This window comes from Heptranchias perlo, unplaced genomic scaffold (assembly GCF_035084215.1).
Source record: "Heptranchias perlo isolate sHepPer1 unplaced genomic scaffold, sHepPer1.hap1 HAP1_SCAFFOLD_60, whole genome shotgun sequence".
In the NCBI taxonomy this organism is placed as follows: Eukaryota; Metazoa; Chordata; class Chondrichthyes; order Hexanchiformes; family Hexanchidae; genus Heptranchias; species Heptranchias perlo.
The window spans coordinates 89,104-161,192 of NW_027139623.1; the positions used below are offsets into that span (position 1 = coordinate 89,104).

Consider the following 72,089-nt stretch of genomic DNA (forward strand, 5'->3'; position numbering starts at 1 on the left):
CCGTATCTGTCAGTCTCTGGTGCTGTGTGTGAGTGTGGGATTCGTTCTGTATCTGTCAGTCTCTGGTACTCTGTGTGAGTATGGGATTCATTTTGTGTCTGTCAGTCTCTGGTACTCTGTGTGAGTGTGGGATTCATTCTGTATCTGTCTTTCTCTGTTACTGTGTGTGAGTGTGGGATTCATTCTGTATTTGTCAGTCTCTGGTACTGTGTGTGAGTGTGGGATTCATTCTGTATTTGTCAGTCTCTGGAACTGTATCTGGGTGTGAGATTTAATGTATTCCTGTCAGTCTCTGGCTCTGTTTGTGAATTTGGGATTCATTCTGTATCTGTCAGTCTCTGGCTCTGTTTGTGAGTGAGACATTCATTCTCTATCAATCAATTTCTGATGCTGTGTTTGAGTGATATAAATTATGTATCTGTCAGTCTGTGCTGCAGTGTGTGAGTGTGGGATTCATTCTGAATCTGTCAGTCGCTGGTACATTGTATGAGTTTGAGATTCATTCCATATGCCAGTCTCTGGCAGTCTATCGGAGTGTGAGATTCATTTTTTATCTGTATCTAATTTGTATCTCCATTTAGAGTATGGCATTCAAAACTGTATCTTTAATACCTTAATGTATGAATAATTTGTCCCAGTCTTTAATTGGTAGATAATGATCTATTTTAAAATGTAATGCTCTCGGTTATAATCTGATAATGTGGGCACTTTCTGGACTACTATTAAATCTGTATCGATGGGAACACAATTGTGAATTTGTGCATCTTCCACACTGATAGGGTGACATTTTTGAACTTTTATATAATGTGTAGCTCAGTCTGCATGAATAGAATACTATATATTTCAGTTTGAATCTGCATCAGTTTTTTTGTAGTGGTTTCTAATGTGTAGCTCAGTCTGCACTAATGGAATTGATACTCTATCTTTCAATTTGACACAATGAGATTTTTGGACTGGTACGTAATGTGTAACTAAGCCAGCATTGATGGAATTGATACTGTATCTTTCAATCTGCGATTGTGAGATTTTTGCTCTGGTACGTAATGTGAAATTCAGCCTGCAGCAATGTAGGTGACTGTCAGATTCAGTTTGTATCTCTCAGTCTCTGGTACTGCCTGTGAGTGTGGGATTCATGCTGTATCTGTCACTCTCTGGTACTCTATTTGACTGTGGGATTCATTCTGTATATACAGTCTCCAGTACTGTGTTTGGGTGTTCAATTTTTTCCATATATGCAGTTTCTCATATTGTACGTTAGTATGGGATTCATTCTGTATCTGTCAGTCTCAGCTACTGTGTGGAAGTGTGGGATTCATTCTGTATCTGTCAGTCTCAGGAACTGTATGTTAGTGTGGGATTCATTCTGTATCTGTCAGTCTCTGGTGCTGTGTGAGTATGGGATTCATTCTGCATCTCAGTCTATGGTGCTGTGTGTGAGTGTGTGATTCATTCTGTATCTGCCAGTCTTTGGTGCTGTGTGTGAGTGTGGGAATCATTCTGTATCTGCCAGTCTTTGGTGCTGTGTGTGAGTGTGGGATTCATTCTGTATCTGTCAGTCTCAGGTACTGTGTGTGAGTGTGGGATTCATTCTGTATCTGTCAGTCTCTGGTACTCTGTGTGAGTGTGGGATTCATTCTGTATCTGTCAGTCTCTGGTGCTGTGTGTGAGTGTGGGATTCATTCTGTATCTGTCAGTCTCTGGTACTCTGTGTGAGTGTGGGTTTCATTCTGTATCTGTCAGTCTCTGGTGCTGTGTGTGAGTATGCGATTCATACTTTACCTCTCAGTCTCTAGTGCTTTATGAGAGTGTGGGATGAACTCGGTATCTGTCAGTCCTTGGTACTGTATGCCTGTGTGGGATTCATTCTGTATCTGTCAACTCTGGTACCATAATTGAGTGTGGGATTCACTTTGTGTCTGGCAACCTCTAGTACTGTATGTGAGTTTGGGATTCCTTCTGCATCTTTCAGTCTCTGGTACAGTATGGTGAGTGTGGGATTCATTCTGGGTCTGTGTGTCTCTGTACGGTATCTGAGTGTGAGATTCATTCTGTGTCTGAATATAATTATTCTCTCAGATTACGTTATGGCGTTCAATACTGTAGCTTTAATATCTTAATGTTTGAATAGTTTTTCTCATTATTTAATTGATAAATATGGATACACTTTTGATTTGAGGCTGGAGGATTTAATCAGATAATTTACGTGCTTTTTGGACTAGAATTAAATCTGTATTTCTGTGAATACTATTGTGAAAGATAACCTATCTTTCAAACTGATATTGTGACATTTTTGAATTGGCATGTAATGTGCATATCAGTCTGCACTAAAGGAATTAATACATCATATTTAAATGTTATTTTACAAGATTTTTGTCTCGTGTGTAATGTCTATCTCAGTCTGGACTAATATAATTGATACTGTATCTTTAAATCTCATACTAAGAGTGTATTATAAACTGGTATCTAATTTGTTTCTCAGGTTACACTGTCACAGCATTTCTCAATCTGATACTGTATATGAGTTTTGGACTTGCAATTTTATTCGAATGGTACACTATTCGAAAGTATACAGCATGTATTAAACTCATGTATGTGTGAGAGTTCTGGGCTGGTATTCAATTGGAAACTCAGGGTACATTGTTGGGATTCATTTTGCACCTTTCAATCGGGTACCATGTGTGATTTCTATCTGGTATTTAATTCACGGCTAATGTTGCCCTTTTGTGACATTGACAACCTGACAGTGTGACTTTGGACTGGGATTTTTGAATCTCCCTGTCAGCGGGACTGAGTTCAGGAGGAATGGAACAGCGTCTGCCTCACCTGCTCTGTTTGACTGTTGGATTGAAAATGTGCCTCTGGAACTTGGGATCAGTGTGGGACTGACTACTCCTGCTGTCTGAGACTGTGGACCTGATGACCTGTCTGTGTCTCCGTGCTCTGTGTGTGATAATGTACTTACTGTGTGTGAGGAGCTGGCTGCGCTGTTCCTTGTGCCTCAGGTGGAGGAAACATCACACTGATTCTGGCATCTTCAAGGGTTTGCCTGCAAAAAGAAAATTATCTCTTGTTACTCAAGAACAGGTGAGGTAGAAAATACAAAAGTGATCAGTTTAATATCTATTAATAATTATTTTGAATATCCACAAATGCAAACCAGCAATACAAACAGTGTCAGTGTCTGACTCCACTGCAGTACTGAGCTTCTGCATACCAGATGTGTTGGACTGTTTCACAACAATTTAATGACATTCAGACACAACACAACCCCTGCACTGATCCATGAATGGGACTACCCGATGGGGCAGGGACCTTTGTTCAGGTCAGGTTTATAATCCCCTCTCCCAGGGGACTAATCGTTGATCCAAAAGAAAACAGAAGCTATTTAAAATGTGTCCTTCACAATTGTCGCCTGGTGCCTGCAATAGATGCTCTTTGTAGAACTCCCCACATCCTTACTGTCCGCCTCTGTTTCCACTCTTCACTGTCCAAAAACAACAAACAGGGTGAGACTGGAAATAAACCAGGAACATTCACTCCTGGTTTGGGGAGAGAAAGCAGCAATGATTTTAAATAGCAGGTTCTTCCCATTCTGTCCCCCTTACCCTGGACACACCCTGTTCACACACAGCCCGAGAATGACCTCTCCCTTCCCCCGCTCACTCCATGTTCCGGGACCAGTTCCTGATCCACTCCGCCTCTTACAAACAGCCCCCGGACTCCCCCTGACCTTCCCCCGGACTCAATGCCGATCTCTGAGCCCATCTGCGGACACGGTCCCGAAGCGATGAGCTGCTGTAACGAGGCTGCTCTTTGCTCCCTTCCCCCGGGGGCCGTGATCTCTCCATTCCCGGCTGTTTTAAACCATCTTCTTCCGCTCACTGAGGGAATGGCGCCCACAGGCCGAGCTGGGGGAGGGGAGCGCGCATGCGCTCTTCTGCTCACCAACAATCAGCGCTGGGGGCGGGGCTGAGTCACGCATGCGCAGATATCTGGTTTAATTCCCAATACAAAAATCGATGGAAACTTTCCCCAATTGGAATTTTTCCGAGTCTGAGCAAAGGAAGTGGGTCTGGGGGAAAGGTCAGAGGGAATGGGGTCCACAGGCAGTGCAGGAACAGGCACCAGAATGGAAAACAGATGGGATTCCACCAGTGCCTAACGCTGGAATCCAGACTGACTTTACAATCTCTAACTATTAAACTAGATGTTTCCATCCCTGCTGTTTCTCTCGGTATCTTTTGATGGTAAAGAGCCTTTCAGTGATAAAGTGGGCGGCTCTCAAATGAGCCAATGGACTCTGTTCATTCTTGGACTCTTTACTGATAAAACTGACGCGTGAGGAAGAAACTGGAGGAAGGATTTCTCAAACCAATCCTGGAAAACATGGAGGAAAGAGTGAGTCGGTGTGTTTGTCGGGACCATGTAGGATTAATATCCGATAGCAGAAGTCCCAGATTAATTTAATCAGAGTGATACTCTCGATGACTGAGAGTAATACCGAACGTCCCTCTGCTGCAAAACAGAATATAGTACAACAGGCAAGAGAGAGTCAAATGTGGCCCATTGTTTTTTCACTCTCTGAACTGAGGGTGGGATTAATAGTGTGTCTGCCTCTGGTCCAATATCAGTGAGAGATGAGATTGCATCTTTTGTCTCTCCAATGGGATCTTTCTGGATAACACTTAGCTTTGCAGCTCAGTCTGCAACTGATACTCTGGCACTGTGTCTCTCCGCGCTATCTCTCACCGTATCTGTCTCGCTTTATCTCGCTTTCTGGTGCTGGAGATGAACACACTGATAGGAAGTGTAAGACTGACAGTGTATGTTTGTCTTTCTCTAATGCTGGACATGAAGGTGTGATATTGTCTGATATAAAACAGAGGGAATGGGATGTCCGGGCCGGGCCTCACTGTAACTGGGGATGTGTTCGGCTCCAGTCCCAGTTCAAGGTCATCATCTTTTCACAGATTGAGGGCAAGTGTCTCTGTGAGAAGGTAACACTGGTGGAGAAACTCCGCGTCATAACTCAAACCCCAACAGATGAGATTCTCAACATCAGCTGGAATAAAGTGTTTGTGAACTGCTGAACCCGTCTGGGAGGGAATGTGTGGGGAGATAGAATCGGGTCTGGGACTGAAATGGAAGGAGGCGGGTTGACTTGTTAACGAAGGGACTGTATTTCGGCAGGAATATTACTGACTGTTAATTGCAACGGGGCTTATTTAAAAGCTCCGGATTTCTGGAAATCTTTGAATATGAAGCCCGAGTCTGTAAGGGTTTGTGCGGAGCGCTGTGTTTCGGTTCTATTATCGATAAACGGTTTGAAATTGGCGGATGGAGAAAGCTGGAGGTGGAGCTGGAAGATCAGAGGCCGCTCTCTGCTCTGTTTTTCACTGTCTCCTCCGCTCCCTCCCTCTCTTTTCAATCCCCCATATGGAACCAAAGCGGATAGCTGGACTCTAAACTCGGTTCATTAGTCAACAAGACGAAAGGCGAGTAATTTTTCTGATCTCCTGAGCACCAGGCAATTCACTGTTATTTGTTTCTGTGCAGAGTTACATTTCAATGATTCCCCAGTGTGTTTAATGCGTTATGTAAATAATCTAACAAAATAGAACAGAAAGGGAGCGAAGCGCTGAATCCCACAGATGTAGAAAGGTTAGTCGAGCAGTTCTGGTGATGCTTTACGAGCCCAGCATGGCAAGTATTTCAAATAAACACAAGAAATATGGTGATGTGTGGTCGGTGCCCTGACTCCAGTCCCATTAATACCTCATCTCGGCTACAACGAGAATAAAGCAGCTCAAAGCCACGCTGGTAGCATGATATCAGCGTCTCCCTTCAGACAGTAACCAGCCCTTTCACAGATACAGTGGGTGGCTCTGAAAAGAGCCTTTACATCGAGTTACATCGAAACTACGGCACAGAAACAGGCCATTCGGCCCAACTGGTCTGTGTTGCCGTTTATGCTCCACACGAGGCTGCTCCCTCCCTACTTCATCTAACTCTATCAGAATACCCTTCGATTCCTTCCTTCCTCATGTGTTTCTCTAGCTTCCCCTTAAATGCACCTGTGCTATTTGCCTGAGCTGCTCCTTGTGGTAGCATTTTCCACATTCTAACCACTCTTTGGGTAAAGCAGTTTCTCCTGAATTCCCTATTGGATTTATTAGCGACTATTTTATATTTATTACCTTTAGTTTTGGACTCCCCACAAGTGGAAACATTTTCTCTATGTCTACCCTATGAAACCCTATCATAAGACCTCTATCAAGTCACCCCTCAGCCTTCTCTTTTCGAGTGAAAAGACCCCCAGTCTGTTCAGCATTTCCCAATAAGAATATCCTCTCATTTCTCGTATCATGAGAATCTTTTTTGCACCTTCTAAGTCCTTTATATAATATGGAGACCAGAACTGTGCACAGTACTCCAAGTGTGGTCGAACCAAAGTTCCATACTATTTTAACATAACTTCTTTGATTTTCAATTCTATCTCTCTAGATTGAATCTCAGTGTTTGATTTGCCTTTTTGTGACCTTATTAACTTGCGTCGCTACTTTCAGTAATTTTTATATCTGTACCACGAGATCCATTTGCTACTCTAGCCCGTTTCGACTATTATTATCCAAGCAGTGTGTGACCTCCTTATTCTTCATTCTGCAACTTTATTAATGTCCTCTTGCATTTTGATGCATTCTTCCTTTGTATGAACTACATCGCCCAATTTGTTGTCGTCCACAAATTTTGAAATTGTACTTCCGATTCTCGAGTCCCGAATTGTTCATGTAAATTGTGAACGGTGGTCCTAACACCGATCCCTGTGGAACTCCACTTCCCACCTTTTTGACAATCTGAGTAACTACCCTTAACCTCTATTCTCTGTTTTCTGTTTTGATGCCAGCTTGCAAACCATTCTATCACCTGTCCCTGAACCCACGTGCTCTGAACTTAGCCATGAGTGGACAATGCATTACCTTATCGAAGGCCTTCGGAAAATCCAAATATATTGCATCAACTACATGAACCTTGCTCTCCTTGGGTCTCTCTCAGAGTGTTTACACTGCCCGCTCACCCTCACTGATATTCTATCTTTGAACTGCTGTAATATTGTCCTTTAGTAATATTGCTGCTCCTCATCCTTTCCCTATTTCCCTGACCATTCTAAAGATCTTATAGACTTGAATATTAAACTGCCATTCGTGCCCAGCTGGTATTCAGGTCTCTGTAATGATTTAATGTAATTATCTAACTTTACTCAATGGCTGATGTGAGCTGCGGCAAAATGTATTTCCAGCCGGTCAAGTATTGCAGGTATCGACTGTCTCTTCAGTCCGATATCAGGTGAAGAATTACTGGCTGTTGTGTAATTTCCATTGATTGGGGGTTGGCGACATCGACTGGGCGGAAACGGGAACTGCAACAGAGCGAGAAAGGATCCGTCAGAAACCAGTTTCAATGAAGAACAAAATCCAACAGCCTGCAGTGTCTGTTCAGGGTCTGATGTTTGAGAGCAATTTGATCATCCCTGATTGTCAGCGATGGTGGTATAGTGGTGAGCATAGCTGCCTTCCAAGCAGTTGACCCGGGTTCGATTCCCGGCCATCGCATTTCAGTATTCTTATTAAATTATTTCCATCATTAAGTTTGCCATCGAATTTGTTGCAGTTCAGCTGGATATTGTTTCCAAAACATAAACTGGGATAATTGCAGCAAAATGTTTTCAACGTTAATTTATTTTTCCTATAGAAGGAATAGATGACAAATATACTGGAAATAGTGAGAAACCAAGGGTCTAACAAGAGTGAGGAAGTCAAATGATATGTGAGCTTTTATTGCAACGGTGTTGCAATATAAGAGTAATAAGGACTTGTTGCAATTGTGCTATGAGGAGATATTGTGTAAAATTGGCCTATATTCGCTGGAGTTTAGAAGAATGAGAGATGATCGCATTGAAACGTGCCAATTTTTTAGACGGCTCGACAGGGTAGATGCGGAGAGGCTGATTCCCCTGGCTGGAGAGTCAAGAACTTGAGGTCAGAGTATCAAGATCAGGGGTCGGCCATTTAGCATCGACATGAGGAAAAAATTCTTCACTCAAAGGGTTTTGAATCTTTGGAATTCTTCACCCCAGAGGGCTGTGGATGCTCAGTCGTTGAATATATTCAAAGCTGAGATCGATAGATTTTTGGACGCTGATGGCATCAAGGTATATGGGGATGGGGCGAGAAAGTGGAGTTGAGGTCGAAGATCAGCCATGATCTGATTGAATGGCGGAGCAGGCTCGCGTATCGTATCGCCTACTCCTGCTCCTATTTCTTATATTCTTATGTAGAGAGCCTTATATCCAAGTGTGCTGATGACACTAAGTTAGGTAGCACCGTAAACATTATAGATGGGAGCAGAAAGTTGCAAAGGGACATTGATAGATTCAGTGAGTGGGCAAAACTGTGGCAGATGGAGTTCAACGTGGGGAAGTGTGAGGTCATCCACTTTGGACCATAAAAAGATCGATCAGAGTATTTTCTAAAGGGCAAGAAACTAGGAACTGTGGATGAGCAGAGGGTTAATGAGACCAAGTACAGAATTCACTAAAAGGTGCAAAAATAAGTTAAAATGGTAATGGTATTTTGATGTTTATTTCAAGGGACAGGAAATAAAAATGAGTGGAAGTTATGTCACAGTTATTTAGAGCTCTTGTTAGAGCTTATTTAGAGTATTGTGTTCAGTTCTGGGCACCGCACCTCTGGCAGGATAAGAACATAAGGAATATGAGCAGGAGTAGGCCTTACGGCCCCTCGAGCCTGCTCCGCCATTCAATAGATCATCTGCTCTTAACTGCCCGATCCCCATATCCCTTGATTGTCTTGTCCAAAAATCTATCAAACTCAATCTTGAATACACTAAACGACTGAACATCCACAACCCTCTGGGGTGGAGAGAACTGTATCGACGAAGATAAAGGGAATGAAATGAACTGTGTCAGACAGTTACATTTCGCTGCTCTGTCTGACCATTTTAGTCACTACTTCCCTGCAGAGGGATTTGAAAATTCGATGGAAAAGCGTTGGGTGAAAGATCCTTTTGCTTTCGAAAATCCTGAATCTATAATGAAGCTAAATTTGATGCCTGATCAAGAAAACGGGCTGGTGCGACTCACCTGTGACAGCGCACTGAAAACACGCCTCAAGTCATTCAGTTTGTCTTATTTTTGGATCAGTGCTTTCAAAGATTATCCACTGTAAGTAAGATTAGTGTTCCGTTCTTCCTGCCGTTCACAAAAACCTACATCTGCGAACTGGGATTTTCGACTTTGAGAAGGTTAAAAACAAGAGAAAGAAACCGACTCAACCGTGCCTGATATGCGTGGAGCGCTTTCATCTTGTGATCCAGATTGGAACGAGATCATGAACAACAGGCAGACACATCCGTCACATTAAGTAAGTGAAACTCAACCTGAACTTTTATTTACTGTATTGACACAATATTTCAAATGTTTTTCAAGTAACGTCGATGTCTAATTTTAGTTATTACTTGAAATGAAGTGAAGAGCATGGACTGACCTTTATTGGGATTTGATGAAAACTCCAGCCGGAAGATATTATTGTTTTGGATCCCTGGGGGAAGTGTTTTCCTTCCACTGGGTCACGAGGAAAAATGTTTGTGAAACACTGTTCCACATTGTACGGTCAGTGTCTGTTCAGCAAACCGACCCTCAATTCCTCAGTCCGTATTTCGAGAAACGCTTCTGTGCGCGACGCCGGCAAAAAAACACTGACCGACCCCCGGTGACTAATGGCGGCCGGAGGCCCCACAATCCCCCGCGCCCCAGAAACCCGTCCATCTCGCCAAGGCGCTCATTTCGCGATCAGACTGCGCATGCTCCCCAGGCCCGCCCTGCATTCTGGGAGCGCTTCGGTCCTGCAGTTTGTCGCGAGTCGGACTCGGTGGAAACAGGAGAAGAAACCGGGAAGCGGCGGGTGGGACGAGGGAGGCGCTGGATGAGGGATTTAATGGAATGGTGCTCAGGGCACCCGGGCCGCCCGTCCGCCGGGCCCCCCGGCTCTGATTCGGGTTCTGAGCCGCACTCGGTGTTGCTGAGACTCCGCTCGGCCCCGCTCAGTGTCTCGGACCAGCACCGCGCATGCTCTGGCCATGGGCCCTTCCCGCGCCTGCGCGCTGCTCCCCTTCGAATTCAGGTAGAACGTATTCTACCGCGCGGGGCATTTAGGGTAAGATTATCGCCATTGTAAAACCCTCTTGCCGATATTTCTGTGATGGTGTGTCAAAGGGCGAGGTTTACCAATCAAAAGCAAAAGACTGCGGATGCTGGAAATGTGAAACATAAAGAGAAAATGCTGGAAATCCTCAGCAAGTCAGGCAGCATCCGCGGAGAATGAAACAGAGTTAACGTTTCAGATTAGTGTTAAGGTTTTGTCAGAACTTGAAGAAGTGAAAGAATTAACAGTTTTTGAGCAAGTAGAGAGGCAGGGAAAGAGGGGGCGGGGAGGGAAAGAACAAAAAGGAAGGTCTGTGATAGGGTGGAGGGCAGGAGTGATGAAGCAAAAAAAGGGATGAAGGTGCAAGGCAAGGTGGGTGGCAATGGGTCAAGTAAATAAACAAAGGATGACTCCAGAGGAGCTTTAAAGGGCTGCAGTCAGCTGGATGCGTGAATGAGGCCGTGAGCCAAAGGAAGCGAATTTGAAGCGGAGAGAGAGGGACACGCTGTGTAACCGGGCGCAAACACTCATCCGCAGCCCAGACATCACTTCTTTCCCACGAGGCGTGAAAGGACTATATTAATTACAATAATCCATGTTATTTGATTTTGAATAGTTTACTTTCTAAATTGAATCATGTTTCTCCAATTATATTTCCCAACTCAGATTCAAGGCCTCCAACCCAACCCAAATGTTGGAGATGGTGCGATGGGTTTGGGTTTCAGCAGAGGGAGGAGGGTGAGTGTGTGAGACTGGGATTTACAGTCTGGGGGAATGAGCAGGAAGAATGTTCCATAGAAACTAGAATTGCCTGTTCTGAATTTCTATTCTGTATTCACAGTGAGGACTTTTGTAAACTCCAGTGCACTGAATGCGGAAAGAGCTTTAACCAGTTCCACAACCTGAAAAAAACATCGCACCATTCACAGCGGGGAGAAACCGTACACGTGTTCTGTGTGTGAACGAGGCTTCAACTGATCGTCCAACCTGGAGAGACACAAGGACACCCGTACAATGGAGAAACCATGGAAATGTGGGGACTGTGGGAAGGGATTCAATTACCCGTCCCAGCTAGAAACTCATCGACGCAGACACACTGGGGAGAGGCCGTTCACCTGCACTGAGTGTGGGAAGGGATTCACTCAGTCTTCCAACCTGCTGACGCACCAGCGAGTTCACACTGGAGAGAGGCCGTTCACCTGCTCCGTGTGTGGGAAGGGATTCACTCTGTCATGCAGCCTTATTGAACATCAGCTTGTTCACACTGATAAGAGACTTTTCAAATGTTCTGTCTGTGAGAAGAGCTTTAAAAGAAAAAGTGATCTGCTGACACACCAACGCACTTACACTGGGGAGAGGCCGTTCACCTGCTCCGTGTGTGGGAAGAGATTCACTCAGTCATCGAGCCTACTGATACACCAGCGAGTACACACTGGGGAGAGGCCGTTCACCTTCTCCGTGTGTGGGAAGGGATTCACTCGATCATCCCACCGGCTGAGACACCAGCGAATTCACACTGGCGAGAGGCCGTTCGCCTGCTCCGTGTGTGGGAAGGGATTCACTCATTCATCCAGCCTTCTGACACATCAACTCGTTCACACTGATAAGAGACCTTTTAAATGTTCTGACTGTGAGAAGAGCTTTCAAAGAAAAAAGGATCTCCTGACACACCAACACACTTACACTGGGGAGAGGCCGTTCACCTGCACTGAGTGTGGGAAGAGATTCAGTCAGTCATCCAACCTGCAAACACACCAACATATTCACAATGGGGAGAGGCTGTTCACCTGCTCCGTGTGTGGGAAGAGATTCACTCGTTCATCCTACCTCATTGAACATCAACATGTTCACACTGATAAGAGACCTTTTGAATGCTCTGACTGTGAGAAGAGCTTTAAAAGAACAAGGGATCTACTGAGACACCAACGTATTCACACTGGGGAGAGGCCGTTCACCTGCTCCGTGTGTGGGAAGGGATTCACTCTGTCATCCAGTCTCCTTATACACCAGCGGGTTCACATGTGACTGCAGGGGTTGGATTCTGCTGTTATTACTGCTGTTAATCACATCCAGGACTGAACCGTGTTCATTCTGGCAGTTGGGGGCTGTTTCTGATGTTAATAATCCATTTCACTGGACAGCAGTATTAGAATTCTGTACAAGTGTCAAATAAATCAGCTTTCCTTGAAACACAGTGTTTCTAGTCCTTGATATCTCGATGATAAGAGAAGGTGATTGAGGACTTGTGATGAAGTGAGTGGAATCCATCTTAGAACTGAGTTCCTCCACCTTTTTAAAAGATGGATCAACAAGATGTCCAAGTCTGAAAGGACAGAAAATTCTATTATATCACAGGGTCCACTTCAATCAGCCTGCGCAGATTTCCACTACCCTTGTGTGGGAAAGAGATTCCTGATTTCACTCCTGGACGCCCTAACTCTAAATTTAAGTTTATGCCCTCTTGTTATGGATTCCCCCACCAGAGAAAATAGTTTGTATTTCTACCCTATCGAATCCCTTTATAATTTTAAATATCTGGATCAGATCACCTCTCAACCTTCTAAACTCAAGGGAATGCAAACCAAGGGAATACAACCGGTCCTCATTAATTTGACCCTTCATGCCTCAGTGTCATTCTGGTGAATCTGCACTGTCCCCCCTCCAAGGCCAATTTCTCCTTGGTGAGCATCAGTACTCCAGATGGGCTCTGAACAAGGCTCTGTAGAACTGAAACGTCACTTCCTCCCCTTTGTATTCCAGGCCTCGAGATAAAGGCCAACATTCCTTTTGTCTGTGATTATTTTTGTATCTGTGCACTAGCTTTTAGTGATTTGTGTACATGGACACACAAATCCCTTTGCTCCTCCACCGTTCCCAATCTCTCACTTCAAGAAAATACTCCAATGTTTCCTTCTTGCTTCCAAAGTGAATGATCTCACTCTTCCCCACATTGAACTCCATCTGCCACAGTTTGTCCATTCACTTAAACTGTCTCTTTGTAACTTCCTGCTCCCATCTACACCACTTACTGTGCCTCCTAACTTAGTGTCACCTGGAAACTTGGATCTACAACTCTCTATTCCTTCATCCAAGTTATTGATGAATATGGGGAAAAGCTGAGGCCCCAGTACTGATCCCTGGGGACACCACTTCTCACATCCCGCCATTCAACGAACGTTCCCTTTATCCCTACTCTCTTCTCCGACCTCCCAACCAATTCCAACACAAGTCACAAGGTCACTATCAATTCTGTGTATTTTTATTTATTCTATTAATCTCTTGTGCTGAACGTTATCAAATGCCTTCTGTAAGTCCACATAGACAACATCCATGGACACCCCCCTGTCCACCTTGTTAGTTACCTCAAAAAATCCAACTAGATTAGTCAGACATGACCTGCACTTCTTAAATCCATGTTGACTCTCTTGAATCAGCTCAGACTTGTTCAAGTGCTCAATCATTTTGTCTCTGATGATAGATTCCTGTAACTTCCCCACAACTGACCTTAAACTGACAGGTCTGTATTTTCCATGTTTCTTCCTCCCGTCTTTCTTAAATAACGGAGTGAGGTTTTCAAATTTCATCTCCATAGGCACAATTCCTCAGTCTGGAGAGCTTTGGGAAATTATGACTGATTCATCTGCAATTTCCCCACCCGTTTCCTTTAATATCCTGGGGTGGAAACAATCAGGTCCTGGAGATTTCATTCTTTGTTTGCAGTTATTTATTTATCCGATTGTGTGTAACAGGACTGAGTGTCCCAGCACTGACTGTGTACATAACAGGACTGAGTGTCCCAGCACTGACGGTGTATGTAAAAGGACTGAGTGTCCCAGCACTGACTGTGTGTATAACAAGACTGAGTGTCCCAGCACTGACTGTGTGTATAACAGGACTGAGAATCCCAGCACTGACTGTGTACATAACAGGACTGAGTGTCCCAGCACTGACAGTATTTATATATAAAGGGACTGAATGTCCCAGCACCGACTGTGAACATAACAGGACTGAGTCTTCCAGCACTGACGGTGTGTATAACAGGACTGAGTGTCCCAGCACTGACGGTGTATGTAACAGGACTGAGTGTCCCAGCACTGACGGTTTGTATAACAGGACTGAGTGACCCAGCACTGACGGTGTGTATAACAGGACTGAGTGTCCCAGCACTGACGGTGTGTATAACAGGACTGAGTGTCCCAGCACTGACGGTTTGTATAACAGGACTGAGTGTCCCAGCACTGACGTTGTGTATAACAGGACTGAGTGTCCCAGCACTGACGGTTTGTATAACAGGACTGAGTGTCCCAGCACTGACGTTGTGTTTAACAGGACTGAGTGTCCCAGTACTGACTGTGTGTATAACAGGACTGAGTGTCCCAGCACTGACCGTGTGTATAACAGGACTGAGTGTCCCAGCACTGACTCCATGTCTCACAGGACTGACTGTCCCAGCACTGACTGTTCTTCCAGTATACATGGTGGAGATAAATGGGTGGGGTGGAATCCATGATAGGTTGGAGTGACATGCGGTTGTCGGTGAAGATTAAATCGGTTGGAAGAGGTTACAGAGATAGGGAGGGGGAGAGGACAATGGTGGGAATTGAACACGTGGATGAGGATTTTAAAATCGAGACGATGCCGGATCGGGAGCCAATGCAGAAACTTACGGTTCACTGCCCAGCGAGTTCGCAGACTCCGCCAGTCAGGTCACAGGTGCAAATGGGAACGGCTGGAACAAGACACACAGTGAGATCTTACAACAGAGCACGGACGGTCTCAAAGACCACCTCCCTCCTTTGTCTGAATCCACGATCGCCGTCTTCACCATCTCCCAAAATCAATCTGCAGAATTATCCTCCCACTGCTTTCAACTCACCGAATTACAGCTTCCAGATACCCAGCACAACCCACTTAATAAATGATAGTAATTATGTGGAGAGAATAGAGAAGCTGCGATTACTCTCTTTGGAGCAGAGAAGGTTCAGGGGAGATTTACCAGAATGGTCCCGGGGATGAGGGACTTCAGTTACGGGGAGAGACTGGAGAAGCTGGGATTGTTCTCCTCAGAGCAGAGACGGTTAAGGGGAGATTGACTCGAATGGTACGGGGGATGAGGGACTTCAGTTACGGGGAGAGACTGGAGAAGCTGGGATTGTTCTCCTTAGAGCAGAGACGGTTAAGGGGAGATTTAATCGAAGGGTTGAAAATGAGGAGGGGTTTTGATGGAGTCGATGGGGAGAAACTGTTGCCACTGGCGGGAGGGTCGGTAACCAGAGGACACAGATTGAAGGGAATTGGGAAAAGAGCCAGAGGGAGATGAGGAGAATGTTTTTCGGCAGCGAGTTGTTCTGATCTGGAATTCACTGCCTGAAAGGGCGGTGGGAGCAGATTCAATAATAACTTTCAAAAGGGAATCGGGTCAATCCTTGAAGGGGGGAAATTTGCGGGACTGTGGGGAAAGAGCAGGGGGTGTGGGACTAATGGGATCGCTCTTTCACAGAGCCGGCACAGGCGCGATGGGCCGAGCGGCCTCTTTCACAGGGCCGGCACAGGCCCGATGGGCCGAGCGGCCTCTTTCACAGAGCCGGCACAGGCGAGATGGGCCGAGCGGCCTCTTTCACAGGGCCGGCACAGGCGCGATGGGCCGAGCGGCCTCTCTCTGTGCTGTTTGATTCTCGCTCACTTTTGGGCTCCGACCCACGGCCCGTTTGACGGGGAGGCGGGACAGTGACTCCCCCCCGAGCCCAGCTCGACACCGGGCGCTGACAGAGTGGAGATTCACGGGGCCCGCAGGAGGCCCCGAGTAACTCCGCCCGTCTCCCCCGCACCCCCCCCCCCCCTCTACCCCTGCTCTCCCCTCTCAGGCCACTCTCGGGTGCGGGCCCTCCCTCTATCGGCCTTGCCTCCGCCCACAGCACCGCCCGCCCGCCCGACGGCCCGAGGACGCCATCCTCATCCTCCCGACGTCGGCCTGTTGCTGGGGGAACGCGGCACAGCGACAGCGCGGCGCATGCGCGGCGTCCCTGGGGCCGGTGCGGCACGTACGCGTCGTGACATCAGCGCGCAAATGTGAATGACGCCGCCGCCTGTCACGTGATGGGAGGAGTCAGCCCAGGAGCATGGGGGGAGGGGAGAGCTGTCAATCAAAGGACCCGGAGTCAACACTCACTGCGCACAGAATTTGTTTAAAAATGCAAAATCTGCAAGAATGAAATCAAAATAGAATTGAACAAAAAAAGCAAAAAAGTGTCAATGAAAAATTCGGAATTAAAAGCTGAAATGTCCAAACTCACATCAGGCTGATGGTCTGGGTCCTCCTGCCACTATTCGTCTTTTGTACCTGGGGCACAGGATGAGCAGAATGTTTGAATGTCACTTTTTTAATGCAGAGGGTGCTGGATGTATGGGATGGACCAGCGAGGGAGGCAGTGGGGCCTGATTGTATCAGCAAATTCCAGAGAGTTGGCTAAGTATCTGATCGCGGTACCTTGGGATATTACAGGCTAGAAATTGGGATCTTCAAATTATTTTGGTGCATGTGCACTAGTTTTAGTGATTGGTGTACCTAGACACCCAAACCCCTTTGCTCCTCTACAGTCCCTAGATTCCCACTATTGAGACAATACTCCTATTTTTCACCTGGTGCCTGCAATCGGTGCTCTTTGTGGAACTCCCCACATCTTTGCCGTCCAGCTATATTTCCACTCTTCACTAACCAATTGACGCAGTGAGACGGAAACTTTTCTTATATTTCAATATTTAGTTTATTTCATTAAATTGATGGATGCACACAGTTCAATGTAAATACCACGGTTACAATTCAAAACAACACAGCACAGATTCTACACACGATGATTCCATTCTTACAATTCAAAACACAGTATATAGTTTCTAATACATGCTGTACAATACAAAGTGAAATGGCCTTCCAAGGTGGCCTTTCCCCATCGAGCCTTTGCATAGGCCGCTCCTCACTTCAATATGTCCCACAGCACTTACTCCTCGACCTTTGAGTGTGCCATTCGTCAACCCTCCGTCGTCGACAGCTCCTTCAGCTGGAAGGGCTTCCTTCACCGAGTTGATTATCTTCCAGCAGCAGTTGATATCTGTCTCAGTTTGCGTCCTGGAAAACAGCCCGTAGAGCACAGCGCCCTGTGTCACAGAGCTGTTGGGGATGAACCAGGACAGAAACCAACTCATCGCTCTCCACACGTACTGCAGGGAAGGCCAGTCCCCCAGCAGATAGACGATGATCCCGCCACGCTGCAGCATCGAGGGAAGCTCACGGCAGCGCTGAGATACTGTGTGCAGGAAAGACCGCACTGGGAGGGCCCTTCTTATCACCATCCAGGCTACATCCTGGTGGCTGTTGGTCACTTCCGGCGATGAAACGTTCCTCTAAATGGTTCCGACCGTCTGGTCGGGGAACTGACCAACCGGATCTACACTCCCCTTTCCCTGCAGGACACTCAAAAAGTTCTGTGCCGTCCACTGTTTGATGATCTTGTAGTAGAAAGGGTTAACTTCACGACAAGAGGTGGGGTACGGCCAGCGTGGCCAGACCCAAACTTCTCAGTGTTGGGACGATAACTGCCATTGGTATCAATCCCCAAACTTACTCAATTTGATTACACGGCTTGTGGGTGTAACAGGCAGAGCTGCAGCGTTTCAATTTACACTCATCTGAAGTTCCCTTGAACCACCCCTTTATATAACTATCTTGGCTCAAATTTAGAATCTGACTACTTTCTATGAGATTTAAACCTTTGTTGATCCGGGTCAGTAAAAATTCTCTGAACATCTTCTGCTGGTGGGAACTCGAGGGTCTCGGTGGACAAGGCGGCCAATCAGTGATTCGGGCCAATCAGTGATTCGGGCACGAGACACATTTCCCTCTTTAATTCGGTCTTTTGTTTGGAAGAGCCCTGGACTGTGATGGGTGTAAACTTTAACCTTCTGACTTCCAATGATGTGGAGGGACTTAGAGAGGGCACAATACAATGAAAGTAACTGCCTCTCTCATTCTCTGTAGTTCAGCTCAGCTCCCTGGAGACGAGATGATGTAAAAGTAATGGTAAACAATTTTACAACACCAAGTTATAGTCCAACAATTTTATTTGAAATTCACAAGCTTTCAGAGGCTTCCTCCTTCCTCAGGTGAATGTTGTGGAAATGAAATCCTCGAACCCTTCGTATTTATAAATCACAGAACAATACCTGGTGATTACAGACAATCTTTCCAACTGCGCATTGCCAAGGCAATCACAGTGTGCAGACAGAGAGGTGTTACCTACAAGGCCACCGAATATACAAACCACCAAAAAAAAACAGAGAGAGAGAGGCAGAAACATAGAAAAGAAAGCAAATGACCCAATATATTAAAAACAGATAACATTTGTTCGCTGGTGCGGTTACGTGTAGCGTGACATGAACCCAAGATCCTGGTTGAGGCCGTCCTCATAGGTGTGGAACTTGGCTATAAATTTCTGCTCAATGATTTTGCGTTGTCGTGTGTCTCAAAGGCTGCCTTGGAGTATGCTTACCCGAAGGTCGGTGGCTGAATGTCCTTGACTGCTGAAGTGTTCCCCGACTGGTAGTGAACCCTCCTGTCTGGCAATTGTTGCGCGGTGTCCGTTCATCCGTTGTCGCAGCGTCTGCATGGTCTCGCCAATGTACCATGCTCTGCGGCATCCTTTCCTGCAACGTATGAGGTAGACAACATTGGCCGAGTCACAGGAGTATGAACCGTGCACCTGGTGGGTGGTGTCCTCTCGTGTGATGGTGGTATCTGTGTCGATGATCTGGCATGTCTTGCAGAGGTTACCGCGGCAGGGTTGTGTGGTGTCGTGGACGCTGTTCTCTTGAAAGCTGGGTAATTTGCTGCGAACGATGGTCTGTTTGAGGTTGGGTGGCTGTTTAAAGGCGAGTAGTGGAGGTGTGGGGATGGCCATAGCGAGGTGTTTGTCCTCATTGATGACATGTTGAGGGCTGCGGAGAACATGGCGTAGTTTCTCCGCTCCGGGGAAGTACTGGACGACAAAGGGTACTCTGTTGGTTGCGGCCCGTGTTAGTCTTCTGAGGAGGTCTACGCGATTTTTCGTCTGCTCAGAGGACGAACGCGATGGACACCTACAGACGCTGAAAGACGCCCTAGTAAGAACGGGATATGACGCTCGACTCAGCGATCGACAGTTCCGACGGGCCACAGCGAAAAATCGCATAGACCTCCTCAGAAGACGAACACGGGACGCAACCAACAGAGTACCCTTTGTCGTCCAGTACTTCCCCGGAGCGGAGAAACTACGCCATGTTCTCCGCAGCCTTCAACATGTCATCAATGACGACGAACACCTCGCTATGACAATCCCCACACCTCCACTACTCGCCTTTAAACAGCCACCCAAACTCAAACAGACCATTGTTCGCAGCAAATTACCCAGCTTTCAGAAGAACAGCGTCCACGATACCACACAACCCTGCCACGGTAACCTCTGCAAGACATGCCAGATCATCGACACAGATACCACCATCACACGAGAGGACACCACCCACCAGGTGCATGGTTCATACTCCTGTGACTCGGTCAACGTTGTCTACCTCATACGTTGCAGGAAAGGATGCCCCAGAGCATGGTACATTGGCGAGACCATGCAGACACTGCGAAAACGGATGAATGGACACCGTGCAACAATCGCCAGACAGGAGGGTTCCCTCCCAGTCGGGGAACACTTCAGCAGTCAAGGACATTCAGCCACCGATCTTCGGGTAAGCGTTCTCCAAGGCGGCCTTTGAGGCACACGACAACGCAAAATCATCGAGCAGAAATTGATAGCCAAGTTCCGCACCCATGAGGACGGCCTCAACCGGGATCTTGGGTTCATGTCACGCTACACATAACCCCACCAGCGAACAAATGTTATCTGTTTTTAATATAACGGGTCATTCTCTCTCTTTCTGTTCCTTTCGGATGTTTCTCTCTCTCTCTCTGTCATTTGTTCTGGCCGTTTGTATATTCGGTGGTCCTGTATGTAATATCTCTCTGTCTGAACACTTTGATTGCCTTTCCAACGGGCAGATGGAAAGATTATTTGTAATCACCAGATATTGTTCTCTGACTATATATGCGGTAACCTTCAAGGAATCCCACACTTCACCTGACGAAGGAGAAATCCTCCGAAAGCTTGTGATTTTCAAAGAAAACTGTTGGACTATAACCTGGTTTTGTAAGATTCCTTACATATTATTTCCAGATTAATAACAGCAAACCATTTCATGTTAGAATCACATCTTGTATTATTTCACAACATCGCATTTGATGGGGAAAATATAATTCCTGTCTGGTGTTTCCAAATTAATCTAAAATATTGGATTGATATCAGTCACTTTAGTGAATTCATTGATGTAAATTAATCCATTACCGTCCGTCTTACGACATCGACAAACGTGAGAATCTCTTTCAAAGACCTTTTGTTTAATTTCGAATGAATAGTCATCAGGTGCTTCTATGATTTAACTAATCTAACAATTAGATTCAGTGGGTATTTCACCCCGTTCTTCAACTCCTCTCTGAATTTAGTCTGGTTCACAGCATAAATACACGTGTTGGTGCAGGAACTGAGAAGTTGAAGCATGAATCCGGCTGACTCAATGTCATTGACCGTATAGGACTGGGCGTTGGTTACACGTGGACAGATAACATAAAAAACTGCTACGCTCCATAACAATATAAAACTGCCTGATATACTGAAGAGTAAAATGATGGATTTCCTTCGGTTCTCCGTCTCTGGATCCTTGTGATTCGCTCCATTGCTGCGGCCCCGGAGTCCCCTGCGGACTCTACTGGCCGCTAAAACGTGCCTGGCGGTGAGAACATTGAAAAGCAAAATCAGAATGAATGGGAGACAAGGCATTAACACAAGATTAAACAAGTCAAAAGCTGCCCATGCGGGTGAAGTGAAAAAGGTCGGTTTAAAGACACAACCCCGGGGTACATTGTCCATTATATATTCCGGGTCAAATACGAAGTACCAGGGAATGTTTAGTAAACAGCTCAGCGCACTCACCACCCCGATAACAACAGCCGCCGTTTTCTCGGTGCAATATTTTGTTTTCAGCTTCTGACAACAAATGGCCACAAATCGATCAAAGGTGAAAGCGACAGTGAACCAGACAGAGGCCGCCGTGTTAATTAAACTCAGTATTTCAATGAGACGACACACGGGGGTAATGTTCAAGAATGAAACTGGGAAATAAATCTCAACAATGCGCGACATTATGACATCAGTGATAACGACCAGGAGATCGGCCGCCGCCATTCCCACCAGGTAGCGAGTGATACATTTGGAGAGACCGCACTTTCCTCGGGACAGGATCACAATCGCCACCAAGTTAACTGTAAGAGAGAGAAACGGAAGGAGAGAAATTACTGATCAGACCTGGAGACAAGGCGGCAGTGTGACAGGGTCTGGTGTAAAATTTCCAGCTTTGTTGTTGCATCAAACGGTGGAAACTGATTCATTAACCTGGGCAGCGCTTTCGGACAGATAAATGTTTTTAAACACAATAATCAATAATGAATTGGGAAATTGATACAGAGAGTGAATAAAGTGAGCACCAGATCCACTGGAAGGGCCGAGTGAGGGGGCAGTGCCAGTGGGGAAGGGAGGAGGGATTTAAACACCGGGATTCCAACAGGTTAAATCCGGATATGGGCTCCAGATGGACGGGAAAGTGAGCGAGGGACGAGAAGGTGAGGGGACAGGGGGAGGTTTGTTGCTCTGGGTGGAGAGAGCCGACTGGAGCTGGCACAAAACGGGAAAGACCAAGATCCGTGGGGGTGAGTTTGAAGCTTCGGATTGGATTAGAAGAGGCAACTGGAGGCCGAGCGAGCGAGTGCGTTTGGGCGGGAGACCAAGGAAAAGGACATGTATGAGCTGGAGGGGAATCAGTAGCTGATAGTTTGGGAAAGCGAATGAACTGAGGGAACGGATGAGGAAATGGAGGATTCGATGCCGTGGGAGGAGAGGCTGGGATTCACAGGGAGAGACTGCAGGAGGGTGTTGGAGGAAATCTAATCTATAGGTCCAGCTCACACAATCCAATTCATGAATTCAACCATTAATTTCTTTGGTTATTGGTGTCAATGAACTGTTCGTTGGTTACATAATGTGTTCAATAAATTTAATTTGCATATTCAACTAAAATTACATTAAAACACAATCATTGAATTCGCCTCGTTCTTTATTGAATAAAACTGACACATAGCTTCTGGAATACAATATCCCCATAATTCAAAGCGATAAAGAAATCACTGATCCTATTCTTTAAATACATTTCAATTATGTTTATGAATTCAATCAGTAAACAAGTAAAAGGAACATTCACATAAACAGAACTAGGAGCTGATAGTGATAAACACACCCGGAGAGAGTACAATAAAACTCTCACAATCTGACAACATCCTGATAAAAAATTCAAGTCACATTTCCACTTGATAATTGTACTGGAAGTTTCAGCAGTTCATTCCGATGAATTATTCACACCGCTGCTGCTCTCTCTCTCTCCCCTCTTTCTCCTTCTCTGACTGTGTATCTCTCTCCTTGTCTCTCTTTTTCTATTGTTCCTTCTCCCCCTATCTCTCGTTTTCCTGCTCAGTTTCTTTCTCAATCGCTCCTCTCTATTTCTCCGCACTCTCTCTACTCTCTTCCTCAATGCCCCTTTTCACATCCGAGTAAATCCGAACATCCTGCGCCTGCTTTCCCTTCACCAGCCCCGTGTTCAAACGATTTTGTTCTTAGTGTCAGTTTGTTAAATGGTGAAGCCTCTGTGAACAGTTTAATGTTTCTACAGATCATCCAAATCTCCACCTGTTCACCTGCACTGTTCACTTCACCTACAATGCATGGAATAAACAGAATTGAAACCCTCTTCCAGACACAGCTCACAACAATTGAAATTCCTTCTCCTGTAATTATAAAGTACAGCGTTAGATGGCGGCATTGTTCAATGAACAAAACGCCGACATCACCGCTGCCACTTATAATCCACGGATAAATAGAAAGGCTCCTGATTCCAACAGATAAAGTGCAAACTGATACAACATAACCTCAAAACATTGCATTTAACAGTGAATTCATCGACAGTGAAGCAGAGAATGAGATGTGAAAGAATCAGCAACAAACTCAGTTCAGTAGCCAGACATCTGAAGCGGTGTCAGATACACACACAATGAAATTATCTTTCATAACAGTGATAACCAATAATACATTGAAATCCCTGTTAAACCGTACCATGTTATCGGGGAGGGAGGACATTGCGCCGCCTCCTTGTGACACCGTGACCGTGAGCTGTCTCATTATCAATCACTGAAAACACATTGATGACAAAATATTCCAGGACAGGTTAGTTCCACAACATGAAACTGTGAACAACTCCTGATGGTCTGAGACCAGCTCTTAGCCCAGACACCTGATTCCAATACAGTCAGTACAGAGAATAATCCAGTCACAATGCCAGGGTTGGATATACAAGATCATAAGGCATACAATGCAGCTGCTATAAGACAACAATAGCAGAGACTTAGGACAATCGATCAACTGATAGAACAGAACAGTCCACTGTGTAATACACGATGGGAGAAAAATAATGCCAAGTACAGCAGCAGAGTTAATACCGATTTAGACCATGAACAGCTGAGATAATGGCTTACCTGGAACTCCAACGGCTGCAAGGACAGGATAATAAATACATTCTATCTGATACATTATTGAATATCCCATTTCTGTGAGAAGCAGTAATGTCTGTTGGCCTGGAAACCGCAGCTCCGGCAGGCACTCTGTGTGGATTCATTACAGCGATCCCTGATTTATACAGGGGGTAAATCTCCACTGACACGGTTATACCCCTGATCATTGCTATTAGTTACAGTCATTTGAACAAACAAATTTCTTCAGCAGCTTTGCCCAAATGTAAGTGATGACGTGGATATATCACAAACATCTCAAAGTTCAGAACCTTGTCTTAATGAGACCTCTCTCAGGAATAAAGTTAAAAGCTGTGCTCAGAAAGGACTGGTCCAACAATGAGCGGCTCCATTTACAGTTTTCATATAATTGTATTGACCATGTTCACTCCTGCCGATTCAATTATAAATTTTACAGATTTCTCCACAATGTGCATTGAATCCAGGGACACAAGTAAACCCGTTTCACTCTGTTCCTGCAGTTTCCCAGTTAAAGTATGAATTTTGAGTCTCTGACACGAAGACAGTCTCTAAAAGGGACCCCATCCTTTCAGGCAGTGCTTAACAACCCTCTGTGTAAAAAATATGCTCCACATTTCCCCTCTATTCTTTTGGCAATTATTTTAAACCTATTACCTCTGATTACCAATCCAGTTGCCAGAGTATGCAGTTTCCACTACTTGCTCTATAAAAAACCCTCATTATTTTGAACACCACTCATGGTCTCCCCTTAACCTTCTCTGATCTAAGGAGGACAATCCCAGCTTCTCCAATCCCTCCACATAACTGAAGTCACTCATCCCTGGCATCACCCTGGTAAGTCTCCTCTGTACCGTCTCCAAGGCCTTTACATCCTTCTTAAAGTGTGATGCTCAGTGCTGTACACAATACTCCAGCTGAGGCCTAACCAGTCTTTTTGTGAAGGTTTCACATGACTTCCCTATTTGTGTATTCAATGCCCCTATGTTCAAACCCGTGTATCCCATACGCTTGCTTAACCACCTTATCAACTGGCCCTGCCACTTTCAAAGATTTGTGAATATGCACCCCCAGGTCCGACTGCTCTTCCACCGCCCTCAAAACAGTACATTGAGTTAAATCGAAACTACAGCACTGAAACAGACCATTCGGCCCAATTGGTTTATGCCAGCTTTTATGCTCCACACGAGCCTCTTCCCTCCCTACTTCATCTAACCCTTTCAGGACACCCTATTTCTTTCTCCCTCTTGTGCTTATGTGGCTTCCCTTTAAATGCATCTACGTTATTTGTCTCAACTACTCCCTGTGGTAGCGCGTTCCACGTTCTAACCACTCTTTGGGTAAAGACGTTTCACCTGAATTCCTGGATTGATTAGAGACTATCTTATATTTATGACCTCTAATTTTCGTCTCCCTCATCATCTTAATGACCTCTATCAGGTCACCCCTCGTCTTCTCTTTTCTACAGAAAAGAGATCCATCCTGTTCAGCCTTTCTTGATAAGGATAACCTCTCAGTTATGGCATCATCCTTGTGAATCTTTTTTGCACCATCTCCAATGCCTTTATATCCTTCCTATAATATGGTGACCAGACTGTGCACAATACTCCAAGTGTAGCCTAACCAAGGCTTCATACAGGTTTAACGTACCTTATTTGCTTATCAATTCTATTTCTCTAGAATTGAATCCCAGTGCTTGATTTGCCTTTTTTAAACCTGCGTCGCTACTTTTCGTGATTTGTGTATTTGTGCCCGAAGATTTTATTAAAATTTCAAAGTATACTTCATTTCTTAAAATTTAAGGATATACACATTTCAATGTAAATCACAATTACCGTTCAAAACAATACAGATCGTTCACACAATGACCTCATTATTATAATTCAAATCACAGTACATATCTTCGAATACATGCTGTACAATACAATGTGAAATGGCCTTATACAGTGGCCTTTCCCCATAGAGCATTTATGTAGGCCGCACCTCATTTCATTACATCCCTCAGCACGTACTCCTGGAACTTGGAGTGTGCCAGTCGGCAACACTCGATCATGGACAGCTCCTTCAGCTGGAAGACCAGCAGGTTTCGGGCGGACCAAAGGGCCAACTTCACCGACTTGATGGTTTTCCAGAAGCAGTTGATTTCTGTCTTGGTGTGCGTCCTGGGGAACTGCCCGGAGAGCACAATGTCCTGTGTTACTGAGGTGTTGGGGATGAACCCGGACAGATAAAAATACATCTGTCTCCACATCTTCTGCACCAAGGGTCAGCCCACCAGGAGATGGACGATGGTCTCCTCCTTGCTGCAGTCTCGAGGGCAGCTCGCGGTGGTTCTGAGATTGCGTGAGTTTTGGAAGGACCGCAGTGGCAGGGCCCTTCTCACCATCATCCAGGCTACATCCTGGCGCCGGTTGGTCAGTTCTGGCAATGAGTCATTCTGCCAAATGGCATCGACCGTCTGGTCGGGGAACTGCTGGAACAGATCCACCCTCTCCTTTACCTGCAGGACTCCCACTGTCTGGCGGCCTTGTGGTCGTCAGGATCCTCTCCACCTGGGACAGGTGGGGTTGGGGGATTACGGTTCAGTTGGCCGAGACGTCTTGCGTCTGCTCGGCCAGCGTGGCCAGACCCAGCCTTCTCAGTGTGGGGGACAGGTAAAAACGCAGCACGTAGTGACACTTGGTGTTTGCGTACTGGGGCTCTACACATATCCCCAGGCAGCCACACACAAAGGTGGCAATCAGCATCAGAGTAGTTTTGGGGACAGTCTTCCCCCCTTTGTCTGGGGTCTTGGACGTGGTGTCCCTGCGGACAAGTTCTGCCTTGGACCTCGAGACAAAGTGCAAGATAGCTCGGGTGACTGTGACGGCGGATCAGCGGGGTATGGGCCAGACCCTGGCCACGTGGAGCAAAACTGCGAGTACCTCACACCTTATCACCAGGTCCCTGCTGGTTATGGAGAGGGAGAGCCCCACCTACATAACAAGCTTCTGTTTGGACTTGGCGACCCGCTCTCCCCGTTTCATGGTGCAGGCCAGGGACCCCCCGAACCACATGCCCAGCACTTTCATATAGTCGAACCTAACAGTGAAGGGGACAAAGGACTTGGCCTCCACTTGCCAAATAAGATGGCCTCGCTTTTATTTCGGTTCACTCTAGACCCCGAGGGCAGCTCGAAACGGTCGCAGATGCCCATCAGTCTGTGAACCGACCGCTGATCAGAGCAGAAGACGGTGACGTCGTCCATGTAGCGGAAACCTTTAACCTGAGAGCCTCCACTGCCTGGGATCGTCACCAACCCCACCCCCCCCCCTCCCCCATGCCTGCGACCATCCTGATGGATGCAGCAAACGGATCGATACAACACACAAACAAGACCACAGAGAGAAACAGCCCTGCCTGACTCCAGATGTGAATGGAAAGCTCTCGGACTCCCAACCATTGATTAGGACTGCGCTATAGATTTCTGTGTAGAGCGGTCGGATCCAATCGCAGATTGCCTCCTCAAACTACATTTTAAAGAGCACGTCCATCATGTACATGTGGGATATTCAGTCGAAGTCCTTCTGCTGGTCCAGGCTGATGAGCCAGGTGTTCACCCCGCATCCTGCACGTAGGCGATCGTATCACTGAGTAGTGCCAGGCTATCAGGCATCTTCCTGCCAGGTACAGTACAGGTTTGATCCGGGTGGATCAGCAGCTCCAGAGCAGAGCCGGTTGGGAGGACCTCAGACAGAATCTTGTAGTCAACATTTAGCATGGAAACGGGTGCCTAATTTCTGATTTCTTCCCTCTCGCCCTTCCGCTTGTAGATGAGGATGATGATGCCTTTCCTCATGGACTCTGACATGTTGCCTGTCAGAAGCATACCCCCGGACACTTCCACTTCTTTGAAACTGGAAATAATCTACCACCTGGCATACCCACCTTGGATGGTCTCATAAAATGAGAACAATCAGTTCTTCTTTCCCTGTTCAAAAAAGCATTTTATCTGGGGATATCGCTCAGTGGTGGAGCGCAAGGTCCAGTGTTCAATCCCCAGCATCTCCAAAAAAAGTTTCAACAGAATTACGCACGGAAAGGCGAATCGCGCTTTCTGAGCGCAGCGAGTTCCAACTTCTGAGGCTCCACAAGCATTAAATTGCCCCGGAGCAGGACTTCATCTCACGGTCTCCTCAGCAGCTCAGCTCATCGCCGCCGCCGACTGATTGGAATATGTGACGGTGCAATATCGAGCGAGCAGTCCCAGCTCTTGTTTGACGCTGTGTCATTCATCCATCTCACTTTATGATTCAGAGGTTGGATGTCAACCTCGTCACTGACTATTGGCAATTGTATTTTTTTTTCGCTGACTTTTTTTTTGGAAAGTTCAAAGTAAAGAGGAGCAGAAACCCGGTGAACTGAAGCAAATGTTGAACATTTGGAGCACGTGTGAGGACTGGGCCTCTCGTTGTCCGGGAGAGACAGAGCGGAAAGCCCACTTTTTTATTCTAAAGTTGAAGCGTTTTTTCCTGAGGGGATGCAGCTCAGTGGAAGAGCGCATGCTTTGCATGTAAAATCCCGGGTTCAATCCCCGGCATCTCCAAAAGGACCCTCTTGTCCTCACCTCACCTTCACACACAAGGACAGGAAAGGGTTTCTTCACCTCGAGAAAAACCGAACGCTCTGCACACGATAAAATTCGTTGGAAGCACGCACGCGCCTTTGAAATGGCTCCCATCCCGGGGCTGGAGAGCGGGCCCAGTAATAATAACAGAGAAAATAGGATCACGAGTCGGACATTCGGCCGCTTCGAGCCTGCTCCGCCATTATATATGATCATGGCTGATCCTCCATCTCAATACCACATTTCCGCTCTCTCTCCATATTCTTTGTTGCCTTCTGTGTGTACAAATCTGTCTTTCTTAAATATATTCAGTGACTTGGCCTCCACAGCCTTCTGTGGGAGAGAATTCCACAGGTTCACCACCCTCTGAGTGAAGAAATAGATTATTCCCAGTTTCACAGATCGGGGAGGAGCAGCGGACAGGCGTTCAGACCACACAGAGGTGGGAATAGTCTGGATGTTAGGCGGTTCTTATTTTCCCAGAGAGTACTGAGTCTCTGGAATGCATTGCCGGCTGGTGTGGTGGGTGCTGACTCTCTCTTTGCCTTCTGGATGGATCTGGACCGGTTCTTGACTGAGGCAGAGATCGCATCGTATAGAAGTTGAGTGGTTTTACAGTAAACCGACACATGGTCAGTGTGATCCACTGAACTCTACTCGATCGCCCGAAGGAGTCGGGGAGGAATTTCCCAGAAATTCCCCTCCTTATTGGCGCTGGATTTGTTTCTAGTTTGTCGCCGCTCCCAGGAGATTACATGTTTCCGGTGGGAGTGGCGGGTGTTGTCGGTGGGAAGTGTCCAGCCACGATGCTCCAGGCATGTGGGGCAGGATTGATGAACCAACTGGTCTTTTCCTGACCACCATGTCCGTCTGTAACCCCAGATCGTCAAGGTGTTTTCAGTGAAGTGATCTTTAAACACAAAACCACACCTGGGGCAAGTCTTGCATCCGTCTATAGTGAAATTATCCTCAATGCTGTCTGTGTCTCACCTTGCCCTCCTCTGAAGCTCAGGGACTCGAAATATTTTTGCCGGCCTCTGCCACAATGTGCCTGAGGATTTCGAGTCCCGTCCAACCGTAAACAAAGTGACTGATATCGGGAGCGTTCGAAAAATGTGCCATGAAATAGTAAGGGTGGTTACAGCACGGTTCAAGGAGTCTCTCCCCACTTTCCCAGCCTTTCTTCCCAACTCCACCTTTCTCATTAGACTAAGTGCCGAGGTCTGGTTTCTTCCGGTCACCCGCAGTTGTATCAGGTCCGCAAATTTCATCTTTAATTGTCAGGTTGGAGCAGAAAACTAGATGATTTTAAGCCAAGTATACAAAGTGTCAGCACTCACCACACCAGCCGGCAATGCATTCCAGAGACTCACTATTCTCTGGGAAATGAAGAGCCGCCTAACATCCAGACTATTCTTCCCTCTGTGTGGTCCAAACGCCTGTTCCCTGCTCCTCCCCAATCTTTGAAACTGGAAATAATCTATCATCTGGCAGTCCCACCATGGGTGGTCTCATAAAATGAGAACAATAAGTTCTTCATTGCTTTGTTACCTATTTATTTTATCTGGGGATGTAGCTCAGTGGTAGAGCGCATGCTTCGCATGTATGAGGTCCTGTGTTCAATCCCCAGCATCTCCAAAAATATTTTTCATCAAAATTACGCACGGAAAGGCGAATCGCGCTTTCTGAGCGCAGCGAGTTCCAACTTCTGAGGCTCCACAAGCATGAAATTGTCCCGGAGCAGGACTTCATCTCACGGTCCCCTCAGCAGCTCAGCTCACAGCAGCCGCTGGTTGACCGGAATGTGTGACGGTGCAATGCCGAGCGAGCAGTCCCAGCTCTTGTTTGACACTGTGTCATTCATCCATCTCACTTTATGATTCAGAGGTTGGATGTCAGCCTCGTCACTGACTATTGGCAATGGTATTTTTTTTATTTCCGCTGACTTTTTTGTTGGAAAGTTCAAAGTAAAGAGGAGCAGAAACCCCGTGAACTGAAGCAGAGGTTGAACATTGTGAGCACGTGGTATGACTGAGCATCTCCTTGTCCGGGGAGACGGAGCGGAAATCTCAATTGTTTATTCTAAAGTGAAGCGAGTTTGGCTGTGGGGATATAGCTCAGTGGTAGAGCGCATGCTTTGCATGTATGAGGTCCCGGGTTCAATCCCCGGCATCTCCAAACGCTTTATGTTTCGAATTTTGAAAAGACCCTCTTGTCCTCACCTCACCTTCACACACAAGGACAGGAAAGGGTTTCTTCACCTCGAGAAAAACCGAACGCTCTGCACACGGTAAAATTCAATGGAAGCACGCACGCGCCTTTGAAATGCCTCCCATCCCGGGGCTGGAGAGCGGGCCCAGTGATAATAACAGAGAAAATCGGATCACGAGTCGGCCATTGGGCCCTCCGAGCCTGCTCCGCCATTATTTCCGATCATGGCTGATCCTCCATCTCAATACCATATTCCCGCTCTCTCTCCATACGGTTTGATGCCTTCTGTGTGCAGAAATCTCTCTTTCTTAAATATATTCAGTGACTTGGCCTCCACAGCCTTCTGTGGTAGAGAGTTCAACACCCTCTGAGTGAAGAAATAGATTATTCCCAGTTTCACAGATCGGGGAGGAGCAGCGGACAGGTGTTCAGACTACACAGAGGGATGGAATAGTCTGGATGTTAGGCGGTTCTTCTTTTCCCAGAGAGTACTGAGTCTCTGGAATGCATTGCCGGCTGGTGTGGTGGGTGCTGACTCTCTCTTTGCCGTCTGGATGGATCTGGACCAGTTCTTGACTGAGGCAGAGATCGCATCATATAGAAGGTGAGTGGTTTTACAGTAAACCTACACATGGTCAGTGTGATCCACTGAACTCGATTCGATCGCCCGAAGGAGTCGGGGAGGGATTTCCCAGAATTTCCCCTCCTTATTGGCGCTGGATTTGTTTCTGGTTTGTCGCCGCTCCCAGGAGATTACATGTTTCCGGTGGGTGGGGCGGGTGGTGTCGGTAGGAAGTGTCCAGTCACGATGCTCCAGGCATGTGGGGCAGGATTGATGAACCAACTGGTCTTTTCCTGACCATCATGTCCGTCTGTAACCTCAGCTCGTCAAGGTGTTTTCAGTGAAGTGATCTTTAAATACAAAACCACACCTGGGGCAAGTCCTGCATCCGTCTATATTGAAATTATCCTCAATGCTGTCTGTGTCTCACCTTGCCCTCCTCTGAAGCTCAGGGACTCGAAATATTCTTGCCGGCCTCTGCCACAATGTGCCTGAGGATTTCTCGTCCCGTCCAACCGTAAGCAAAGTGACTGATAACGGGAGCGTTGGAAAAATGTGCCCTGAAATAGTAAGGGTGGTTCCAGCACGGTTCAAGGAGTCTCTCCCCACTTTCCCAGCCTTTCTTCTCAACTCCCCCTTTGTCATTAGACTAAGTGCCGAGGCCTAGTTTCTTCCGTTCACCCACAGTTGTATCAGGTCAGCACATTTCATCTTTAATTGTCAGGTTGGAGCAGAAAACTAGATGATTTTAAGCCAAGAATACAAAGTGTCAGCACTCACCACACCAGCCGGCAATGCATTCCAGAGACTCACTATTCTCTGGGAAATGAAAAGCCGCCTAACATCCAGACTATTCTTCCCTCTGTGTGGTCGAAACGCCTGTTCCCTGCTCCTCCCCAATCTTTGAAACTGGAAATAATCTGTCATCTGGCAGTCCCACCATGGGTGGTCTCATAAAATGAGACCAATAAGTTCTTCATTGCTTTGGTACCTATTTATTTTATCTGGGGATGTAGCTCAGTGGTAGAGCGCATGCTTCGCATGTATGAGGTCCTGGGTTCAATCCCCAGCATCTCCACAAATATTTTTCATCGAAATTACGCACGGAAAGGCGAATCGCGCTTTCTGAGCGCAGCGAGTTCCAACTTCTGAGGCTCCACAAGCATGAAATTGTCCCGGAGCAGGACTTCATCTCACGGTCCCCTCAGCAGCTCAGCTCACAGCAGCCGCTGGTTGACCGGAATGTGTGACGGTGCAATGTCGAGGGAGCAGTCCCAGCTCTTGTTTGACGCTGTGTCATTCATCCATCTCACTTTATGATTCACAGGTTGGATGTCAGCCTGGTCACTGACGATTGGCAATTGTATTTTTTTATTTCCGCTGACTTTTTTTTTCGGAAAGTTCAAAGTAAAGAGGAGCAGAAACCCCGTGAACTGAAGCAGAGGTTGAACATTGTGAGCTCGTGGAACGACTGGGCATCGCGTTGTCCGTGAGAGACAGACCGGAAAGCCCACTTTTTTGTTCTAAATTTGAAGTAGTTTTGATGAGGGGATGTACCACAGTGGAGGAGCGCATGCTTTGCCTGCATGAGATCCCGGGTTCAATCCCCAGCATCTCCAAGCGCTTTATGTTTCACATTTTGAAAAGACCCTCTTGTCCTCACCGCACCTTCACACAGAAGGACAGGAAAGGGTTTCTTTTCCTCGAGAAAAACCGAACGCTCTGCACACGAAAAAATTCAACGGAAACACGCACGCGCCTCTGAAATGGCTCCCATCCCGGGGCTGGAGAGCGGCCCCAGTAATAATAACAGAGAAAATAGGATCACGAGTCGGACATTCGGCCCTTCGAGCCTGCTCCGCCATTGGACATGATCATGGCTGATCCTCTATCTCAATACCCCATATTCCCGCTCTCTCTCAATACCCCTTGATGCCTTCTGTGTGTAGAAATCTCTCTTTCTAAAATATATTCAGTGACTTGGCCTCCACAGCCTTCTGGGGTGGAGAATTCCACAGGTTCACCACCCTCTGAGTGAAGAAATAGATTATTCTTAGTTTCACAGGAGCAGCGGACGGGCGTTCAGACTACACAGAGGTGGGAATAGCATGGACGTTAGGCTGTTCTTCATTTCCCAGAGAGCAGTGAGTCTCTGGAATGCATTGCCGGCTGGTGTGGTGGGTGCTGACTCTCTCTTTGCCTTCTGGATGCATCTGGACCAGTTCTTGACTGAGGCAGAGATCGCATCATACAGAAGGTGAGTGGTTTTACAGTTAACCTACACATGGTCAGTGTGATCCACTGAACTCGATTCGATCGCCTGAAGGAGTCGGGAAGGAATTTCCCAGAATTTCACCTCCTTATTGGCGCTGGATTTGTTTCTAGTTTGTCGCCGCTCCCAGGAGATTACATGTTTCCGGTGGGAGGGGCGGGTGGTGTCGGTAGGAAGTGTCTGGTCACGATGCTCCAGGCATGTGGGGCAGGATTGATGAACCAACTGGTCTTTTCCTGACCATCATGTCCGTCTGTAGCCCCAGATCGTCAAGGTGTTTTCAGTGAAGTGATCCTTAAAAACAAACACACACCAGGGGCAAGTCCTGCATCCGTCCATAGTGAAATTATCCTCAATGCTGTCTGTATCTCACCTTACCCTCCTCTGAAGCTCAAGGACTGGAAATATTCTTGCCGGCCTCTGCCACAATGTGCCTGAGCATTTCTAGTCCCGTCCAACCGTAAGCAAAGTGACTGATAACGGGAGCGTTCGAAAAATGTGCCCTGAAATCGGAAGGATGGTGACAGCACAGCCAAAGGAGGCTCTCCCCCTCTCCCAGCCTTTCTTCTCAACGCCCCCTTTCTCATTGCTCTGAGTGCCGAGGCCTGGTTTCTTCCGTTCACCCACAATTATATCAGGTCCGCAAACTTCATGTTTAATTGTCTGGTTGGAACAGAAAATGAGATGAATTGAAGCCCAAAAAAAAACCTTATGTGGCCTCATAAAATGAAGGAGATCAGCTCTTCGTTGGAATGCACTTCTATCTGGGGATGTAGCTCAGTGGTGGAGCGCGTGCTTTACATGTATGAGGGCCTGGGTTCAACCCCCGGCATCTCGAAAGCTATTTTTTCACCAGAATTACCCACAGAAAGACAAATTTTGATTTCGGTGTGCCGCGAATTTCAATCTCTGAGGCTCCACAAGCATCAAATTGCCCCTGAGCAGGATTTCATCTCACGGTCTCCTCAGCAGCTGAGCTCACAGCAGCCGCCGACTGATCGGAATGTGTGACGGTGCAATGTCCAGCGAGCATTTGGACCAACAGCGACCTGAAACAGAAATGCTGGTCGGCACAGCCCGAGGAGACTCACCTCGCCCCCAGACTTTCTTCGCAACACTCCCTTTCTCATTTCTCTGAGTGACGAGACCTGGTTTCTTCTGTTCACCCACCGGTTACGGTAATATCGTGGTTAGGTTACTGGACTAGTAATCCAGAAATCCTCGATTAATAATCTCGCGTCATGAATTCAAATCCCGCCACGGCAGCTGCGGAATTCAATTTCAACTAATTAAAAATTGAATTAATTAAATAAAATCTGGAATTAAAATACTAGTATCAGGTCCGCAGACCTCAAGTATCTAAAAAGAGGAAATGCTTTTCAGCACAGTAAATCCTCGGGTTTCCTTCGGAAAGTGAGGCACTCAGTCCTTTTACACTTGGTTCGAGGTCGTTATTATCTGGTGATGGAGCTCAGTGAATGACCGTATGCTTCGCGTGTATGAGGTCTCAGGTTCTATGCCCAAACACTTTACATTTTGAATTCTGGTCAGTCGGCGGCTGTTATGAGCTGAGCTGCTGAGGGGACCGTGAGATGAAGTCCTGCTCCGGGACAATTGAATGTTTGTCTCAGAAGTTGGAACTCGCTTCGCTCTGAAAGCACGATTCGTCTTTCTGTGGGACATTCTGGTGAAAATAAATGGTGGAGGTGTTAGATATTGAACCCAGAAATATGTACACGCAAAGCAGGCGCTATACCACTGAGCTACAACCCCGAATCCAATAGAACTATAACCAAGGGTAGAAGGACTGAGTGTTCACTGTCTTAAGACCACCCAATGATTTACTGGGCTGAAAATCATCTCCTCTTGTGCGCCAAGCGTACAACAGCCACGTTGTCCCGTTGCGGACGGTTGGACGGGACTAGAAATTCTCAGGCGCATTATAGCAGAGGCCTGCAATAATATTTTGCGCCCTTGAGCTTCAGAGGAGAATAACGTGAGACACAGAGACATTGAGTCTCGTTTCACTAAAGACAGACGCAGGACATGCCCCAGGAGTGGGTTTGTGTGAAGATCGTTTCGTTGAAAATATCTTGACGAGCTGGGGATGTAGACGAACATACGGAAATGACGGGCAGTAAAAGACCAGCTGGTCCATCAAGCCTGCCCCTCACTCGCGATGGCTGGAGCTTCATTACTGACACTTACTCCCCCTCACCCCGCCCGCAGCCGTGGAATCTCCTGGGAGAGGCAAAGATCCTGAGAAAAATCCAGGGCCTTTAAGGGATAGAATACACTGGAAAATTCCTCCCTGACCGCCTCAGGTGATCGAAAGCAGTCCAGGGGATCACATGGAATGTACGTACACTAACTGTGAACCCTCTTACCTTTTATATGTTGTGACCTCTGCCCCAGCCAAAAACCGGTCCAGCTCCCTGGAGAAGGCAGACAGAGAGTCAGCACGCACCGCACCAGCCAGCAACGCATTCCAGAGGCTCGCTACTCACTGCGAAAAGAAGAACCGCCTAACCTCCAGCCTATTCCAACCTCCGTGTAGTCTAAACTCTTGTCCCAGGTCCTCCCCAATCTGTCAAAGTGGAATAATCTCTCACTGGGCCCGTAATCCAGCCCTGGGTTCGGAACCATTGAATGCTATCCTCTGCCGAGCATTAGGTTTTTCTCGAGGTAACGAAAGTCTTGCTTGTCCTTGTGTTTAAAGGTGAGGCTCTTTCCACAATCGTTTCCAAAATTCGGAACATAAATAGTGAGCAGGATAGTAGCACACTTCAGGAGGACATAGACAGACTGTTGAAATGGGCAGACACATGGCAGTTGCAAATTAACGTGGATAAGTCTGAATTGATGCACATTAGGAGGAGCCACATGTCGAGGCAGTAGAATCTAAATGGTACTATTTTGAGGGGGCGCAAGAGCGGAGGAATCTGGAAGTGCATATTGACAAATCTTTGAAAGTGGCAAGGCAAGTTGGGAACTCGGTTATGAAAGTGAATGGGACCCTTGCCTTTCTAAATAGGGGCAATGAATACAAACACCACGAAGACACGCTGAACCTTTACAAATCGCTGGTTAGGCCTCAGCTTGATTATTGTGTACAATATTGGGCACTCCACTTAAGGAAGGATGTCGAGGGCTTGGAGGGGGTACCGAGGAGGTTTACCAGGAGGATACCAGGGATGAGGGACTTCAGTTATGTGGAGAGATTGGAGAATCTATGATTGTTCTCCTTAGAGCAGAGAAGATTAATGGGAGACCTAATAGAGGTGTTCAAAATAATGAGGGGTTTTGGTAGAGCAAATGGGGAGAAACTGTTTCCACTGGCAAGTGGGTCGGAAACCAGGGGTCAGAGATTTAAAATAATTGATAAAGGAAGTAGAGGGGAAATGAGGAGACATATTTTCCCATCCTCGCTGACAAAAACAAGTTGCTGGAACTTTTCGCTCTGTTTCTTTCCCATGGTTCAAACAAATTGATCCAGCAGCATCTGATGTTTACGACAGTATCCCACAGACTTTTTCGGTCTATCTCGGCAGCTGTCTTAACTTTAACCTCGCCGCTTACCTCAGTTCAAGTACACCGTCTCATTGAGGCTTCTAAACAATCTGAAGCAATAATAAAACCTTTCAAACTTGCCTCCCCGGAATGCAGTCTTGAACAGACAAGTCTAATAGTTCTGTGTTCCATACTGAGCTGAACCAAACTCTGCTCCTTTAGCAAGTGAAAGATCCATATTAAAAGGTCCAAAATCCTTCAAGGTGTAATCATACATTTAAACGAGCGTTTAATACTGAGCCTAAGCTCGTATCAGGCCTCCAAGTTGGGGGAGCACCTGGGCAACAGTGACCACAGTGTCATAAGGCTTCGAGTGACAGGTAGAACCAAAGGTAGTGAAAATGTACAACTCATTCCAGATTTCATTATGGCAAACTTCACTAAAATGGCAGAAGATTTGGAACAAATTAATTCGCTAACACAACTGAGTGGTGATGAAACCGATGTAGAATATATGTGGGAAGTTTCTTAAAACAAGATCAAAAATGTGGAAGAAAAATATGTGTCCACATTCTAAAAAAAGGAATGTGGTAAGAGAGGGAAAGTTGGCTGACCGGTCATGTGCAAAGAGAAATGAGATGTAAACAAAAGCGTTTCGACAAACTAAAGGCATCGAATACTCAATTAAACAGAGTTAGGTACCGGGAATAGATCAAGGAAACTGAAGCTGCTTTAGATCAGATAAAGGGATAATGGAAAAGAGGATCAGAGAGAATTGTGGATGTTTTGGGAAAAGCGTTTTCAGTTTTGTGAAGAATCAGAGAACTGTCAAAGACTATATTGGATCACTGAAGGATGATCAAGGACAGGTTAAGAAGGACTCGCTGGGTATGGCGGAAATATTAAATGAGCACTTTGCATCCATCTGCTCACTTGAAGGAGATACTCGTCTGACATAATTTAATGATGATCATAATAAAACTGAACAATTTAACACAGATGAACGTTTTGTTTTGGAAAGAATTACGAAGCTTAAAATAGCTTGTGAATTTGTGCTGCACCCCCTGCAAGGCCAATATATCCTTCCTGAGGGTCAATGAACTGAAAGCAATATCTTCAGATGGGGTCTCACCACAGCTCCGTACAGCTATAACATAACTTCCACCCCTTTGCATTCCAGACCTCTTGAAATAAAGGCCATCATTCCATTAGCCTTTTAAATTATTTTTTGTACCTGTCCACTAGCTTTTATTGATTCCTGTACTTGGAGCCCTAAATCTCTCTGTTCCTCCACAGTTCCTAGCTTCTCACCATTTAGAACCTACTCTGATCAATCTTTCTTAGGTCTAAAGTGGATGATCTCACACTTTCCCACATTGAACTCCAATTGATTATTAAACATCACCCACTATTTTGTCCTTGTACAAGACCTTGGTCATGACTCAGTTTTAATACTTTGCCTAGTTTTGGTCTCCCCACATGGTTGGTGATACTGAGGCGTTGGATAGGGTGCAGGGGAAACCTTTCGATTCATTCCCAGTTTGAAACGTCTTATTTATCAAGATAGGCTAAAACAGCTGGGACTCTACACGTTAGAGAGCCGTAGATTAGGGGGTGATTTGATCAAAGTGTATAAGATGATGAAGGAAAAGATTGTGCTCGAGTAGACAGTTTGTGCCACTAAATAGGTTAAGTAGGAACATGGGTCAAATTTTTAAGCTGTACAAATCCAGATCTAGGTTAGACGTCAGGAAGTGATTCTTTTCACGGACAATAGTGAACATCTGGAACAGGCTGTCGGCTCGTGTAGTGGACGCCGATTCGCTGAATTCCTTCAAGCGAGAGCTGGAACTGTTTCTGGCTGGGGCGGAGATCACCTCGTACAAAAGGTATGTACTGCATTGAATTATCAGGGTCAGAGTGATCTACGGGGAGGACAAGCTTTCACAGATTCTGAAGTTTAGACAACAGGATGACAGGCAGAAGACAGTTTGTTGAGGTCAATCAAAACAATTCATGGCAGGTACGGTATCATAATGGTTATGTTACTGGACTAATAATCCAGAGGTCTTGACTAATAATCCGCGGTTATGAGTTCAAATCCCTCCACAGCAGCTGCGGAATTTAAATTCAATTAATTAGATAAAATCCTGAATAAAAAATGTAGTATCAATAAAAGTCGCCATGAAACTACCGGATTGTTGTAAAAACCCATCTGGGTCACTAATATCCTTCAGGGAAGAAAACCTACCGTCCTTACCCGGTCTGGCCTATATGTGACTTCAGACCCACAGCAATGTGGTTGATTCTTAATTGCCCTCTGAAATGGCCGAGCAAGCTACTCAGCAGTTTAAAAAAAAGTCATAATAAGAATAAAACCGGTCGGACCACGAGGCACCTGACACGACAAAGACAAACCAAGTCCAGTTCCACCGTGCAAATTCCTCCTCACTAACATCTGGGGACTTGTGCACAAATTAGGAGAGCTGTCCCACGGACTAGTCAAGCAACAGCCTGACATAGCCATAACTTTCAGCCAACGTCCCAGATTCTTCCATCACCATCCCTGGGTATGTCCTGTCCCACCGGCAGGACAGACCCACCAGAGGTGGCGGTAGAGTGATATACAATCAGGAGGGAGTGGCCCTGGGAGTCCTCAATATTGACTCTGGATCCATGAAATCTCATGGCATCAGGTCAAACAAGGGCAAGGAAACCGCCTGCTGATTACCACCTACCGTCCTCCCTCAGGTAATGCACCAGTCCTCCTCCATGTTGAGCACCACTTGGAGGAAGCATTGAGGGTAGCAAGAGGCACAGAATGTACACTGGGTGGGGGACTTCATTGTCCGTCACCAATCAGTAGCTCTGGTGCTCGGTCGCACCATTGCTGGCCGAGTCCTGAAGGACGTAGCTGCCAGACTGAGACTGCAGCAGATGTTGAGTGAACCAACACGAGGGAAAAACCTACTTGATCTCGTCCTCACCAATCTACCTGTCGTAGATGCATCTGTCCATGACAGTACTGGTAGGAGTGACCACCATCGCAGTCCCCGTGGAGACGAATTCCCGTCTTCGCACTGAGGACACCATCCAACGGGTATGTGTAGCACTATCACCGTGGTAAATGGGATAGATTCAGAACAGATCTAGCAGCTCAAAACTGGGCATCCACGAGGCGCTGTAGGCCATCAGCAGCAGAATTGTATTCCAGCACAATCTGTAACCTCATGGCCCGGCATATTCCTCACTCTACCATTACCAACAAGCCAGGGGAAACCCGCGACCTCTACTACCTAGCAGGTCAAGGGCAGCAGGCACATGGGAACAACACCACCTGCACGTTCCCCCTCCAACTCACACACCATCCCGACTTGGAAATATATCATTGTTCCTTTATCGTCGCTGGGTCAAAATCCTGGAACTCCCTACCTAACAGCACTGTGGGAGAACCTTCACCACACGGACTGCAGCGGTTCAAGAAGGCGGCTCACCACCACCTTCTCAAGGCCAATTCGGGATGTGCAATAAATACTGGCCTCGCCAGCGACGCCCATATCCCATGAACAAATATTAAAAACGAAGTGCTGCATATACTTTATTTGTTATTAATAAGTACAGTTAAGTCATGCTGATTGAATTTGTGAAGCCAATAATACCGATTGGTTTGTGAGTTTATTGGTGTGAAATGAAACAGTTTATCGATTGGGATCAGTTTAATCTTAACAAGTGTTTCCTGTGTCCGAATATTGAAAGATTGGTGAGGCGTGTGACTCATGTACAGAAACATGAATATCCATTTCCTGTTACACCCCTGGGTTACACGATCGCACTATTAAATATTGGACAACGCAAAAACACGAGTATCCATTTCGGATTATAAGGGGGAATTGTTGTTGCATCCCTTGGTTACACTGTCGCATTTTTAGATATTGTACAATACAGATACACAATTGTCTAGTTCAGATTAAATAACTATGGGCAGAAACCACTGGTGGAGGTAGTTTCTCGCGCCTTAACACTTATAGTATTATACAGAGTATGAATCAGAAAATTGGAGGAGCATGTAACAAGGGTAATGCAATAATCGTGTGGGACTTCAATCCTCATATAGACTGGGAAAACCAAATTGGCAAACGTAATTTGGAGGAAGAGTTCATGGAATGCATTCAAGACAGTTTTCTAGAACAACATTTCGAGGAACAAACTAGGGAACAGGCAATTTTAGATCTAGTATTGGGTAATGAGTCAGGGTTACTTCGTAATCTTATAATAAAGGATCCTCTGGGGAAGAGTGATCATAATATGATAGAATTTCATATTGAGTTTGGCAGTCATATATTTAAATCCGAAACTAACGTCTGAAAATTAAACAAGGACACTTATCAGGTATCAAGGGCTAGTTGGCTAAGGTAGATTCGGAAATTAGATTAAAAGAAAAGAATGTTGATAAGCAATGGTGAATATTTAAAGAAATGATTCTTAATTCTCAACAAATATACATTCCCTTGAGGAATAAAAACTCCAAAGGTAAAGTGATGCATGCGTGGCTAACGAGAGAAGCTAAGGGTAGCTTTCGATTAAAATAAGAGGCTTACAATGTTGCCAAAAAGATTAGTAAGCCCGTAGATTGGGAGGCTTTTAGAAATCAGCAAAGGATGACCAAGAAATTGATTAAGAGGAAGAAAATTGAATATAAGAGTTAACCAGCAAGGTATTTAAAACAGACTGTAAGAGCTGTTACAAGCTTTTAAAAAGGAAGCAATTGTCGAAAGTAAACGTGGGTACTTAGAGGCAGAGGCAGGATAAATACAAGGAAATGGCAAACACGTTAAACAAATATTTTGCATTCGTCTTCACAGTAGCATGCACAAAAAACATACCGGAAATATCTGGGGAGGCGAGGGTCTAATGAGGGTGAAGATCTCAAAGTAATTAAGATTAGTAAAGAAAAAGTACTGGAGAAAATAATGGGACTAAAAACCAACAAATCCCGTAGACCTGATAGCCTATATATTGAGTTTTAGAAGAGGTGGCTGCAGAGTTAGTGGATGCATTGGTTTTGATCTTCCAGAATTTCCTAGATTCTATAAAAGTCCCGGTGGATTGGAAGGTAGCAGATGTAACCCCGCCATACACGAAAGGAGGGACAGAGAAAACAGGGAACTACAGGCTAGTTAACCTGACATCAGTAGTAAGGAGAATGCTAGATTCTATTATAAGGGCGTAGTAACAGGGCACTTAGAAAATCATGATATGATTAGGCAGAGTCAATACGGTTTTATGAAAGGTGTTTTGCAAATCTATTGGAGTTTTGTTAGGGTGTAACTAGCAGGGTACATAAGGGGGAACCAATGGATGTTTATTTGAATTTTCAAAAGGCATTCGATAAGGTGCCACACAAGAGGCGGTTACACAAGATAAGGGCTCATGGGATTGGGGGGTAATATATTAGCATGGATTGAGGATTGGTTAACGGACAGAAAACAGAGAGTAGGAATAAATGGTTCATATTTGGTTTGTCAGGTTGTAACTAGTGGGGTGCGGCAAGGGTCAGTGCTTGGGCTTCAGCTGTTTACAATACATAACAATGACCTAGATGAGGAGGCCGAGTGTAATGTATCCACGTATGCTGATGATACGAAGGGGGGGGGGGGGGGGGGGGGGGGGGGGGTTGGGTGGTTGGGAGTAAACTGTGAGGAGGACGCAAAGTGGCTGCAAATGGATATAGGCAGGTTAAGTGAGTGGGCGAGAAGTTGGCGGCTGGAGTATAATGTGAGGAACTGTGAAATTATCCACTATTATAGTAAGAATTGAAAAACGGAATACTTTTTAGAAGGTGAGAGACTAAGAAATGTTGGTATGTAGAAGGACTTAGGTGTCATTGCACATGAATCACAGAAAAATTGACATGCAGGGACAGCAAGCAATTTGGAAAGCAAACGGTATGTTGGCCTCTATTGCACGGTGGGTGGAGTATGAGAGTAAGGAGGACGTGCTGCAATGATATTGGGCTCTTATGAGACTACAACTGGAGTATTGTGCACAGTTTTGGTCTCCTTATCTAAGGAAGGATATACTTGCCTTAGAGGCGGTGCAACGAAGATTCACTAGTTTGAATCCTTGGATGAGAGGGTTGTCCCATGAGGGGAGATTGAATAGAATGGGCCTATATTACCTGGAGTTTAGAAGAATGATAGGGGATCTCATTGAAACATATTGGATTCTGATGGGGCTTGACAGGATAGATGCTGAGAGGCTGTTCCTCTGTCTGGAGAGTCCAGAACTAGAGGTCATAGTCTCAAGATAAGGGGTCGGCCATTTAGGACCAAGATAAGGAAAGATTTCTTCACTCAGAGGGTAGTGAATGTTTGGAATTCTCTAACCCATCAATAGATTTTTGGGCACTAAGGGAAACAAGGGATAAAGGGATCGGATGGGAAAGTGGAATTGAGAAAGAAGATCAGCCATGATCTGATTGAATGATAGAGCAGGCTTGAGGGGCCGTATGGCCTACTCCTGCTCCTATTCTTATGTTCTTATGTTTGTATGAGAGTTAGAGAGACACTGAAAGAGAAACAGAAATGGACTGGTACAAACTCGGATCGGTAGATTGGTTGGATGGCTTTCAGATTGGAGGATGTGGGATGTAGTTTTGAGAAACATTTATTCAATATTTTAAAATAAGACACCAGTTTTTAAACACAACACGATCTGCATCCCTGTTTTACTTCTGCAACTTCTGACCTGGCAAATGTAATGAATGCAGATCCGTGAGAGATGATGCACTTTGAGAGGAACAACACGGAGAAGCAGTATAATCTAAATGGTACTATTTTCAGTGTGGTGGAAGAGCAGAGGGACCGGCGGTGGAGGGGGAGGGTGCATATTCACAAATCTTTAAAGGTGGCAGGACAAGTTGTTAAGGTGGCTAAGAAAGCGTATGGGATATTGGATTTGTAAATAGTGGCATTGAATACAAAAACAAGGAAGTCATGCTCGACCTTACAAAACACAAGTTCGGCCTCAGCTGGAGTATTGTAGTCAATTCTGGGCAGCACAACTCAGGAAGGATTCCAAGGTTTTGGAGAGGGTACAAATGGGATTTACAAAGATACCCGGAATGAGTTATGTGGAGAGATTGGGAAAGCTGGGATTGTTCTCCATACAACAGAAAAGGTTAAGGGGAGACATTATAGTGGTAGTCAAAATAATGAGGGGATTTGATGAAGAAAATAGGGATAAACTGTTTCCTGTGACAAGTGGGTCGGTAACCAGAGGTCACAGATTTAAAATAATTGAAAAAAGAACAAGAGTGGAAATGAAGAGAAATTTTTTTCACACAGAGTGTTGTTAAGATCTGGAACGCACTACCTGAAAGGGTGGTGGAATCAGATTCCATCGGAACTTTCAAAAGGCATTTGGACAATTGGACTTGAAGAGGACTAATTTGCAGGTTTATGGGGAAAATCTTGTGGTGTCGGACTAAATGGAACAGCTCTTTCAAAGAGCCGGCATAGGCACGGTGAACGGAATGGCCTCCTTCTGTGCTGGATGATTCAAACATTCAATGATTTTGTTTATTTCGTGGTCCTCTGTACAGTGTGTGCCCTTCCCAGTGAGGAGTGGTTCTCTGTAAAAATGTCCCAGTGCTGTGTTAACACAAAATGGTGGTCGACACTTGAATCAAAATCGCTGCATTTACATTAAAATAAAATGTCTCTCTCAGTCCGTATCGCACTCTCTGTACTCTACGGCCCATGTGTGCGTGTCAGTGTCAACTCGTATACATGTACAGTAGACAGTGGGTAAATGGGAACGATTCATTCCTGTCAGGTACTGCAGATCACATCTCTGTCTCAGTGTCAGCTCCTGCACTGGAGCTAAACACAGCGGGTAAAAGGGAACGAATCATTCCTGTCTGGTCATGTACGATCCGTGTATGGTTACTGGAGAGGTTACAAAGGCATGTCTGAGGGTTTCAGTAGTAGATGGGCAGGACAGTGGGACGGTTATTATTATGGACACGGAAGTAGACGGTCTTTGCGATGGAGAGGAGAGAGTTTCAGAAGCTCAGCTCGAGGTTGAATCGGTCGTCGAAGTTACGAACAGTCAGGATTAGCCTCAGATAAAAGCCCGGGATGGGGATGCAATCAGTGCAAGGATGTGAAGATCATGGGAACAAAGATCATGACTTTCGAATGGTAACTGGAGGAAATTGTGTCTCATTTAAATCCGGATGTCGGCCTGACAGCATAAAGACATTGGAAGGGTCAAGAGAGGCGGTGGTTTTGTCAGCGTAAATCTGAAAGCTGGTCCATGTCTGCGGACAATATCACCAAAGGGCATCATGTAGATGAGGAAGAGGAGAGAGCCAAGGATTGAACCTTTAGAGACATCAGAGATAACGGTGATAGGGTGGGAAGAGAAGCTTCTCCTGGCTATGATTGGATAGGTGAGTGGAACCAAGTGAGGGTAGTCCCACCAAAAGAGGCCAGAGTCAGGCGAATGAGGAGGTCACGGGTGGGTTTACTGCAGGTGTATGGGGAAATTTGCAGGGCTATGGGGCAAGAGCAGGGGAGAGCGACCAATTGGACAGCTCTTTCAAAGAGCCAGTTCAGGTGCGATGGGTCGAATGGCCTTCTGTGCAGTATAATTCTATCATTTTATGTGTCGGGGGAGGGTGCGGATGGTAGGCCATGGAACGATTTAAACCCAAGACTGAGAATTTCATCTGTAAGGCGATGTGGAACTGAGAGACAGTGAGGTTCAGTGATGGCAAACAGGACCTGGTGCTGGTCCGAAGGTGGAGAATGGGTGCCCGGCCAGGAGTGAACTGGAGGAATGGAGTCTGCGGGGACAGAGCCATGGATGAGGGTTTCAATGGCAATGGGCTGAGGAAGGAATGAAGGCGGGTGATGGAAGCACGGGGGTCAAATCGGGTCGTGAGCTTGGCTCAGTAACACAGGACCAATTTTACTGGAGCCATGAATCAAATGCAGAATAAACGGGGAAACATCTGCAGTAAAACAACGGAGAGAGGAATGGCAATCAAGCTCGTTCAGTATCCGACCCCTAATATCACCCACAGTCATTTCTCGGCTACAATCCTGAAAATGTCCGTTAACTCTGAAAGAGACACAAAATTCATATTTTAACTGGGAAACTGCAGGAACAGAGAGAAATGGGTCTGCTTGTGTCCTTGGATTCAGTGTACATTCAGCGTGCTTGGTTTCATTGGTCAGAACATTGAATACAGGAGTTGGGATGTCTTGTTGAAGTTGTACAAGACATTAGTACGGCCACACTTGGAATACTGTGTACAGTTCTGGTCACCCTGTTATAGAAAGGATATTATTAAACTAGAAAGAGTGCAGAAAAGATTTACTAGGATGCTACCGGGACTTGATGGTTTGACTTATAGGGAGAGGTTGGATAGACTGAGACTTTTTTCCCTGGAGAGTAGGAGGTTTAGGGGTGATCTTTAGAAGTCTATAAAATAATGAGGGGCATAGATAAGGTAGATAGTCAAAATCTTTTCCAAAAGGTTGGGGAGTCTATAACGAGGGGGCATAGATTTAAGGTGAGAGGGGAGAGATACAAAAGGGTCCAGAGGGGCAATTTTTTCACTCATAGGATGGTGAGTGTCTGGAACGAGCTGCCAGAGGAAGTAGTAGAGGCGGGTACAATTTTGTCTTTTAAATAGCATTTGGACAGTTACATGGGTAAGATGGGTACAGAGGGATATGGGCCAAGTGCAGGCAATTGGGACTAGCTTAGTGGTATAAACTGGGCGACATGGACATGTTGGGTCGAAGGGCCTGTTTCCATGTTGTAAACTTCTATGATTCTATGATTCTGTATACTGCAGTGAAATCGTTAACATTGATAAATGAATCGAAAGAAGTGAATACGGTCAATTCAATTATACGAAAATTCTAAATGAAGCCGCTCATTATTTTTGGATCAGTCCTGTATGAGCACAGCACGTAACTTTATTCCTGAGAGAGGTCTGATTCAATAATGACCTGGACTTTGAGATGTTTCTGTTATATCCAAGTCATTCTTTACATGGGATTCAAAGCTGCTGATGTAATATGTTTGTTCAAGTGACTGTAACTAATAGCAATGATCAGGTGTATATCCGTGTCAGTGAAGATTTAACCACTGTATAAATCAGGGCTTGTTGGAATGAATCATCTCACAGTACCTGACGGAGCTGCGGTTTCCAAGCCAAAAGAAACCACTACTTCTCACTGAAATGGGATATCCAGTAATATATCAGATAGAAGATATTTATTATCCTGTTCTTGCGGCCCTTGGAATTTCGGGTAAGCCGTTATCTCAGCTGTTAATGGTGTAAATCGGTGTTGACTGTGCTGCTGTACTGGGCACTTCATTTCTTCCAATGTGTTTTGCACAGCTGCCTGTTCTGTTCTGTCAATTGATGGAATGTCCTGTCTCAGCTCTTTCGGTCTTGTCGGAGTTACATTATATATGTAATGTACTTTGTGTATCCAACCCTGGGATTGTTGCTAGATTATTCTCTGTATTGAATGTATTGTTGAATAATGGGATGTCCTTAACTTCTAAACGTTCGAGGGTGCAGCAATTGTATTATATCTTTAATGAACTTTGTACATCCAACCCTGGAATTGTCACTGGATTATTGTGCTGATTGTATTGGAATCAGGTGTCTGGGCTGAGAGCTGGTATAAGATCATCAGGAGCTGTTAACAGTTTCCTGTTGTGGAACTAACCTGTCCTGGAATATTTTTCTATCAATGTGTTTTCAGTGATTGATAATGAGACAGCTCACGGTCTCAGTGCAACAAGAAGGCAGCGTAATGTCCTCCCTCCATAATAACATGCTTCAGTTTAACAGGGATTTCAATGTATTTATTGGTTATCACTGTTATGAATGATTATTTCATTGTGTGTGTGTGTATCTGACGCATCTCCAGCGGTCTGGCTATTGAACTGAGTTTATTGCTGATTCTTTCACATCTCATTCTCGGCTTCACTGTGGATGAATTCACTGTAAAATCCAATGTTTTGAGGTTATGTTGTATCAGTTTGCACTGTATCTGTTGGAATCATGAGCCCTTCTATTTATCTGTAAGATGAGAAGATAAGAAAATAAGATGAGAAGCAGCGGTGATGTTGGCGTTTTGTTAATTGAACAATGCCACCATCTAACGCTGTACTTTATAATTACAGGAGAAAGAATTTGAATTATTTTGAGGTGTATCTGGAACAGGCATTCGATTCTGTTTATTTCACGCATTGTAGATGAAACGAACAGTGTAGGTTAACAGGTGGAGACTTGGATGATCTGTAGAAACATTAAACTGTTCACAGAGGCTTCACCATTTAATAAACTGACACTGAGAATAGGATCGTTGGAACACGGGGCAGGTGAAGAGAATGTAGGCAAAGGCTGTTAGGATTGAATCGGATGTGAAAGGGGGCATTGAGAAAGAGAGTAGAGACTGTGCGGAGAGATGGAGAGGAGAGATAGAGGAAGGGACTGAGACGAAAAACGAGAGGGAAGGGAGAGAAGAAACGCGAGAAAGAGAGAGTGCGATAAACACAGAGGGAGGGTGAAAAGGAGAGACAAAGAGAGAGAGGGAGAGAGAGGTGAGAGAAGAGTGAGAGGCACAGAGAGATGGATAGAGAGAGAAACAGCGAGAGACACATGGAGAGGGGAGAGACAGAGAGAGAGGGAGAGACTGAGAGCGAGCGAAAGAAACAGCAGGGTGAACAATTGTTCGGAATGAACTGCTGAAACTTTCAGTACAATTATGAATAGGAAATGTGACTGGAATGTTTTATTAGGATGTTGTCAGAATGTAAGAGTTTTATTGTACTCCCTCCGGGTGTGTTTATCGCTATCAGATCCTCAGTCTGTTTAGGTGAATATTCCTTTTACTTATTTACTGAATAAGTAAACATGAATTGAAATGTATTTAAAGAATAGACTCAGTCATTTTTTAACCGTTATGAATTACTACGATATTGTATTCTAAAAGCTGTCTGTCAGATTAATCTAATAAACAACGAGGTTGATTTAATTAATACATTTTTAAATTTTAATTTAATTGAATGTGCAAAGTAAATTTATTGAACCCATTTTATAACAAACGAGCTGTTCCCTGACACCAATAACGACAGAAATCAATGGTTGAATTTATTGATTGGATTGTGTTCGTGGGACCTATAAAATAGATTTCCTCTAACACTCTGCTGCAGTCTCTCCCTGTGAATCCCAGCCTCTCCTCCCACTGCAATGAATCCTCTGTCTCGTCATCCGTTGCTTCATTTGATCCGCTTTCACAAACCATCTGCTCCTCACTCCCCTCCACCTCCTACATGTCCTTTTCCTTGTCTCCCTCCCAATCTCACTTACTGGCTCGGTCTCCAGCTGCCTTTCCCTGATTAGTGCCAATCCTTGTCGGCTCTCTTCACCCAGAGGAACAAACCAGTTGCACCCCCACTCCCCCGTCCGCTCAACTTCCCGACATTTCGCTCTCATTCCATGTACATCTGGAGCCCAAATCCGGCATTAATCCGCTGGAATCCCGATCGGTAAAACCCCTTCTCTTTCCCCATCGGCACTGCGCCCTCGCTCAGCCCTTCCAGGCGTTACGGCGCTCACCTTATTCACTTTCTATATCGATTTCCCAATTCATTATTGATCATTGTATTTAAAAACATCTCTCTGCCCGAAAGTGCTGCCCAGGTCAGTGAATCACTTTCCACGCTTCGATGCAGCAACAAAGCCTGAAATTTCACCCCAGATCCTCTCAAACTGCTGCTTTGGCTCCAGATCTGATCAGTAATTTCTCTCCTTCCTTTTCTCTCTCTTACAGTTAACTTGGTGGCGATTGTGATCCTGTCCCGAGGAAAGTGCGGACTCTCCAAATGTATCACTCGCTACCTGGTGGGAATGGCGGCGGCCGATCTCCTGGTCGTTATCACTGATCCGATATTGAGGGAAACGAGTATGATTTATTTCCCAGGTTCATTCCTGGACATTACTCCCGTGTGTAGTCTCGTTGACTTCCTGGTTTTTGCAACCACCGGCGTTTCTGTCTGGCTCACAGTCGCTTTCACCTTTGATCGATTTGTGGCCATTTGTTGTGAGAAGCTGAAAACTAAATATTGCACCGAGAAAACGGCGGCTGTGGTTCTGGGAACAGTGAGTGTGCTGAGCTGTTTGGAGAGTCTCCCCTGGTACTTTATATATAAACCTAAATTTATAATTGATAATGTTCCCTGGTTTTGTGTGCTTAAACCGAGCTTCAATACTTCCCCCGCATGGGTCGCATTTGAGTTGTTTCACCGCATTTTAACCCCTTGTGTCCCGTTCTGTCTGATTTTGCTGCTCAATGTTCTGACGGTCAGACGTATTTTAGTGTCTAGCCGAGTCCGCAGGGGACTCCGGGGTCACAGCAATGGAGAGAATCACAAGGATCCAGAGATGGAGAACCGAAAGAAATCCATCATTTTACTCCTCAGTATATCGGGCAGTTTTATATTGTTATGGGTGACACTGGTTGTAATTTCCATCTATCAGCGAATTACAAACAGTTATTCTTACTCCCCCACTGACCCTCTTTATATCACAGTACACATAGCAGGAATGCTGCAGATTCTCAGTTCCTGCACAAACACGTGTATTTATGTCCTGACTCAGACTAAATTCAGAGCGGAGCTGAAGAACGCGGTGAAATACCCACTGATTCTAATTGTTAAATTAGTTAAATTATAGTAAGTGCTGCAGGGTTTCAAGCACTAGAACTAAATCCCATTTCATATTCTTTCCCCTACACTTCCCACTAGACGGAAAATACATTTTATATTAGCAGCACTGAGCCGGGAAATGATCTTAAATCTGATTTTGGTATTATATTTTATTGATAATCTGACCTATTTAGGCAGGGTTTGTTCTGCGGGCGACACTTGAATTTTTGTTCAAAAAGACCACTCCAAAGAGCTCAGCTGGACTTCAACTAAATGGCCGCCCTTCACCGATAACAAAATGGGCAAACCTGGAAATCACAGTCACTGCTGTGCGTCTGATCAGAATGGTTTCACGCTATATAAATGGAGAGACAGAATGACAGCGATAAAAAGACAGACAGAGAGACAGAAGACAGGGTTACGTTATTGAACCAGGAGAGCCTGAGACACATGGGGCACAGGGGGAGCGGGAGACAGGCTATGAGGGGGAGCCTTTGGTTACATTATGGGACCAGTGACACTGAGACACACACACACACACACACACACACACACAGACTGTACAGTCAGGAGAAACGTGTCTCTTGTACGCACATTGATGTTGAATTGAGCTGAACTGTGCCACAATTTAATACGGGATTAAATATTCAATTCAAATCAGTTTTCTCCAGAGCTTCATAACTTTGCTTCAATATGCCTTGTCAGAAGTGGATAGAATGAGAGAGAGTGAAAGACGGTGAGAGTTAGAGGGAAAGAGAGAGACATAATGAGAGAGAGTGTGAGAGGGTGTTAGAGAGACGGAGAGAGAATAAGAGAGAGAGATAATGAGAGACAGTGCGAGAGGGTGATAGAGAGACAGAAAGAGTGAGAGAATGAGGGAGAGTGAGAGAGGTTGAGAGAGCGAAAGACACAATGAGGGTGAGTGAGAGACGTTGATGGAGAGAGAGAGAAAATAGGAGAGATTGGGAGAGGATGATAGAGAGAGAGCGAGAGGGAATGGGAGAGAGTGAGAGAGGGTGGTAGAGAGAGAGAGAGAGACTGAAAGAGAGTGAGAGAGGGTGATAGAGAGAGAGAGAGATAATGAGCGAGAGTGAGAGAGGGTGATGAACAGATTCAGAGTGGGTGATGGGGTGATAGAGAGGGAGAGAATGAGAGTGAGAGAGGGAGATAGAGAGAGAGGCAGAGAGAGAATAAGAGGGAGTGAGAGAGGTGATAGACAGAGAGAGAATGAGAGATTGAGAGAGGTTTATAAAGGGAGAGAGGGAATGAGACAGCGTCAGACAAGGTGATAGAGAGAGAGTGAAAGAGAGTGAGAGAGGGTGAAAGAGAGAGAGGGTGATAGTGAGAGAGAGAAAACATGAGAGTAAAAGAGAGAATAAAACAGAGAGAATCAAGCATGCAGACAGGAAGAGAGATACCGTGGGAGAGAGGGATTGTTAGGGTAGATTACAAAGGAGAATATGAAATGTAGGGGTCGGGTTTGCGTTTCTTTACTGAAGTAATATCAGTTCAATCCGGGTGGAATCGTCAGAATCTGGGCAAAAGATTGGGGGAATTTTCAACGTCAGGGAGTTGCACCCAAAACCACTTCGGTTGGTATTTTCAGCCATCTTTTAAGCTGGATGAAGATTCAATTGTCCAGGATCACGTCTCGCCCACAGAAATGACCAGATCCCCACGTCGACATTGTGAGACTCCACCAATTGCGTTGGTTCGGGAAGCTCTTCAAATTGTTCTCGTTTTCTTAGACACATAGAAATTAGTGGGCACTGTTTAAAATGTTCTTCACGTCAAAAATGTTGTTACTAGGGAATTGACTGATGTACACCAATGAATCAAGTAAATGGTTTAGCTGTTTAAAGTCCTTTTCATTTATTATAAGCCAGGTTACTCACAGGTGAAGGACGCAACTTATTATTAAAAATGCTTATTTTTGGTGATAATCCCCATTATTAATTTTATTAATAAAACTGCACCAGGTTACTACTCCTAAAAACGTCAAGCAATACTTTTTAATGGAAAGAACATTTTTTAAAATTAATGCATTGTATCATGCTGACCGATCACGCTGCTTTATTGAAGATTTCATGTTTATGTTGATGCAAATAAATTTTACCGGAAAATTGGGAGGACCTGATCCCTGGTCTGTGCTGATTCTTTCATGGTTAACTGGGTAAAGGCCCTGATCACTGGTCTGTGCTGATCCATTGAGAGTTTACGTGGTAAAGGCCCTGATCCCTGGTCTGTGCTGATTCTTTCATGGTTAACTGGGAAAAGGCCCTGATCCCTGGTCTGTGCTGATTCTTTCATGGTTAACTGGGTAAAGGCCCTGATCCCCGGTCTGTGCTGATTCTTTCATGGTTAACTGGGTAAAGGCCCTGATCCCTGGTCTGTGCTGATTCTTTCATGGTTAACTGGGTAAAGGCCCTGATCCCTGGTCTGTGCTGATTCTTTCATGGTTAACTGGGTAAAGGCCCTGATCCCTGGTCTGTGCTGATTCTTTGATAGTTTACGTGGTAAAGGCCCTGATCCCCGGTCTGTGCTGATTCACTGATAGTTTACGTGGTAAAGGCCCTGATCCCCGGTCTGTGCTGATTCTCCGATAGTTAACTGGGTAAATGCCCTGATCACTGGACTGTGCTGATTCTCTGAGAGGTTCCTGGGTAAAGACCCTGATCCCTGGTCTGTGCTGATTCACTGACAGTTTACTGGGTTAAGGCCCTGATCCCTGGTTTGTGATGATTCTCCGATAGTTTACTGGGTTAAGGCACTGATCCCTGGTCTGTGCTGATTCTCTGAGGGATTAATCAGTAAAGGCCCTGAACCCTGGTCTGTGCTAATTCTCTGATAGTATTTCTTATTCGTTCATGCGATGTGGGCGTCTCTGGCAAGGCAGGCTTTTATTGCCCATCCCTAATTGCCCTTGAGAAGGTGGTCGTGGTGAGCCGCCTTCTTGAACCGCTGCAGTCCGTGTGGTGAAGGTTCTCCCACAGTGCTGTTAGGAAGGGAGTTCCAGGATTTTGAACCAGCGACGATGAAGGAACGGCGATATATTTCCAAGTGGGGATGGTGTGTGACTTGGAGGGGTACGTGCAGTTGGTGTTGTTCACATGTGCCTGCTGCTCTTGTCCTTCTAGGTGGTAGCGGTCGTGGGTTTGAGATGAGCTGTCGAAGAAGCCTTGGCGAATTGCTGCAGTGCATCCTGTGGATGGTCCACACTGCAGCCACTGTTCGCCGGTGGTGAAGGGAGTGAATATTTAGGGTGGTGGATGGGGTGCCAATCAAGCGGGCTGCTTTGTTCTGGATGGTGTCGAGCTTCTTGAGTGTTGTTGGAGCTGCACTCATCCAGGCAAGTGGAGAGTATTCCATCACACTCCTGACTTGTGCCTTGTAGATGGTGGAAATGCTTTGGGGAGTCAGGAGGTGAGTCACTCGCCGCAGAATACCCAGCCTCTGACCTGCTCTTGTAGCCACAGTATTTATGTGGCTGCTCTAAGTTTCGTGTTGATGGTGGGGGATTCGGCGATGGTAATGCCGTTAAACGTCAAGGGGATGTGGTTAGACTCTCCCTTGTTGGAGATGGTCATTGCCTGGCACTTGTCTGGCACGAATGTTACTTGCCACAACTCAGCATAGGTCTTGCTGCATGCGGGCACCGAATGCTTCATTATCTGAGGGGTTGAGAATGGAACTGAACACTGTGCAGTCATCAGCGAACATCCCCATTTCTGACCTTATGATGGAAGGAAGGTCATTGATGAAGCAGCTGAAGATGTTTAGGCCTAGGACACTGCCCCGAGGAGCTGCTGCAGCAATGTCCTGGGGCTGAGATGATTGGCCTCCAACAACGACTGCCATCTTCCTTTGTGCTAGGTATGACTCCAGCCACTGCAGAGTTTACCCCTGATTCCCATTGTCTTAAATTTTACTAGGGCTCCTTGGTGCCACACTCGGTCAAATGCTGCCTTGATGTCAAGGGCAATCACTCTCACCTCACCTCTGGAATTCAGCTCTTTTGTCCATGTTTGGGCCAAGGCTGTAATGAGGTCTGGAGCCGAGTGGTCCTGGCGGAACCCAAACTGAGCATCGGTGAGCAGGTTATTGGTGAGCAAGTGCCGCTTGATGGCACTGTCGACGACACCTTCCATCACTTTGCTGATGATTGAGAGTAGACTGATGGGGCGGTAATTGACCGGATTGGATTTGTCCTGCGTTTTGTAAACAGGACATACCTGGTCAATTTTTCACATTGCCGGCTAGATGCCAGTGTTGTAGCTGTACTGGAACAGTTTGACAAGAGGCGTGGCTAGTTCTGGAGCACAAGTCTTCAGCACTACAGCCGGGATGTTGTCGGGGCCCATAGCCTTAGTTATATCCAGTACATTCATCCGTTTCATGAAATCACGTGGTTTGAATCGAATTGGCTGAAGACTGGCTTCTGTGATGATGGGGATATTGGGAGGAGGCCGAGATCGTTCACCCACTCGGCACTTTAGTTGAAGATGGTTGCAAACGCTTCAGCCTTGTCTTTTGCACTTACGTGCTGGACTCTGCCATCATTGAGGATGAGCATGTTAACGGAGCCTCCTCCTCCCGTTAGTTATTTAATTGTCCACCACCATTCACAATGATTGTAGCAGGACTGCAGAGCTTTGATCTGATCCGTTGGATATGTAATCGCTAAACTCCAGTCTATAGCATGGTGGATCCGCTGTTTAACATGCATGCAGTGCTGTGTTGTAGCTTCTCCAGGTTGGTACCTCATTTTTAGGTACGCCTGGTGCTGTTCCTGGCATGCTTTTCTACACTCCTCATTGAACCAGGTTTGATCACATGGCTTGCTGGTATTGGTAGAGTGAGGAATATGCCGGGCCATGGGGTTACAGATTGTGCTGGAATACAATTCTGCTGCTGCTGATGGCCCACAGCGCCTCATGGATGCTCAGTTTTTAGCTGCTATGTCAGTTCGAAATCTATTCCATTAAGCACGGAGGTAGTACTACACAACACGTTGGACAGTGTCCTCAGTGTCAAGACAGGACTTCGTCTCCACAAGGACTGTGTGGTGGTCACTCCTACTAATACTGTCATGGACAGGTGCGTCTGCGACAGGTAGAATGTTGAGGACGAAGTCAAGTAAGTTTTTCCCTCGTGTTGGTTTGCTCACGACCTGCCACAGGCCCAGTCTGGCATCTATCTCCTTCAGGACTCGGCCACTTCGGTCAGTCATGGTGCTACCGAGCCACTCTTGGTGATGGACATTGAAGTCCCACACCCAGAGTACATTTTGTGCCCTTACTACCCTCAGTGCTTCCTCCAAGTGGTGCGCAACCTGGAGGAGGAGTGATTGATCAGCTGAGGGAGAGTGGTAGGTGGTAATCAATCGGAGGCTTCCTTATCCATGTTTGACCTGATGGCATGAGACTTCTTGGGGTCCAGAGTCAATGGAAATGGCTCCCAGAGCCATTCCCCTGACAATATACAAGTGTGCTCGAAGCCCAGGTTCGTCTGTCCTGCCGGTGGGACAGAACTTAACTGTAAATCAATGATCACAGTTTCAGGTTCATAAACTCACTATGTGAAGCAATGATCACAGTGCTGGATCACCCACCCACTGTGTGGATCAATGATCACAGCACCTGGTCACCCACTCACTGTGTGAAGCAATGATCACAGTGCTGGGACACCCACCCACTGTGTGGATCAATGCTCACAGAACCTGGTCACCCACTCACTGTGTGAATCAATGATCACAGTGCTGGGACACCCACTCACTGTGTGAATCAATGATCACTGTGAAGGGACAACCACCCACTGTCTGAATCAATGATCACAGTGCTGGGGCACCCACTCACTGTGTGAATCAATGATCACTGTGAAGGGACACCCACCCACTGTCTGAATCAATGATCACAGTAACTGGTCACCCACTCACTGTGTGAATCAATGATCACAGTGCTGGGATACGCACCCACTGTCTGAATCATTGATCACAGTACCTGATCACCCACCTACTGTGTGAATCAATGATCACAGTGCTGGGTCACCCACCCACTGTGTGAATCAATGATCACTGTGCTGGGTCACCCACACACTGTGTGTATCATTGATCACAGTACATGATCACCCACCTACTGTGTGAATCAATGATCACAGTGCTGGGTCACCTTCCCACTGTGTGAATCAATGATCACAGTGCTGGGACACCGACCCACTGTGTGAATCAATGATCACAGTGCTGGGTCACCCACCTACTGTGTGAATCAATGATCACAGTGCTGCGTCACCCACACACTGTCTGAATCAATGATCACAGTGCTGGGACACCCACACACTGTGTGAATCAATGATCACAGTGCTGGGACACTCACCCACTGTGTGAATCAATGATCACAGTGCTGGGACACCCACACACTGTCTGAATCAATTATCACAGTGCTGGGTCACCCACACACTGTCTGAATCAATGATCACAGTACCTGGTCACCCACCCACTATGTGAATCAATGATCACAGTGCTGGGTCACCTTCCCAATGTGTGAATCAATGATCACAGTGCTGGGACACCCACTCACTGTGTGGATCAATGATCAAAGTGCTGGGACACCCACTAGCTGTGTGGATCAATGACAAAAGTGCTGGGACACCCACTCACTGTGTGGATCAATGATAAAAGTGCTGGGTCATCCACACACAGTGTGAATCAATGATCACAGTGCTTGGTCATCCATCCACTGTGTGAATCAACAATCACATTGCTGGGTCATCCACCCACTGTGTGAATCAACAATCACATTGCTGGGTCATCCACCCACTGTGTGCATCATTTGGCCTTGATAGTTTTGATGCTGAGAGGTTGTTTCCCCTGGCTGGAGAATTTAGAAATGGAGGGCATCGTCTCAGGATAATGGGTCGGCCATTTAAGATTGAGATGAGGAAGAATTTCTTCATTCAGAGGGTGGTGAATCTTTGGCATTCTCTATCCCAGAGGGCTGTGGATGCTCAGTCGTTGAATATATTCAAGGATGAGATGGATAGATTTTTAGACTCGAGGGGAATCGAGGGATATGGGGATCGGGCTGGAAAGTGGAGTTGAGGTCGAATATCAGCTATGATGTGATTGAATGGCAGAGCAGGCTCGCGGGGCCGGATGGCCTACTTCTGCTCCTATTTCATACATTCTTATGTTCTTATGATCAGGACAGTTGCTGGAGACTGGTATCTACTTTATGCAAATTAGTACCTGCTGGGTAATGGCAGTCCGACAGAAACGGTTTTTCTTTTCCAAACAATTATAAGTTTACAAAGGGTGAAGCGTAAATTAATTGTGTTAATATTCGAGTCCCTACCCGGTGCTGTGAATGGTCAAGAAATGGGCAAGCCTATATTAAAGGGGGCTCGCTGAGGTTGGAGAGCTGTGTTGCGGCGTTTCTTCTGTATGGCTATACTTTTAGGGATCATCTTTATAATTTGTCAGCTTGAGAAATGTGTTCTTGAAGTGTTTGGTCTCACAAGCCACGATGAGGCGATAGAGTTTTTCCTTCTGAGCGTGAAGTTGATTGTAAGTGTTGCTTTATACCAACGCTTGTAACCATTGATGACCGTTCCTATCTCTTAGTGTGGAAGAAGGAAGCACATTCTGAGTGGTTAGTCTTTTCAAAGCTCAAATATAGCAATATTTATCCATCAATTATTTTGTATTGGCAGGTGTTTCTCTCTAGCGAGAGTGTAAATCTTTGCCATCTCAACCGAACTCGTGCTGCTATCTGTTGCTTTCCCCTCCTTTTGTCGGTTTTGAACTCATCAGTAAGAGTTTGCACTGAACTGATTCGGCATAGTCGCTGAAATAACGTAGTTAATGGAGCACAAAATCTAGGCTTGCAGTACTGATTAAAACGATGCCCCGCCTGCCATCTCAGGTGGATGTAAAAGATCGCATGACACTATTTCGAAGAACATGAGGGGAATTCTCCCAGGTCTCCTGGTCAATGTTTAGCCCTCAACCAACATCACTAAAACAGGTTATCTGCCTAATACACCATTACTGTTTGTGGACCTTGCTGTGAGCAAATTGGCTGCAAATTGGTTCCTACATTACAACAGTGGCTACACTTCAAAACTGCATTAGGATGTCCTTCGGTCATGAAAGGCGCTATATTAATGCGAGTTCTTTCTTCAGTAGCTGGAAGGATTGTGGAATGGGACTTTGTGTTAGTTAAGATATGGGCAGCAGAGTTTTGATATGCTGAAGATTATGGAGAGTGCATGACGGGAGGGCAGCCAGGAGAGCCTTGGAATTGTCGAGTTTGGAGGTAAAAAAGCATGGATGAGGGTTTCAGTAGCAGATGGGCTGAGGCGGAGACGGGTGATATTACGGAGGTGGAAGTGGGCGGTCTTGGTGATGGAGAGGATCTGGGGTCTGAAGCTCAGCTCAAGGTGAAAAAAGACGCCGAGGTAATAAGAACATAACATAAGAACATAAGAAAAAGGAGCAGGAGTAGGCCAATCGGCCCCTCGAGCCTGTTCCGCCATTCAATAAGATCATGGCTGATCTGGTCCTAACCTCAAATCTAAAATCATGTCCAATTTCCTGCCCGCTCCCCGTAACCCCTAATTCCCTTTACTTCCAGGAAACTGTCTATTTCTGTTTTAAATTTATTTAATGATGTAGCTTCCACAGCTTCCTGGGGCAGCAAATTCCACAGACCTACCACCCTCTGAGTGAAGAAGTTTCTCCTCATCTCAGTTTTGAAAGAGCAGCCCCTTATTCTAAGATAATGCCCCCTAGTTCTAGTTTCACCCATCCTTGGGAACATCCTTACTGCATCCACCCGATCAAGACCCTTCACAATCTTATATGTTTCAATAAGATCGCCTCTCATTCTTCTGAACTCCAATGAGTAGAGTCCCAATCTACTCAACCTCTCCTCATATGTCCGCCCCCTCATCCCCGGGATTAACCGAGTGAACCTTCTTTGTACTGCCTCGAGAGCAAGGATGTATTTTCTTAAGTATGGAGACCAAAACTGTGTGCAGTATTCCAGGTGAGGTCTCACTAATACCTTATATAACTGCAGCAATACCTCCCTGTTTTTATATTCTATCCCCCTAGCAATAAAAGCCAACATTCCGTTGGCCTTCTTGATCACCTGCTGCACCTGCATACTAACCTTTTGATTTTCTTGCACTAGGACCCCCAGATCCCTTTGTACTGCAGTACTTTCCAGTTTCTCGCCATTGAGATAATAACTTGCTCTCCGATTTTTCCTGCCAAAGTGCATAACCTCACATTTTCCAACATTGTATTGCATCTGCCAAATCTCTGCCCACTCACCCAGCCTGTCTATATCCCCTTGTAGGTTTTTCATGTCCTCCTCACTCTCTACTTTCCCTCCCATCTTTATATCATCTGCAAACTTTGATATGTTACACTCGGTCCCCTCCTCCAAATCGTTAATATAGATTGTAAAGAGTTGGGGACCCAGCACCGACCCCTGCGGAACACCACTAGCTACTGGTTGCCAGTCCGAGAATGTACCATTTATCCCAACTCTCTGCTTCCTGTTAGATAACCAATCCTCCACCCATGCCAGAATATTACCCCCAATCCAATGATTCTTTATCTTGAGCAATAATCTTTTATGTGGCCCCTTGTCGAATGCCTTCTGGAAGTCTAAATACACTACATCCACTGGTTCCCCTTTATCCACTCTGTACGTTATATCCTCAAAGAACTCAAGCATATTTGTCAGACATGACTTCCACTTCATAAAGCCATGCTGACTTTGTCCAATTAAATTATGTTTATCCAAATGTTCCGCTACTGTCTCCTTAATAATAGACTCCAAAATTTTACCCACCACAGATGTTAGGCTAACTGGTCTATAATTTCCAGCCTTCTGCCTACTACCCTTTTTAAATAACGGTGTTACATTAGCAGTTTTCCAATCTGCCGGGACCTTTGCCGAGTCCAGAGAATTTTGGAAAATTATTACCAAATCATCCACAATCCCTACTGCCACTTCCCTCAAGACCCTGGGATGTAAGCCATGAGGTCCAGGGGATTTATCCGCCTTGAGTCCCATTAATTTACTGAGTACCAATTCCTTAGTGATTTTAATCGTATTTAGCTCCTCCCCCCCTAGAGCCCCCCGTTTGTCCACTGTTGGGATATTCTTAGTGTCCTGTACCGTAAAGACTGAAACAAAATATTTGTTCAGCATTTTTGCCATCTCCATGTTTCCCACCATTAATTTCCCGGTCTCATCCTTTAAGGGACCTAGGTTTGCCTTATCCACCCTTTTTCTTTTTATATAACTGTAGAAACTCTTGCTATCTGTTTTTATATTTTTTGGTAATTTCTTTTCATAATCTATCTTCCCTTTCTTAATCAATCCTTTCGTTACTTTTTGCTGTCGTTTGAAGACTTACCAATCTTCTATCCTCCCACTAAGTTTGGCTACCTTATATGTCCTTGTTTTTAGTCGGATACTATCCTTAATTTCTTTACTTAGCCACGGATGGCTGTCATTTCTTTTACACCCTTTTTTCCTCAGTGGAATATATTTTTTTTGAAAGTTGTAAAATAACTCCTTAAATGAACACCACTGTTCATGTACCGTCCTACCCTTTAATCCATTTTCCCAGTCCACTTTAATCAATTCCGCTCTCAAACCATCATGGTCTCCTTTATTCAAGCTCAGTACGCTTGTTTGAGAACCAACCTTCTCACCTTCTAATTGGATATGGAATGTAACCATGTTATGGTCACTCATTCCAAGGGGATCCTTAACTAGGACATTATTAATTAATCCTGGCTCATTACACAGGACCAGGTCCAAGGTTGCCTGCCCCCTTGTAGGATCAGTTACATACTGCTCAAGAAATCCATCCCGAATACACTCAATAAACTCTTCCTCAAGGCTGCCCTGCCCAATTTGATTTGTCCAGTTAATATGATAGTTAAAATCCCCCATAATTATAGCTGTTCCCTTATTACATGCCCCGACTATTTCCTGATTAATACTTCTTCCAGCAGAGTTGCAACTATTAGGAGGCCTATATACTACGCCCACGAGTGTTTTTTTCCCCTTATTATTCCTTATCTCTACCCAAACTGTTTCGTTATCCTGATCCTTTATCCCAATATCTTTTCTCTGTATTACAGTGATTCCTTCCCTTATTAACATAGCCAGCCCACCTCCCCTTCCTTCCTGCCTGTCCTTCCTGGTTGTTAAATACCCTGGCATATTTAATTCCCAGTCGTTTTCAACCTGCAGCCATGTTTCTGTAATGGCCACAAGATCATACCCATACGTCGTTGTTTGTGCCGTTAACTCCTCCATTTTGTTACGAATGCTACGTGCATTCAGATCAAGAACTTTCAAATATGTTTTGTGACACTTAGTTCCTGCTTTTTCCTTTTTTAACACTTTACCTTTTACTCCATACCTTCTGTCCCTTCCTGACACGCTTTCCTCTGTCTCCCTGCTCAGGTTCCCAACCCCCTGCCACAGCTTTGATGCTGGGTTAATCGCCTTGCTCCTTCTAGTTTTTATTTTATCTCTCGTGCCTAAAGTACACTTTCTTTCCGCTGCTCTACGCTTTTCCCTTTCACTTGTTCTTGAACAACTGTTTGTACTATTTGTATTGTAGATTTTCCCTGGGTCTTCCCCTCTCTTGCTGCTCTCAATTTTATTCCCTTCTGACTCCCCGCTCAGGTTCCCATCCCCCTGCCACTCTAGTTTAAACCTTCCCCAACAGCACGAGCAAACACCCCCGCGAGGACATTGGTCCCGGTCCTGCTCGGGTGTAACCCGTCACGCTTGTACAGGTCCCACCTTCCCCAGAACCGGTCCCAATGCCCCAGCAATCTAAATCCCTCCCTCCTACACCATCCCTGCAGCCACGCATTCATCCTGTCTATTCTCCTGTTCCTATACTCACCAGCACGTGGCACCGGTAGTAATCCTGAGATCACTACCTTTGAAGTCCTGCTTTTTAATTTATCTCCTAACTCCTTAATTTCACCTTGCAGGACCTCATCCCTTTTTTTACCTATGTCGTTGGTACCAATATGGACCACGACAACTGGCTGTTCACCCTCCCCCTCCAGAATGCCCTGCAGCCGCTGCGTGACATCCTTGACCCTAGCACCAGGGAGGCAACATACCATCCTGGAGTCACGTTTGTGGCCGCAGAAACACCTATCTGTTCCCCTTACAATCGAATCCCCTATCACTATAGCCCTGCCACTCTTCTTCCTCGCCTCCTGTGCAGCAGAGCCACCCGTGGTGCCCCAAACCTGGCTCTTGCTGCTTTCCCCTGATAAGCCATCTCCCCCAACATTATCTAAAGCAGAATATCTGTTTGAGAGGGAGATGGCCCCAGGGGACTCCTGCTCTACCTGCCTAGTCCTTTTACTCTGCCTGGCGGTCACCCATTTCCTTTCTGCCTGCGTAGTCTTTACCTGCGGTGTGACCACCTCACTGAACGTGCTATCCACGATCGTCTCAGCATCGCGGATGCTCCACAGTGAGTCCACCCGCAGCTCCAGCTGGTTCAGCCTGAGACATTGGCCAGGGAGGGGGAGGGAGTTTATAGCAGGGACCGAAAATAAAGGCTTTGGTCTTCCCAATATTTAATTGGAGGAAATTTCTGCTCATCTGCTATTAGATGTCAGACAGGCAGTGTGATGAATCAGAGGAAATGGAGGTGTGGAGAGAGGTGGTGGTGAGGTGGAGCTGAGTGTCGGCAGCGTACATGTGGAATCCGACATGTTTTCGGATGATGTAGCCAAGGGGCAACATGTAGATTAGAAATAGGAGGGGGGCAAGGATAGATCCTTGGGGGAATGGGAAGAGAAGCCATTGCATGTGATTCTCTGGCTACGACTGGATAGATACGAAATAAACCACGTGAGGGCGGTCCCACCCAGCTGGACAATGGAGAAGAGGAGAGGTGACTTCACTTCAAAAAGTACTTCTTTGGCTGTAAAGCGCTTTGGGACGTCCTGAGGTAGTGAAAGGTGCTTTATAAACTACTTACCTGGCAGGGGAGATCCCATTATGAAGAAGGCGCCAGATCAAGTAGAATAAGCTATTACCAGTTTAAGCTTTGCTGATGAACTGATGGATCCTCATGCTGGCCGAAGCCCGTTAAAACACCTTTCTCCAGGAAAGTGAAAACGAATTTGCATCGGACGTGGTGATAAGGGCTCCCCGAGCACCTGGGCCCGGGGTGTGAAATACTGTCAGGCTGACTGCGAGGGCGGGTGAAGGAACCTCGTCATGGCAACGAAATATTTTCCTGAAGAAGGTTCTTCTCGAAACCTAAGGTTTGAAAACCGCGGACATCTTTTGCCTGCATGATGGGAGGGCGGCCAGGCGAGCATTGGAATTTTCGAGTCTGGAGGTAGCAAAAGCATGGATGAGGGTTTCCCGAGGAGCAGATACGTGGAAGTGGCCGTAGGGATGTCTCAGGATGGCAAACGATGCACCAGGCCTTCAAGGAGAAAGGGAAGGGAGGGCCGCTATCACTTCTCACTGAGGAGCCGCTCTTCATACTCCCACTGGAGAAGGAACAGACGCTGAACCTCCATCAACGGAGGACAGGCCTCCCTCTTCATCCCAAGGACCGTTGAAAAGTTCCAGCACACGACACCAATGCAAAGTCTGGACCGCGGGTTGGAAATGGACAGTAACGTAGAACCTGGACTGATGCAATTAGAAAACGTTAATGGTTGTCCTTTGTATTTTTAAAACGGCTTTCAGAATTGCATCCATAAACGTGCGTAGTGTTAAAGCGACTACACGATGTGCTGTGACCCTGAAGTACCTGTCCAGGGTCAAGAGGGACCTGCTGTTCCTGCAGGAGTGCGGGATCCTGAACCTCAGCAAATACTGGCAGTGGTCACGCATGTGGACCCAGGAGCAATCGAACTGGTCTGGAATCAACAATAGCCATTCCTCGGGCCTGGGGATTCTGCTGTGAGGTGACCAATTCACCATCACCGAGGTTAGAGAGGTGGTGGGTGGCCGCCTGCTCGCAGCAGACGTTCTGTACAAGAACGCCCCGCTCCGACTGCGGCCAACATAAAAGGGAATCCAAACGTCATCTTCAAGCATGTAAAAATTAAACGGGTGGTAAGAGGAGGGGTGGGCCGATTCGGGACCATAAAAGAGACCCACTAATGGAGGCAGTGGAATGGACGAGGTACTAAATGAATACTTTACTTCTGACTTTACCAAGGAAGAAGATGCTGCCAGAGTCTCGGTAAAGGAAGATATTGTTGAGATACTGGATGGGCTAAACAATGATAAAGAAGAGGTACTAGAAATGCTAGCTGTACTTAAAGTAGATAAGACACTCGGTCCGGATGTGATGCATCCTAGGTTGCTGAGGGAAGTAAGGGTGGAAATTGTGGAGGTACTGGCCGTAATCTTCCAAACATCCGTAGATATGGGGCCAGAGGATTGGAGAATTCGGAAATATTACACCCTTGTTCAAAAAAGGGTGTAAGGATAAACCCAGCAACTACAGTCCAGTCAGTTTAACCTCAGTGGTGGAGAACTTTTAGAAACGATAACCTGGGAGAGAATTAACAGTCACTGGAACGAACGTGGATTCATTGGGGAAAGCTAGCACGGATTTGTTATATGCAAATCGTATTGAACTAACCTGATAGAGTTTTTTGATGAGGTAACAGAGAGGGTAGATGAGGTCAATGCAGTTGATGTGGTGTACATGGCTTTTCAAAAGGCGTTTGATAAAGTACCGCATGGTAGGCTTGTCATCAAGATTGCGGCCCATGGAATAAAGGGGGCAGTAGCAAAATGGATACAGAATTGGCTGAGTGACAGGAAACAGCGAGTAGTGGTGAAGGGTTGTTTTTCAGACTGGAGGGAGGTGTACAGTGGTGTTCCCCAGGGGTCGGTGCTGGGACCACTGATTTTCTTGATACATAATAATGACTTGGACTTGTGTGTACAGGGCACAATTTCAAAATTTACAGATGAAACGAAATTTAGAACTGTAGTGAACAGTGAGGTGGATAATGATCGACTTCAAGATGATATAGACAAACTGGTGGCATGGGCGGACACGTGGCAGATGAAAGTGAACACACGAAAAATGCGAAGTGATACATTTCGGTAGGAAGAACGAGGAGATGCAATTTAAATTAGAGGGCACAATTCTAATAGGGCACAAGAGCAGAGAGATCTGAGGGTATATGTGCGCAAATCGTTGAAGGTAACATGGCAATTTGAGAAAGTGGTTAAAAAAGCATACGAGATCCTGTGCTTTATAAATAGAGGCATGGAGTACAAAAGCAAGGAAGTCATGATGAACCTTTATAAAACACTGGTTCGGGCACAACTGGAGTATTGTGTCCAGTTCTGGGCACTGCACTTTGAGGAAAGATGTGAAGGCCTTACAGAGGGTGTAGAAGAGATTTATTAGAATGATTCCAGGGATGAGGGACTTTAGTTACGTGGATAGACTGGAGAAGCTGGGGTTGTTCTCCTTGGAACAGGGAAGGTCGAGAGGAGATTTGATAGAGGTATTCAAAATCATGAAGGGCCTAGACAGAGTAGATAGAGATAAACTGTTCCCATTGGCGGAAGAGTCAAGAACCAGAAGGCATAGATTTAAGGTGACTGGCAAAAGAACCAAAGGTGACATGAGGAAAAACCTTTCTACACCGCGAATGGTTAGGATCTGGAATGCACTGCCAGAGGGCGTGGTGGAGGCAGATTCAATCATGGCCTTGAAAAGCGAACTGGATAAGTACATGAAAGGAAAAAATGTGCATGGCTACGGAATAGGGCGGGGGATGGGACTAGCTTGATTGCTCTTGCATAGCGTGTGCGTGGACTCGATGGGCCGAATAGAATCATAGAATCATAGAAGTTACAACATGGAAACAGGCCCTTTGGCCCAACATGTCCATGTCGCCCAGTTTATACCACTAAGCTAGTCCCAATTTCCTGCACTTGGCCCATATCCCTCTATACCCATCTTACCCATGTAACTGTCCAAATGCTTTTTAAAAGACAAAATTGTACCCGCCTCTACTACTGCCTCTGGCAGCTCGTTCCAGACACTCACCACCCTTTGAGTGAAAAAATTGCCCCTCTGGACCCTTTTGTATCTCTCCCCTCTCACCTTAAATCTATGCCCCCTCGTTATAGACTCCCCTACCTTTGGGAAAAGATTTTGACTATCTACCTTATCTATGCCCCTCATTATTTTATAGACTTCTATAAGATCGCACCTAAACCTCCTACTCTCCAGGGAAAAAAGTCCCAGTCTGTCTAACCTCTCCCTATAAGTCAAACCATCAAGTCCCGGTAGCATCGGGAATAGCCTCTTTCCATGCTGTAACCTTTCTGTGATTCTAAAGTGTTCACCCCAAAGCTCAGGAGCGAACGGCTGGAGAACTTTCAGCATTTCCCGATGCCGCTGACGACCTTTTGGTCGGTCGTTCTCGACAGAGACTTCAACTGCATCATCGATGCCGCTGGACGATCCAGCGGGGGCTACGGAATACTGGACACCACGTCGAAACTCCTGATCGAAGCGGTGAAAGATGCAAAGCTTCGCAACGTCTTCCGCAACCCTGACAACTGGTCCAGGTCGGCAGGACCATCCATTCCAGGATAGACTTCCTGTTTGTGTCCCCAACGCTCAAGGTCAGATCCACCGACGTCCAGCCGGTGTTTCTCTCTGACCACTGCCTCCTACTGGCCGACTGCAAATCGCAGGAGGACCAGAGGGCGGGCAGAGGGTGATGGAAGCTGAACTTGACACTGTTGACCCTGGAGAACATCGAGGATCTAAAGAAGGATTATACAGGTTGGAGGTGAAACGCCTCTTCGGCTCCACGATGCATTGGTGGGAAGCGATCAAGGCCAATATCAAGAGGTTCTTCATCCTCAAAGGTGTTTAGAAGGCGAGAGAGAGAGACAGAGGGAAGTGTCACAACTCCAGAAAAGCATGCAGAATCTGCTTCAGCTGCAGTCAATGGGGGTCGATGTAGGGGAGGTTCTCAGAGAGGTGAAGGGCCAGCAAACCTCGCTCTTCACCTCCGAGGCCTCAAAGATCATCTTCCGGCGAGGAGTCCGCTCCGTGGAGCAGGGCGAGAAGAGCTCGCGCTTCTTCTTCCATAAGCTGCACAGAGAGACCTCTGTGATCAGCAGCCTGAAGGAGGAAGACGGCTCGGTGACGATTTCACAGGCAGACATACTGAGGATCAGCAAATCCTTTTATGGTGGGCTGTACGACCCAAAGCCCAAAGACAGCACGGCCTCCAAGTCCTTCCTGCCTCTATCACGGAGGATTTAGAGGACAGCAAGCGGGAGAGCATGGATCCAACATTGACATTGGACGAGCTGACAAAGGCTGTCTGGTCCTTCGAGAAGAGTAGAACTACCGGGAGCGATGGACAACTGGTTGAGTTGCACTCGACTCTGAAGGACTGGATAGGCCCAGACCTGCTGGAAGTGTATGGGAGTATGCTTCTAGCAGGCAGCGTGTCAGAGTCCACGAGGAAAGGCATCATCACCCTTATCTACAAGGAGAAGGGGGAGAGAGAAGAAATCAGAAATTGGCCACCCATTTCCTTGCTAAATGTCGACTACAAGATTCTGTCATGTCATCGCCAATAGGCTCAAGTCTGCTCTGGAGCTGGTGATCCACCCGGATCAGACCTGTACTGTACCCGGCAGGAAGATCTCTGATAGCCTTGCGGCACTCAGGGTTACGATCGCCTACGTGCAGGAGAGGGGGTTGAACACCTGCCTCATCAGCCTGAACCACGAGAAGGCCTTCGATTGAATATTCTACAAGTACCTGATGGATGTGCTCTCCAAATTGTGTTTTGGGGATGGAATCCGCGATTAGATCTGACTGCTCTAAGTAGACATCCGTAGCACAGTCCTAATCGACGGGCAGGAGTCGGAGAGCTCGCTGATCAGATCTGAAGTCAGGCAGGTCTGTCCTCTCTCCGCGGCCTTGATCATAGGTTGCATCGAGCAGTTTGCTGCGTTCATCAGGTAGGATGGAGGTATCAGGGGAGTGAATATCCGAGGCAGCGGATGATCTCAGGTTCAGGCCTCCCAACACATGGACGACGTCACCGACGTTTGCACCGATCAGCAGTAGGTTCACTGTCTTCAGCACCACCGTGAGCTTCCCTCGAGGCTGCGGCAGGGAGGAGACCGTCGCCCATCTCCTGGTGGGCTGCGCCTTGATGCAGCAACTGTGGAGACAGATCCGTTTGTATATGTCCCAGTTCATCCCCAACACCTCAGTAACACAGAATACTATCCTAAACTGGCAGTTCCCCGGGACGCACACCAAGAAAGATATCAACTGCTGCTGGAAGACCATTAACTCCGTGAAGGAGGCCCTTTGGTCCGCCCGAAACCTGCTCGTCTTCCAGATGATGGAGCTGTCCATGACCGAGTGTTGCCGACTGGCAGACTCCCAGGTCCAGGAGTACGTCCTGAGGGATGTAATGAAGCGAGGTGCAGCCTCTGCAAAGGGTCAATGTGGAAAGGCCACCGTGTAAGGTCATTTCACCTTGTATTGTACAGAATGTACCGGAAGAACAAAATCTTGGGGCACAGATACACAAATCACGAAAAGTAGCGACACAGGTTAAAAAAGGCAAATCAAGCACTGGGTTTCAAATCTAGAGGCGTAGAATTGATAAGCAAAGCAATTATGTTAAACTTGTGTGGAGCCTAGGTTAGGCCACACTTGCAGTATTGCACACCGTTCTGGCCTCCATGTTACAGAAATAAATAAAGACATTGGAGAGAGTGCAAGGATGATACCAGAACTGAGAGGATATCCTCATCAGGAAAGGCTGAACAGGCTGCATATCTTTTCTATTGGAAAGACAAAGCTGATGGGTGACCTGATAGAGGTTGTTAAGATAATGATAGGGTTTGGTCGGGTCGACGTATGGAAAATGTTTTCACTTGTAAGGGAGTCCAAAATTAGAGGCCATAAATATCAGATAGTCAATAATAAATCCAATAAGGTGGTGGAAGAGCAGATGGACATGGGGGCGCATATTCACAAATTTTTGAAGGTGGCAGGGCAAGTTGACAAGGCGGTTAAGCAAGCGGATGGGATACATGGGTTTGTAAAGAGGGGCATTGAATACACAAATAGGGAAGTCATGTTAAACCTTTTACAAAAGACTGGTTAGGCCTCAGCTGGAGTATTGTGTACAACTCTGGGCACCACACGTTAAGAAGGATGTCAAGGCCTTGGAGAGGGTACAGAAGAGATTTACTAGAGTGATGCCAGGGATGAGTGAATTCAATTATGTGGAGGGATTGGAGAAGCTGGGATTGTTCTCCTTAGATCAGAGAAGGTTAAGGGGAAACCTTATAGAGGTGTTCAAAATAATGACGGATTTTTTAGAGCAAATAATGGAAACTGCATTCTCTGGAACTGGATTGGAAACCAGAGGTCATTGTTTAAAATAATTGGCAAAATAGCAAGAGGGGAAATGAGGAGCATATTTTTTACACAGAGGGTTGTTAAGCACTGCTTGAAAGGATGGAGTCCCTTTTAGAGACTGCCTTCGTGTCAGAGACTCAAAATTCATACTTTAACTGGGACACTGCAGGAACAGAGTGAAACGGGTTTACTTGTGTCCCTGGATTCAATGCACAATGTGGAGGAATCTGTAAAATTTATCAATGAATGGGCAGGAGTTAACATGGTCAATACAATTATATGAAAACTGTAAATGAAGCCGATCATTGTTGGACCAGTCCTTTCTGAGCACAGCTTTTAACTTTATTCCTGAGAGAGGTCTCATTAAGACAAGGTTGTGAACTTTGAGATGTTTGTGATCTATCCACGTCATCATTTAAATGGAGGCAATGCTGCTGATGTAATGTGTTAGTTCAAATGACTGTAACTAATAGCAATGATCAGGGGTATAACCGTGTCAGCGGAGATTCACTCTCTTTATAAATCAGGGATCGCTGTAATGAATCCACACAGACTGCCTGCCGGAGCTGCGTTTCCAGGCCAACAGAAATCATTGCTTCTCACAGAAATGGGATATTCAGTAATGTATCTGATAGAATGTATTTATTATCCTGTTCTAGCAACCGTTGGAGTTCCAGGTAAGCCATTATCTCAGCTGTTCATGGTGTAAATCGGTATTAACTCTGCTGCTGTACTTGGCATTATTTTTCTCCCATCGTGTATTATACAGTGGACTGTTCTGTTCTATCAGTTGATCGACTGTCCTAAATCTATGCTCTTTTGGTCTTGTAGCAGCTGCATTATACGCGTTATGATCTTGTTGATCCAACCCTGGCATTGTTACTGGATTATTCTCTGTACTGAATGTATTGGAATCAGGTGTCTGGGCTAAGAGCTGGTCTCAGACCATCAGGAGCTGTGAACAGTTTCATGTTGTGGAACTAACCTGTCCTGGAATATTTTTTCATCAATGTGTTTTCAGTGATTGATAATGAGACAGCTCACGGTCACGGTGTCACAAGGAGGCGGCGCAATGTCCTCCCTCCCCGATAACATGGTACGGTTTAACAGGGATTTCAATGTATTTATTGGTTACCGCTGTTATGAAAGATAATTTCATTGTGTGTGTATCTGACACCGCTTCAGATGTCAAGCGACTGAACCGAGTTTGTTGCTGATTCTTTCACACCTCATTCTCTGATTCACTGTGGATGAATTCACTGTGAAATGCAATGTTTTGAGGTTATGTTGTATCAGTTTGCACTTTATCTGTTGGAATCATGAGCCCTTCTATTTATCTGTAGATTTTTTTAGCAGCAGCGGTGATTTTGGCGTTTTGTTAATTGAAAAATGTCGCCATCTAACGCTGTCCTTTGTAATTACAGGAGAAGGAATTTCAATTATTGTGAGCTGTCTGGATGAGGTATTGGATTCATTTTATTCCAATCTAGGTGTGCAGGTGGAGAATTGGATGATCTGTCGCAACATTGAACTATTCACAGATACTTCACCATTTTAACACATTGACACGAAGAATACATTCGTTCGAACACGGGGCTGGTGGAGAGAAAGCAGGCGCAGGATGTTACGATTTACTGGGATTTGAAATGGGGCATTGAGAAAGAGAGTAGAGACAGTGCTGACAGATAAAGAGGAGCGATAGAGAAAGTAAATGAGATGCAAAACGAGAGCGGGGGAGGAGAAGGAACGCGAGAAAGCGAGAG

General features: G+C 46.0%; 5 non-coding genes across 5 annotated transcripts; all 5 read left to right on the top strand.

Annotated features, from left to right (window-relative positions):
• Positions 1-7,538: 7,538 nt before the first annotated feature.
• trnag-ucc (transfer RNA glycine (anticodon UCC)) lies at positions 7,539-7,610 on the top strand. The gene has a single exon. It is a non-coding gene; the product is annotated as a tRNA-Gly (tRNA).
• A 22,502-nt stretch (positions 7,611-30,112) lies between these two features.
• trnaa-cgc (transfer RNA alanine (anticodon CGC)) lies at positions 30,113-30,184 on the top strand. The gene has a single exon. It is a non-coding gene; the product is annotated as a tRNA-Ala (tRNA).
• A 468-nt stretch (positions 30,185-30,652) lies between these two features.
• trnaa-ugc (transfer RNA alanine (anticodon UGC)) lies at positions 30,653-30,724 on the top strand. Its single transcript has one exon. It is a non-coding gene; the product is annotated as a tRNA-Ala (tRNA).
• Positions 30,725-32,325: 1,601 nt separating this feature from the next.
• trnaa-cgc (transfer RNA alanine (anticodon CGC)) lies at positions 32,326-32,397 on the top strand. Its single transcript has one exon. It is a non-coding gene; the product is annotated as a tRNA-Ala (tRNA).
• A 25,888-nt stretch (positions 32,398-58,285) lies between these two features.
• Positions 58,286-58,495, top strand: LOC137316856 (small nucleolar RNA U3). The gene has a single exon (XR_010961632.1). It is a non-coding gene; the product is annotated as a small nucleolar RNA U3 (small nucleolar RNA).
• The last annotated feature ends 13,594 nt before the right edge of the window (positions 58,496-72,089 follow it).